Genomic DNA, 72,089 nt, shown 5'->3' with positions numbered 1-72,089 from the left:
ATTTTGAATTCTTTTTCCTTTTTTTTTTTTTTTTTTTGGTCAAGATTTTTTGGATGAGTCTGCCCCACCCCCACTTTCAAAAACGATGCTACGTGCCTGACATGTGAATACATAATCATTGTGAACAAATATATTTTTGCAGTACACAGACATATCAAAATATCTGGTATTTTAAAGTAATTTACAGGATACAATATGATTTTTTCAGTGTAGATACAATACATTATTCAAGCCAATGACGCGTGATATCCGGTATCTAACAGCGGTTAACAAGACACATTCTGTATCATTGTAGGTACAATATATTTCTAATATAAGTGAATATATATCCTGTATAATGTAAAAAGTGGGAGTATATTAAGTAGTCTGCCAATTAAGATTAATTTTTCGTTCCTTAGTCATTGACTTATTGACAATTAAAATAGAATTACATTTGTAATACAGACATCGCGTGGATTATTAGCAAACAAATTGCGTAATACTTTAAATAAACGATAAATAACCTCTAATGCATGCTTCACGGACGATTGCACGTTGATCATATGAGCGGAGCCTGATTTATTTTTTTTTAAATGGGTTACAAAGAATAATTCTATTGAGGCCCGATGTCTATTAATGTTTGGTAATTTTACTATATGAATTTAAAAAGTTTGATTTTTTTTCAGAAGAGGAGGGGGAGCGGGACACCCCCCCCCCCTCCCCCGATTCGCGCATGATTTTGATTATGAAATTGGTATCTAATATAGTGCAATATTCGCTATCAAGTCCAAATATCATAAAATGGACTATGTAAGAGGAATTCATTTTTTCCTCATAAATATATAGTTATAAATATTGCTTTATGTAATGTCATATAAAATCCATCAATGTAGAGGCGAGAAATACTATCATGGAGGCTTGGTGTGGGGACAAGTAAAGGACAATGATAAAACTGCTACCTGCTTCTGTAGAAATCTTACTTGTACTACCATTGTGATTCCGCGTCGTAAGTTGAGGTTTGTCCCCTGTAGCGATTTCATCATAATTGACTGGGGAGGGGGCGTCCCGCGGGGTTGTGTTTCTCTTGTTTTTGTTTACTTGCTTATGAAGGACCAATCCCGTCAGGAATGAAGAAAATATTTATTTGTAGCTGACCTATACACCGGCAGGCCGCGGGGTCAGTTCACTGTGAACTCTTAGTGTCCCCTGCAGGAGCGGTGGCTGTAGCGGCCAGTGGCCAGTGTCACAACCCCCAGACCTAGTGCACGTCCGTACCGCACGGGCCGCCGTTGGATTGATTAAACAGAGTCACTGACACTATACTGGGTCCCATTACTGTTTGCATGCATTTCTGAATTTTTCTTTTAACCTTTAATATCCTTGTTAAAAATTAATAATGTTTTTTTACGGAAGTCCTGATATATATAAATATTAAATGTATTTCAAATAATAAAACACAGAGAACTTAAAAAAGTATAGCTTTATACTGGTAATACTAAACAGTTTAATTTAATTAAAAGTGTTCCAAAAACAAATCCCAAAATATCAAATTCATTTTTTTATTTCGCTTTTTGAATAGAACATAACCTTGTTATAAAATTATCCCCGTTACCAGATTATATCAGGTCGACTTGGGCACTCACGGTAAGTCAGATGACTTGATGACTTTACTTATACATGTAGTACTCGGGTAGCACAAGTCACCTTACCGCGCGGGGGGGGGGGGGGGGGGGGGGGTTACACAGGTATCGCAACTTATTTTAGGATTCGTGGATATGGAATGACAATTAAGTTATGAAACGGGAGAGCTAACTGACTTGACTCTATAGGGTCTACAGGTAAGAAAAATGACCTGACCGGGGAACCGGGGAGGGGGGTGTAAAAAGGTAAATCTACCTACCTGACTTGGGGTAGGTGGACAGCAGTACGTCGGTGTCCCTGATCCGAGCAGTGGCGATCTTCTTCAGGTGATCCTTGACGTTTCCGGGAAAAGCGTACGGAAAACTGAAGTGGTCGTAAAGTTTGACCCTGGACAAATGGTCAGGCTCCACGCTAAACTCGTACACTTCCATGCTTCTCTATGCGTACCCTGGCTCTAGCATCGGCAAACACAGTCCTTGTAATACAGAATGCAGTGCCTTTTATGACTTTCTTCTTTGGCGAGTAAATGTACTGATGAAAAATGTGTCATTGAAACCTATCTTAAATCTTCTTAAAAGCATATCACTTTGCATAAAAAATATGAATGAAATATATGGTGTGTAAGTGGGCGTGTCTATCGGAAATTAAAAGAATCTCATTGGATGGGATAATGAGAGTTCTGACCTCAATATTTAACGGATCATATCATTAGAAGAATTCAACACTCAATAAGGACACGTGCCCATGCATACACATACTTATCATAAGCCTTTACATATACTAGTGTCAGTAGCGTGCAGTATAAAACTACATAGAAATAAAAAAAAAATTAAATAAAAATATTACACATTAGTTATGCAGATACATAAAACTTTATCTATTTCTGATCTTTACATACTAATAATATATAGATTTAATATACGTTTATTTTTAGGAATGAATAAATATTGATTTATTAAGGAATTTCTTCCATCTAAACTTCAACAGTATTCATTAATTACGGACATAAGTATATTACAGGTAATAAGCATGAATGGCGCAAACTTTTTTCAAAGATAAGAAAACATTTCACTTACTGTTAAACGTAGATCCAAAGATGAACAGTCTCTTCCATTCTTGTGTTATTTGGGTAGATTTGTAACACACTACAATTACTAAAGTTCCCAAGGTAAACACTGATGACGTGAAATTTATACATCTTCAAAGAGGAAAAATATACTTCATACGGGAAAAAATCTAAACACAATGATTAAAACATGTATGAATATTGTCCATTTATACGGCGCTACTCTTCCTGCTAACAATCGGTGCGTTCTCACATAGTTAAATGTATTTACACAACATTTCTAAAGACATCAATGTGTAAAATACATATTATGAAAACAATGAGTGGAATTTCAGGTTTCGCACTCTGCGTTGTTTGTATACGGCAGGACAGGTGGTGAACGTTCTCTGGTAACCTCCTTCAAGCCCAGTGTGGTCTGGGTCAACTGCATGGCAATATCGCGGTCACGAATACAAACAAAAGCTGTCTGGGTCCTAAGAGAAGCTTGCAGGATCATATTTATCAAATTATGACATACAATATGATAATAAATATATACGAACAGTACACCTACATTTGGATCAAAACATTTTTATCATTAATAATTTTTTATTTGTTATTTGAATTTATGTATGTAATTGTTAACACAACGAATTTACCAAAAAATATTATTTTATGTCACTTTGCTCCTTTAGGGAATTGTACAGTCTTATTAATAGCTGGGTCAGGGTGACATAACAATAATCAAAGGAATGAAAGGCCTGCCGGTCGAATTGCGGCTTTTTCTACAGTAGATACATGTATTGTTAATTTGATATTTTACAGTTGGAGACTGATGCATTCAATTTATAAACGCATATGTATTTTGAACCAGTTAATGTGCTGTAACAGTTGAGACCACACACTCAGAAACAATAACCGATGAAACGCGTTTCATAGAAAACCTAATAGTATATACAGTAACATTATGTTGAAAATACATCTTTGTCTTTTGAAAAAATTGGAGTGAAGTAGGAAAAAATTGTTTATGTCATCCATATTCCAGGAATGAAGCAGGAACGCCCGGGTTAGGCAGCCAAATTTTTAAACAAATTGCATTTAGTTATGCTAATATACAATCAGAGAATACAATTGAGGGAGTCAAAACAAGACTCTACTGAGTTCCTCAAGAGCGAGCCTATTGTCTAAGGAAATAGGCTTGTTCGAGGGGAACTGGAATCCTGCTCCCTCAATGGTATACATTATTGTTTTATCATACTGATACAAACATTTAATGTAACTCAGGAAAAAGTTCATTTAATGTAACTAGCCATTTTCATCGTTACCGTTTGCTAATGTAAACTGGTTCCGGGGTTCAATGATTAGTTTCTATTTGAAAATAAATATCCATAATTTTATTCGGAATATTTCTAAGCTTTTCCTAGGATCAAAAGAAATCGCTAAGTGTTCTGAATATGTGTGCATCAAGTTCACAAAACGGACGCACCGTGTTGTGGGAATTCAGTCTGTTTAAAGTAATTTTCATGGAATTAGCAAATCTTTAGATTTGCTTTTATGTTATGAAAAATAAGAAAAAGTGATAAAAACGTGAACAAGGAAACATTGCTCATAGGTCAAGGTCATTATAAAGCTCAATACACTGTGTGGGTGGGACCTCAGAAAATACACAAGATGCAGTGCAATAAATGGGTTATAGCGACAGGTAAATATTGGAACACAAACTCTGAAATAAATTTCATATGTTCTCTACAAAAGAAATTAGATCTATAGAAGTATTAAAATAACTTTGTTACCCCCCCCCCCCAAAAAAAAAATGAAAAATCATACGCGATGCTTAAACTTATATAAAACACAGACCATGTCATTAGATACACTCTACATCAGATACACTGTACATCAGATACACTCTACATCAGCTACACTCTACGTCAGATACACTACACATCAGCTACATTCTACATAAGATACACTCTACATCAGATACACTCTACATCAGATACACTCTACATCAGATACACTCTACATAAGATACACTCTACATCAGATACACTCTACATCAGATACACTCGACATCAGATACACTCATCAGATACACTGTACATCAGCTACAAGCTTCTCTGGCATTGCGGAATGAACTAAACAGAAGAGTGACAAAGTAAACAACTTGTTTAATTCGGTCATTGGGTGGACTAGAATTTCAAGGATACAGGGAGTGATCGGCCGGAACTCGGTAAACATGGGGACAGTATACGCCGAGACCGAGGTCGATACCTCGCTCCCTCCGGGAGCTTACAAAGATCCATATAAACAGGAGGGTCTGGGGTCAAACAGAAAGAAGAGACCCTATGGGCCCTATTTTGGTAGACTAGGTATCAAAATGGGGATATAATGGTGACGTATTTCTTATTTATAAAAAAAAACGTACCCAAAACAAAAATGACAACGGGTTCCTGGGGTTTCTATGTTCAAGGTTAATCTTGGACTAGGTTTAGATCTAATCCTCGAACTGAAGTTAAAATAACTGATATCCCGCAATGAATAAACATAGAAGAGTATTAAGAAGGCTGGATGGACACTATCATTTTTAAATTATATGAATCTCCTTTGAAAGAAGATCTTGTATAAAAATACCTGTTAGAAAAATATTGAAATGTAAGCTAAAACAATGGCAAATTTCCTTTACTAAGTAAAAGCTGATGACTAATAATATCATATCTAAAATTTTAAGATAAATGATTTTAAAATAAATGGTAAGCACTGATATCCAATATCGGCGCTTCATCAGGTGAATTTTCATAATAAAAGTGACGACTGTATTTATTAATCTGTATTTGTCAAAGAAGAGTTCTTAACCATGCGACATGTATTTCATTGCTGGATACAATGATACTGCTGTGTTTTCTTATGAATGCAAAAAATAAAGTAACACATGCAAAGAAATAAAACAAACCAAAAACACTTCGTGATGGCGATATATATGATAAATCACGTACAATAGTGAAAAATCTAAAGGATTAACGTCAGCAAAAGAAGCTCCTGTACGTATGTACGAGGGTTGTAATGTCACAGATACGATAAAATCGTGAAAAATCCGCGTAAAAAGACAAAAACTTGTGCTTTAAGATATCTATCTATTTCAATTCAGATCTGAAAATTTTAATGCATTATGATAAATATTTCTGAAGATAATATATTTTACAGAGCGTGAAGCAAGAATAGTCGCCGAACGCTAGCGACGTCATTTCTTGGATCTTTGGCGTTCTGCTAGAATTTCGTAATTTAGTATTTAATAAAAATTGGCCACGGTGCTCTATTTTCTATTTATTTTAATAAAGTAAGTAAATACTCTTTTTGTAATTGATAGGGTAGTATATTTGATATTATTTAACGTGCGATCAGTTTGTCGATGTCTCTTCAAGAAGTCATGAACGTAGCTTTATGATACAGCTCATGACGTAAGAACCTAGTTTCAACTTTCTTTCAGGGCGTATATCTTCTGTCTGTTTAATTTATTTATAAACATGACATATGCTTTTATTAAATATTGGAGCCATGTTAAGGGCATCTTGTTCACTCGCTCTCAATTTAAGGTAAATATATCAATTTCAGTACATTTTCATGTGATTTCTATCCATCGATTGGCATGTCCAAAATGGCCGGTAACGTTCCCTAATTTTTAAAAACAGTTAGAAAAAAGTCTATAATATATCTGTTTCAAAATATCGTGTTGTTTGGGTCTTTTTCGAATTTCGAAATTATGTTTTGTATACATAAATACAAACCTTAAAAAAAGACGAATATCATGCTATGAACATCAATAAATGTCAAGTGATCAACGAAATTTAATCAAAATATAACTTAAAATTGGAAATTTGATAAGGAAATTTTTGATGTATCATTTTATACAATACAGCGCCAGAGTTAAATGCAGTGCATTGTGTGACATTACTTTTGGATCAACCCTTGTATATAAATACATAGAATTTATTTTTGAAATGTTACATATAGAAAAATCGTTTGTTATTTTGGGCATATATAATGCATTTTTATAGACGCCCAGACTGATAATTTGTATAAAATTCTCATTCGAATTTTTACTTCATGTACATGTAAAGCATATTCTCATCTAAGGAACAACTATTTTAGTAATTTTTATAAGATAATTAAAATAAATATTGCCAATAACTTGGACAAAGAAAGATACATTTTACATGTATGTTTAAATAGTGAAATACATACTATTTTAAAAATTACTGTTAAATTCATTAATGACTGCTTTGAACACAGATGTCAATTAGTCTAAGGAAATGTTAAACTGATCTATATAGATCAGTAAAAATATATATACTGTACATGCAATTATTGTAAACATACAATGATGTTCCTATATATCCATTGGGCCTTTGCCAATTATTGTAATTGTGTTTGTGCCAATAAAATATTTGCATTTGTATTTGTATATGTATTGTAAGTTTTAATATCATTTATTTTTAGCTTTTAATATAAAACCGGACACTGAGACATCTCACAAACTATCAGACAATGTAGTTTTTTTTTCTTTCTTTTCTTTTGTTTTTTGTTTTTTGTTTTTTTTTGTTTGAAGTAAGCATCACTTATACTTTTTGTAATTCTGCCCTAAGACATATTTCTTTTATAATTCATTTTTTATCACTAAATTTTGTATATAAAATTCCACTTCTCTTTAATATTTGAAATATAATGGTGTAAACTGGTAAATAATAATTGTTTTGTATTCTTAAAATTAAACTGTGTCTAGTGCTGTACTTAATCGTTCTATCTAGAACGCAGTTCGCAATTCAAAATTTAGAATTCATATTTGGGCTCGATTGCCTTATATGCAATTGAATAGTGAACTGCGTTCTATCTAGAACGCAGTTCGCAATTCAAAATTAAGAATTCATATTTGGGCCCGATTGCCCTATATGCAATTGAATAGTGAACTGCGTTCTGTCTAGAACGCAGTTCGCAATTCAAAATTTAGAATTCATATTTGGGCTCGATTGCCTTATATGCAATTGAATAGTGAACTGTGTTCTATCTAGAACGCAGTTCGCAATTCAAAATTTAGAATTCATATTTAGGGCCCGAAATTTTCAGGGGCATCTACTAGTGGTATTTCATTACAACTGTGAAAATATGGTGATGCAGTTATCTATAGTTTTTTGAGAATCGGGCTTATATGCAATTGAATAGTGAACTGCGTTCTAGAACGCAGTTCGCAATTCATATTTGGGGCCCGAAATTTTCAGGGGCATCTACTAGTGGTATTTCACTACCACTGTGAAAATGTGGTGATGGAGTTATCAATAGTTTTTGAGAATCGTATGGTGTCCGGATAGGGCCATTTGCGTTAGCGCGACATCGCGTTCAGATAAACGAGACGTCGCGCTAACACACAACACGCCGTCGCGCTAACGCTACTTTGCACAACACGCCGTCGCGCTTACACACAACACGCCGTCGCGCTAACGCAACTTTGCACAACACGTCGTCGCGTTAACACAACTTTGCAAGTTTCATAGTATTTTTATTCATATGTATTGATAATAATTGAAAATAATATATGTATTTCAAAGTACATTTTATTTAAGGAATGAATTCAATATTTTTTTGTTTTATACGATATAAAATGGTTTGGGACAGTTTACGCTTTATAAACACTGTTTCAAACCATTTTATATCGTATAAAACTAATAAATATTGAATTCATTGCTTATAATTTAATTTTTTTTACTCTTCATTGTAGATAAAAACGGTCATTTGACCTTTAAAATGACGTAAAATTGTACAGAATTCAAACGTAACGTCAGGCGTATTGATACGTTTTTTACGTTAGTCTTACTATGACGTAGGCAACATTCTTTATACGATATAAAATAATTTTTTAGCCAATCAGAAAGCGCGTTACAACCAGAATTAAATTATTTATTTTTCATCCATGCTTGCATGCAGGCCTACAAATTTCAGCATGATCAGTCTAATATTTCCGGACACGACTTCCTACTAGACTGTGAAATTTGCAAAGTTGCGTTAGCGCGACGGCGTGTTAAGCAAAGTTGTGTTAGCGCGAAGGCGTGTTGTGCAAAGTTGTGTTAGCGCGACGGCGTGTTGTGTGTTAGCGCGATGGCGTGTTGTGCAAAGTTGCTTTAGCACGACGGTGTGTTGTGTACATGTGTTAGCGCGATGTCTCGTTTATTTGAACGCGATGTCGCGCTAATGCAAATGGCCCTATCCGGACACCATACAAATCTCAAAAACTATAGATAACTGCATCACCATATTTTCACAGTGGTAGTGAAATACCACTAGTAGATGCCCCTGAAAATTTCGGGCCCCAAAAATGAATTGCGAACTGCGTTCTAGAACGCAGTTCACTATTCAATTGCATTTAAGGCAATCGGGCCCCAAATATAAATTCTAAATTTTGAATCGCGAACTGCGTTCTAGATAGAACGCAGTTCACATTTCAATTGCATATAAGGCAATCAAGCCCCAAATATGAATTCTAAATTTTGAATTGCGAACTGCGTTCTAGATAGAACGCAGTTCACTATTCAATTGCGAACTGCGATTATGAATTCTAAAGTTTGAATTGCGAACTGCGTTCTAGATAGAACACAGTTCACTATTCAATTGCATATAAGGCAATCGAGCCCCAAATATGAATTCTAAATTTTGAATTGCGAACTGCGTTCTATATAGAACGCAGTTCACTATTCAATTGCATATAAGGCAATCGAACCCAAATATGAATTCTAGATTTTGAATTGCGAACTGCGTTCTAGATAGAACGCAGTTCACTATTCAATTGCATATAAGGCAATCAGGCCCCAAATATGAATTCTAAATTTTGAATTGCGAACTGCGTTCTAGATAGAACGCAGTTCACTTTTCAATTGCGAACTGCGAACTGCGTTCTAAAAACCGATTGCCGCTATAATGTTACATCCTTTCTCAGGGAATGTATATTCCATTACATAGACGCTGTTTTTAGTACTTGGTGAAATCGAATTCAATGATATCAATATGGAGTATCAAATAATCAACAGTTTTAAAGCCTCATATAAAGTAAAAGAATATTTAAAATCCAATGGGTTTTGTGTAAACTAATATCAAATTGAGATGTTGTAATGCATGCAACAGGTTTGGTGCATGTAAAAGATGAAAAAAAAATCTTAGTATATTGCATAATAGCACGAAAACCATCTGCAATATGCAAGACTGTGATCTATTGGACCGGCAATGTATATCAGCGCGTGTGTGCTATAATGTTACATCCTTTCTCAGGGAATGTATATTCCATTACATAGACGCTGTTTTTAGTACTTGGTGAAATCGAATTCAATGTTATCAATATGGAGTATCAAATAATCAACAGTTTTAAAGCCTCATATAAAGTAAAAGAATTTAAAATCCAATGGGTTTTGTGTAAACTAATATCAAATTGAGATGTTGTAATGCATGCAACAGGTTTGGTGCATGCAAAAGATGAAAAAAAAATCTTAGTATATTGCATAATAGCACGAAAACCATCTGCAACATGCAAATTGTAAACCCGGAAAACTAAAAAAGGAATTAGGTAATAAAACAATTATTTAATACTTGAACAGACAATAGACCAAAATTTTTTCCCTTGGTGCAGGGGACAGCTCAGTATGATCTATTGCCCTCGGCCGTTGGCCTCGGGCAAATAGATCATACTGAGCTGTCCCCTGCACCTCGAGAAAAAAATTCTGGTCTATTGACTGCTTAAGAATTAAATAATTATATACTATCCATCGAGGCAAAAAATGCCTCGTATTACTATTCGCATGTCCAGTATTTTATTCCTTGATCTAGAGACAAAAGGCATTGCGAAGATGTCCGAAATGGACGGTAACGGTCCCTAAATTATTAAAAACAGTTAGATAAAGTATATGATATATCTGTTTTAAAATATCGTGTTTTTTTTGGTCTTTTTCAAATTTTGGAAGCATGTTGTTTATGCATAAGTACAGACCTTTAAAGGGGCGTGTTCACGATTTTGGTCAAATTTTATTTTTCTGTTTTTATTATTTGCAATGCTTTAGGAATGCATTTCTAATGATCAAATGAAATTTGGGTGCCAGTCGTTGAGTTTTAAGCAAGATACAGGGCTCACAATTCTTCGTCATGTAAACAAGGCTCGTGCCCTGTTTTTGTTTACATATGTTCAATATACCAGTGAAAAATCCTTTTAAAGCTGGTTTGTCTATCTTATTATTCATTTAAAGCATAAATAAACAGTTCCTAACGATTAACACATTTCTTTTAGGTCTAAAACTAGAAGTTTCACTTCAACATTTGAAATGTAAACAAACGCTTTGTTTACATAGCGAAGAATTGTAAGCTCTGTAACTCGCTTATAACTTATCAGATGACACTCAAATTTTGGTTGTATATTAAAAATGCCCTACTGAAGCATTGTAAACATCAAATTCGAAAAGAATTTTTGACCAAAATCGTGACCATGCCCCTTTAGAAAGACGTTAATTCATGACGCAGCGATGTCACGTATATACCGGTATCATGCTACAAACATCAACAAGTGTTAAGTGACAACGAAATTTAATCAAAATTTTACTTTAAATCAGAATTTTGATATGGAAAGTTTTGATGTATCATTTTATACAATACAGCGCCAGCGTGAAACTGGTCCATAATGTGACATTACTTTTGGATCAACCCTAGTATTTTACTGTTATAGTGTTCATGATAAGATTCTATGGTACATATCTAGGCCATTGATACAGTTATCCCTCATATGTGGTAGTTTGTGTTTTAGGCGTAGTCGGCAGTTGAATATACAAACATTGATCTATCAATGTACAATATGATGACCTAGATATCTATGACCAGGCACGTGGCATCGTTTCTGAATTCTGAAAGTGGGGGAGGGGGAGTAGACTCATCCAAAAGATCTTGACAAGCAAAAACAAACATCAAAGTACTGAAGAGCGCTAACTTAGCTTGGTTCTAAAGGAAATTTATTCTGTACAATTTAGAAATTAGACTTATTGATATAATGTTAATTAATATTATTTAAAAGTATCCAATGTCAGATGTGCCAAATGGCGTTGAAGATGTATTCTCCAAAAATTATCCTTATTTAATTTAATTTTGGTTAAGAAAATTTGGTCGAAATTACGTTTCTTTTAAACATACATGTATATTATGATTTATCATATACACTAAAGTTAACTGAAATCAAAGCTGAACACGACTTGTTTTATGGACACTTGCCTGAATCATGATCTATAAAAGCCTTTGATTTTGTTACACTTTATTTTACATCTGTACCTTGTGTGCGACGTGTTAAATACGTATATTTACATTCTACTGTGTTTTTTCATTAAATTCTGTGATGTTTAAATGCCTGTAAATGCAACACCTATTCACTGCGTATGAATATACGAGTAATTTACAGAAGTAGCTCTCAAACAGTGATTTCTATGTTATCGGTTAAAAAATGTATTTCATAAATGTTGTCAAAACACCATGTTTTATAATTATTCAACAAAAAATTTGACTTTATTGTTAAAAGCAACATTTCAAGAGTTATTTATCGTGGATTATATTTTCATGCTCGTGGATCTCATCTCTACAGTCTATGTGAAAACCAGTTTAAACCGGTTTTACAAAACAGCTGTTCTTGCTGTTACTTATTCACTCCCTCCGTGATCTGCACTTTATATCGATTTATTTAAGTAAATAATTGATTTCTTCAGTAAGGGAATGTAAATATAAGCATTAAATGATTTATTTTTGACGTCGTCGTGTCAATAACTGCCGTCAGGTGAGCAGACAATATAGCATTGAATGATTTATTTTTGACGTCGTCGTGTCAATAACTGCCGTCAGGTGAGCAGACAAATCGAATAACGCGCGTTAGCGCGTTATGATAATTTGTCTGCTCACCTGACGGAAGTTATTGACACGACGACGTCAAAAATAAATCATTCAATGCTTATATTTACATTCCCTTACTGAAGAAATCAATTCTTTACTTAAATAAATCGATATAAAGTGCAGATCACAGAGGGAGTGAATAAGTAACAGCAAGAACAGCTGTTTTGTAAAACCGGGTTAAACTGGTTTCACATTAGACTGTTGAGATGAGATCGACGAGCATGAAAATATAATCCATGATAAATAACTCTTGAAATGTTGCTTTTAACAATAAAGTCAACTTTTTTGTTGAATAATTATAAAACATGCTGTTTTGACAACATTCATGAAATACATTTTTTAACTGATAACATAGAAATCTCTGTTTGAGAACTACTTATGTAAATTACTCGTTAATTCATACGCAGTGAATAGGTGTTGCATTTAGAGGCATTTAAACATCACGGAATTTAATGGGAAAACACAGTAGAATGTAAATATATTGAATAACGCGCGTTAGCCAATGCTATATTGTTTGTCTAATGTTTGCACTTTTGTATTGTCGTTCTACGCGTTTTTTTTAAATAAATGCATTGCATTGACCATTATAATTGATGTTCTGAATTTACTTGTGCATATGTACTGCATTTAGCTGGTAAGTTGTTGCGTCTAAGTAACAAATGTAAGCGACGTAAAATATTATGGTATATATACATCCACACAGATGAGATCTATGATCCAAACTTAAATTGTTTAGTCAGTTCCTTATATATGTGCTGTGAGGAAAGCGGCAAACACCGTGAACTACATATGGCAATTTACAGGTCGTTTTGATTTTTCTACATTCCAGCTTCTGTTTATGCACTCACAAGGTTAGCTTTTTTAAAAGCTAAGAAACTTAGCCATTGGAATATACATTTTAGGTGACAAGAGACTACATAATCTATAAAAATACAAGATAAAAATATTTTGAATAATAATATGCGGATGCACATATATTTTTATAACTGTATGTGAGGAGACAAGTGTGTAGCAGTGTACACTATACAATGCGACGATGCGCAGTTTGACCTAAAACTGACGAGTTTCATATAACTTCTTCGAATTTCTCAAACACGGACTGTCTAGTAATTCCTTCCCAGAATTCCAATTTACGCAAGCGCATTTGATGTTTCTTCACAACTTAATTAATCAGCCCGAGGGCTGACTATAATCACTGCGTAGCAGCCCCTGCAATGATGTACGTAAGCCCTGCACATTAGATTCAATTCAATTTATTTCACTCAAACCGTCAACATGACGGTACATGAGGTACACACATATATATATATATAAATATTTACAAATGTATGTATAGAGTCAGAGGTACATGTACAGTACAAATTAGAGAGAAAAAAAAATATGAGAAAAAAGTACAAATGTTCAAGGAGGACAGACTGATTCAAAAATTTCATTTATAAATAAATGATAATTTATTTATAATAATAAATATATAATATATATATAATAAAATAAATGATTCACAATAGCCCTTGCAGTAATGTGCGTAAACCCATGAAACTGGTTCCCCAATCAGTTTAAATGATGTATATTTCTGCTCATGGGGGGGGGGGGGGGCTGGCGTAGTATATCTTTAGCTTTAATTTCACTCTTCATTTTCATTCCAATTTTTACATGCTTCCAAAAAAATTGGGGGCCAACTCCATGATTATTCAATTTTTAATATGTGAATCTAAGAAAATTATAGTTGCTACGATACCCCCCCCCCCCCTCCAACCGATGCTATGTGCCTGATGACGATACCATGCGTCTTCCCTGCATTATCCACATCATTTTTTTCTAAAGTGTTAGATATATATATGATCATACCCTTTTGAGAAAAAAATAATTAAGAAAAAAAATTCTTTATGCATGTATTTATTCGATTTTCTTTGATGTATATATCAAGTAAATACTTTCTTCATCTAAAAAAAAAAAATACTGCATTAAATATATTTCATAATCAGTCAGCGTTATTAACCTCCCCTTATAATTGAAATTATACACGTGTGTAACCAAATGTAAGAAGAAAGCAGGCTTGGATCTGAGTTAATTGATACATGTTATATAGGAGAAAAGTAAATCCAATGCCATTCCCATATCATTGGTTATGGGGAGAACAACGGGCAAGGGTGGGACTATAATTTGTATTCTACACGGTCATCCCAGTCCAGACCCCCAGTTATTCCACACAATTAATTCCATTGGAGTACGTATTTAAATTGTATTTAAATAATGTATCGAAATATTTGAACAAATCGTTCACTCCAAGTTAAAAATACTATGAGACTACAGCTGTGTTCAAACATTTGACATTTTAAGAAGTGTCTGCGGAAAATGCATTTTGAGAATGATACTTAAAAAGATTTTATGAGAATTATTTAAGACCATATACATGTACTCTGACAAAAGGTACTATAAAAGCTAAACTGTGTTTGACTTTACACGCAAAAATTGACAGATCTGATCGATTGAATCAAATTTATTAAATCTGATAAAAAATAAACAAAGCAAAGAAAAGCTAAGTTAACCAAAACTATAAAGTAAGAAAAACAAACACGGGTTTTTGTTTTCTTCATCGGTATGCTACAATTCAAATGAATTCAACCAGAATGACATGTATTTGGCAAATCATTTATTTTGGATTGATTGTGAAAACCTTCGAATCATCTTTTCGTTGTATTATTTTCTAAACATTGAAAATGCTTGAAAAAGAATAAAACTTCTCGGTGCTTCAATACTTTGAATATCTCGCGAAATCCTATACTTGTCACTTAATAATTGGAGGCAATAATGAATCAATCACTGAAATTAGTTTGATTTTAAATGATGGATGTTTATTTTAACAATTTATAGACATTTAAAGAAATTATGTTTACATGCTATTACTTTTTGTTATCACCTCTCAGCAATATGTGCGAATCATTGACAATTATGATTTATTATACTTTCATGTTAAATACTGAAATCTAATTGGTTTAGACGCAGTTGATAATCCGTTCTATTACCCTCAGCCTTAGCAACACACTAGGCAACGGGTAACACTATATAAATGGTGCCTTTTTGGGAGGGTAACAGTTGAAATTGACACCCCGAGAAAACCATTGTCAACCGACACGAAGCGGAGGTTGACAATGGTTTTCGAGGGGTGTCAATTTCAAATGTTATCCTCCCAAACAGGCACTATTTATTTTATTATACTGAATGTCTTAATTTTAGAGAATTTTTTACTGCTTTTATATAGAAATGACGTGAATTCTACGGCGAACCGTACGAGCATAATTTACGCGCATGTAACAATTCGTTGTGTTACCCGTTGCCAAGTGTGTTACTAACGCTGAGGGTAATAGAACGGATTATCAACTGCGTCTGATTATCAACTGCGTCTGAATCAGATTTCAGTATTTAACATGAAAGTATAATAAAACGAAATGTTACATGCGCGTACTGTTCGTCATGATAGAGTTCACACTCATTCATACAAGCTTAACTTTTAAAAAGATTGGTGAGCTAGCGCTGTAGCCATCATAAAACACATAAGTAGATTTATAAAACATTGGTTTAAATTTCTGAATCGATTAATTAACAATAGGAAGGCACAGTGGTGTACTGAAATTGTGCTGGAGTGGGGTCTTAATTTAGAATTGAGTCTAGAGTGAGCTTTACATCGGCAATGACATAGCTCATTGACTGTGCCTTAATCATTATGTATTTACTGTAATTTCAATTTCTATGTGAAAATTTTTAAGAACCATATTGAGACTGTTTTGTACGAATCGTATCTTCTCGGGCCTTTCCGACAAGCTTGGAAAACATCCGAGGTTGTTTTCCGAGCTTGAAGGAATAAAGCTAGCTATTTATCATAATATTTAAAATAACTTTGCATTATAAGACTTAAGCTACTGTCACTTTCTGACATTTACAATAGAACACAAAACTTCTTGTGAAGATTATAAAACGAAATTCAAATGGTACAGTTTATCTATAGTAGTACAGTATTCCCAGAATCCCTTACTATTGAGTCGAGCATGCGCATGCGCGGATCTAGAGGGGGGGTCGGGGGGGGGGGGGGGTCCCGACCCCCCCTGGAAAATGAAAATTTATTAAATTTACATAGTAAAATTATCGCGAAAATATGCCTCGGACCCCCCCCCCCCCCCCCCCGGCAAACACAATTATCCTTCGGACCCCCCCTGGAAAAATTTTCTGGATCCGCGCATGATGCGTATTCCAGTGAAAAAGACTAACGTAGTTGCGAGCGCTCGAGAGCGCTAGTAATAAAAAAGGCATTAAGTTTTCTTCAAAATTAAGACATTCAATATAATAAAACAAATAGTACTTGTTTAAGAGGATAGGAGTTGGAATTGACACCCCTCGAAAATCATTCTCAACCTCTGGTTTTCTCGGGGTGTCAATTTCACCTCAGTAAACAGGCACTATTTATATAATATGTATGTCGACTTGGGTTGTTTTTTACCAAATGTAATCATCAGTATTTATGAAATGAAAACTAGATATTTTGAAACAATATTATTATATTTGTAGTTTACTAGTAGAATACTAAATGCATGTTTAAAAAAATGAATGATTAAGTAATTGTCATGTTGTAAATTTTGATTTTACAAATTCAAAATTTACATAATGATCATAAATACATGTATTATTTCCAATTTAGGGGGAGTAAATACAAAATTTACAACATGACAATTTACAAGATGACAGGAGCACCAAACAAAAAATTACGATTTAATCAATCTACTATTAGATTTTCTACATGTCATTGCAATTAAATCACGTGAATGTCACGTGAAGAGCGATGTCCTCGGTAAGCTGCCAACTTTATTAAGAGAGTTGGATGGTCAAAGCCTTCCAGACTATAGGAATCCCTCCAAGAGGAAGAGATAAAAAAAAATCAAATTTGAAAACTATGATTTTTAAAAAAAAATTGTTTACTAAATAAAAGGATATAGCTAAATAAATTATTTCTAAGAATTCAAAGACGATCTGATGGTTAATCTATTGCCCACCCAGCGTCCTTAAAGTATAGTATATAACTACATGTACTTCAGAGGGGCGAAAACGAACTGGACTTCATTTAAAATGTATTTGTGCAAAATATAACAAATATATATGCATGTATCAAATGCACTTTTATATGTACTAAACACAAAATCGCTTCAATTGTACATGAATGTCCTTTTTGCGTAAAATTCGTGTGTGGCACGATTGCCTTTGTAGCTATAAAATGTCTTGTCTTAAATTGTACTTTTATTTTGAAAGTAATGGATTTAAATGAAGATCACGAGCAGTCAACAAGCTATAACTATGACATTGACTTTGTTCGAAATTTAATCCTTGAATTCAACAGATTGTTGTCATTTGTGATTTCCCTATATCAAAAACAACTGTACATAACAAATTGCATGAATTTCAAAATTGTGTCCAGGATTTTCATCATTTGTTTTCTCACAAGTTTTAATTTGGGTTTTTATGTGATCGCTTTCCTTTTTTGCTTGTCCCTTCTTTAAATGTAATCACTGTTTATCTATACATGTACTTATAATTCATATCATTCTTTTCAATTCAATTTCAATTTTCTGTTTCAATTCCATTTACTAATTACAGATAGTCCTACCTTAAACGTAGCTAGGTATATTCCTTCAGCATGTTAATTGTTTCTCATTGGCGTTATTATATCATCGTAAGAAGCATCGGAGGACGGGACTAGCGCCGCGAGTCATCCAAGGTCGCGACACTAATCAATACATCGGGAGGAAAATGCCGGGTCACTGTCCGCGGGGGCATTCCCCCTCGCCCCCCCCCCCCGGCCACAAGAATTCGGGGCCATGCCTACAGATTGCAAGTACTTACTAAGTACATAGCCCGGTCACTTCCCGTCGAGCCCCGGAGTAGACGGAAACGGGCTCACGGTCTCGCAAGAGAGGGACCAATGCTGGTCAGTGCCCTACATCTTATTTCTCGCCATGTGTTTGGATTTAATGGATATGCATCTGTAAAAATCCAATGGCTTCATTGAATGATACTCTTGACAAGTACTTTATACAATGTATACAATCACGTGTATGGATGGGATATTCTAAAACATCAATTTTGAAAGAAGTTCCATGTTTTTGGGTTGTTTTTATGTGTTTTTTTTTTTTAGGGGGGGGGGATCGGTGGCAAAACACACGAATCACTTAATTCGGATTAAATTCAAATGCACACGTATTACTTCGAAATAAAAGTGTTATTCGGATAATCAATATAAGATGCATAAAAAGATGTTTTACATGTACCTTAATTTGAACAAATACTTTCCAATGTATTTCAAACTTTTCGTGCTCAGTATAATTTTTTTTATATTTGATAGAAATATGATTACAACTGTTGATGGGTGATATGACATTATTTGATCACATTGATCCACGGGCACCTGACGTTATAATTTTCTCTCACAATAAATATATACGTTATAATACGTATAGTGTATTTATTTTCATTATGAGAAAAATTTATAACGTTAGGTGCCCGTGGACGATCGTCGTGAATCTTTAAATGTGTCCCTGGCCTTTCTTTGAGAGGATATTTATAGAGTGCCTCTTCATAGACCCAGACAGACTAAGCTTCTTACCTCCTCAGTGGATGAACTACCCAGCGGGGGGCCAAACATAGAACTGCACGGATTAACTAGTTCATTAACTCCGAAGGAAATATGGTTCACAACAGCGTTCAGTTCATAAAGTGACAACATAGTATACGTGTATTTTAAAATACCATTAAATGATGTTTAATTTTGTCCCCTTCGGATATAATGCTTTGCTGCTGTCTGTCTGTCGGTTCATTAACAGTTTCCGTTCATTTTCTTTGCAGAGGTTGCTTATGTTGAAATAACATTTAACGTTTTTGAAAGTTAGTGGGGGGGGGGGGGGGGGGCAGGTGACTTAGGTCACTTAGACAAAAAAACATTCACCAGTTCCAGCTAAGTTGTTTTTTTTTTGTAGCATGGAACACTCCATCCAACCTTCAGTTTTCGTCAAATGTTTTTCTCGTTTCCTGGTTTTCCTAGATTTATGATTTGAAGAGAAGGGACAATCTTAACAGAAACATCATAATTATAAACTAGTTTGTGTCCATTAATAAAATAAGCAACGCTTATTTCCCTGGTAAAAATTAATGCCTTTTCAGCAGCCTTATATGAATGTCTTTGATCACAGAACAGTACAACTCATCATTTACAGTCACAAAACACACAGACATGGCTCAAACTCTGAAAAGACATGCCTCTAGTTACACCAACCAAGTGCCCACAAATATAAAAATAACAGGAACTGATTTTACTGGTTTGTTTCATTTCTCTCATATGTAATGAAATCAGAGTTCTTCAGCTTATCAGATAATTAGGGAAAGCATCATATTCAGTAATATACATGTACATTTGGTTTTACTTCATTAATAAGACCCCCTTAAAAGGATCAGAATGTGAATTGTTCACAGAGATAATTTCTTTCACCAAATTTACTAATATATTATAAATCAAAAATGTTTCAAAATTTGAAGTATTGTTTAATGTATCAAACAAAAACCAACATTAAGGTCAAGGTTGCTCACTACACCTTGAAATATTTTCTAAAATCAGCAGGAAATGACTTGACTGTGATAGATATCCTAATGGATAAGAAGTATTTAAGTCTAATAGGCAAAAAATGTGCAATTTTGGATGAAAAATTACAATTTCGAAAATTTAATTCAGTAAACATGAACAAAAGCTCCATGCAGGCGGATTTGAACTCATGATCTGCAGTTCAGAAGCCCAATACTTTAACCACTGAGCTACGACGATACACAACCCAATCAAACGATATAAACAGTTTAACAAAACATTTAAATCACCATCTTGTGACGCAGTGTCTTAAAAGGTATAAGTCTAGGTGAAGTGAGGTACCTTAATACCTATTTAATACAATTATTGAGAGAGTTAGCTCTCTTTGTTAATGTACTAATCTTTCTTCACAATGCAATTAGTATTTATTTTCTCTACACTGTAAACACAGTTTATTGAGAATCAAGTTCATTGTCATTTTCTTTTAATAACATGTTTCTATAAATTCATTGGAATTAATGTGAATTGATACCAAAACAATTAAAAAATCTGATATGCAACATTCAGTGTGTTGCTTCACTGACTTCACAGAATACTGTACATCTATAATAACTGACAAAGTGTAGGATCCAAATCTGCAAGTACTAACAAAGTCCACTGTTTTGAGTTCCTTTATATTGTTAATTCAGTGATTTATGACTTTATGTTAAATTGTTACATTAAATAATCAACTATTAAACTATTACAAATACACCATAAAATATCCATTATCCTTCCTTAGTGACGACTGTAAAGCATGGCTGATGTGTCCTGAGACTCCCCTATTGTGTGGTCTGTGGTCATGAAGGGGAGAAACCATCTGACATACATGGTACACATGACTTAGAATTGATGTCTATAGACAATGATGGAAACCCTTAACACTGAGGCATTGAAACTAAATGATTAACATGTATGTATTGCTAGTTAATAAAAGCTATTCTAAGAAATCTACATAAACAGATCATCTGAACATTTGAAAGCCGACAATATCAACAGTTGAACTTTTGAGAAAAATATACAATTCATACATTCAACATATCCTTCATACATGACAATTGTTCTTTTAGATAATAATACAACAAATTGTCGCAAAGCAGCAATGAACGAAACAAAAAAATCGAATATTTTAAAAAAAAAACATACAGAGCGTTTTCTCAAAAATATCATAACAAAGGCACTCTCAAGCACAATATCAACAGTTGCCTAGGCTGTATTTCTCTGTCTAACCCCGCACCCCCTCCCAACCCTCCAATTACACATACATCCCTAATAAACATATACACAGACGTACAAACAAACGCAAATACTGCCTTTGATTGTCCCTCCAGCACTATCTCAGTAATAAGTATGTCACAGAAAACGTGTGAACATAAACTGTTGCTTAATATTAAGCTTGCTGGAACGACGGATCTCTCCACACAGGATTAGTTGGATTTGTCTGACGCGTTATTTGTATTACACTATTTATGATACATCATCCGTATTCAGCCGAGGCATTTTGGATGAGGAACTGCTCTCTGCAGAGTCTAGACTAGCTCGACTGAAGTCTCTCTTTTTATTCTGATTCTGTGAAGGTAAATTTGCAACATCAACAAAATTTTATGCATGTATAAAGAATATCTCAAAAAGTCACACATTTTTTTAATTTACTGTTTTACATTTAGTAATAAGTAATTCAAAAAGACTAAAGAAATGTTGTTTTGCAAGTTAATTAATCTCGATCTGACGCAACAACAAAAACTAGCTTTGTAAAAATCACAGCTACCTTCATTAACAAAACTATCAGTATGTATGTTGTCAAAAATAAATCTAAAATCTAAAACTACATGTGCTTAATTTCAAAATTCATTGCATTATAATTTAACTGACCTTTTTGTCCCACTGCTGGTGTAAATAGCGTAACAAAATGTTTGTCTTTTCTGTTGTAATGACTGCAATTAAAATACAGAAAAGTTTTTATAATCAAATTTAGGAAACATTTTGGATTATTATACTTTCATGATAAATACTGATATTGATTTGTTTAGACGCAGTTGATAATCCGTTCTATTACCCTAAGTGTTAGTAACACACTTGGCAACGGGTAACACAACGAACTGTTACATGCGTGTAAATTATGCGCATACGGTTCGCCCTAGAATTCACTTTATTTGTATAAAAGCATTAAATTTTCTTTAAAATTAAGACATTCAGTATAATAAAATAAATAGTGCCTGTTTGGGAGGGTAACTGTTGAAATTGACACCCCTCGAAAACGCTTCGCATCGGTTGACAATGGTTTTCTCGGGGTGTAATTACGCGTCGGTTGACAAAGGTTTTCGAGGGGTGTCAATTTCAACAGTTACCCTCCCAAACAGGCACTATTTATATAATGTCTTAAAACGGTGGGATGACAAAGCTTCTATATCATGTTTATGTTTTAATTATAACCAGTACTAGTTTTATTTAAGTTCCACTCTTAAAGCAATCTCTGAGATTCATGTTTACCAGTTCTCAGAAAGAAAATGTTTAATGTCTGATGCACTCTTTAAGTACCTTGTTCAGAGGGATGATCTACAGTAGATATATACACTGCTGGTTTTCTCATCTGAAAAAAAAAAATAAAGAGCATTTTTCACAAATATGCATTAACTACAGAAACTACTTTAAATACTTTGTGATAAAATATTCAAAACACAACACGTCTGACAGGAATGATGGATAATTCAACAGAATTTTGAAATGAAAGATTCAGTCCTTTCAACCACTGTTGTAGTGTGTGCATTGATAAGTATGAATACTGTAATATGTCAGTAGTTCAACTTTGAAGACTCATGAAAGTTGTTTTTTTTTGTTTATTCACTTTGAGAGCGAGTAAATGAGCAACATATGCCACACCAAATTATACAGAATTTTATTCTTTAACCTTAAAGGGGGGGAAGTGTGTAATGAATATTGTTAACAAAGCTACTTAATCAAGCACACTGACTTACATTTCAGTTGGCGTTTAGTTGTACAGAATTGTGAGGCCATATGACGAGGCTTAACCTTGGTTGAAGTTATCTATGCAAATGAATTTCTTTTTTGATTTCAATGGTAAACATGGTAACAGGAGTTGACTCATTGTATATATTCTATATGAACAATACTGGCCTACGAAAATTCTCACTATCATCACATAGTTTTGCATATTAAATTGTAGTGTTTGAACTTTCATTGCATTAGTGAGTAAGGTACCCTTGGCGAAAATTGGTCCATAGCCAGTACTGATCCAGTAGTGATATAAACTACATTCTACTACAGTTATTGCCGAGATCAAAGAGATGCCGCGGACATTATTCTCCAATATACCACGAACATCATCAGTAAATTATTAGATCAGAACTACCTATTTGTCTCGCACTGACCATGAAAGTACAACTTCAAACCGTAAAAAGTTTTAAAACCATGTCAATTTCACATGTTAGTTCCGGTCAAAACGATGTGTATTGTCTCAAATTTTATTTTTAAGAGATCATAAAATATATCACGTGTAGGAGTATGATCGCATTAAATTGCCCTTAAAATATTAGGAATATAACTCAAAGATATTTTATAAATAAGTGAGGAGTATCAAAAAAATCCTGTCGTCTGCATGTGATTCCTTTGATCAATACACATGTAAATATTACTAACATAGCCGCTGGGGTTACACGGAACAGCCGTCAAAATGACCTAGATCGTCTCTTTATAGGAGAAATGATCTGTAGATATACTGGGCTGTTAGTAGAATAGAAATAAAGTTCTTGTTTTCGTGAATGTTGCAGGATAACCTCCTCTGTCTCGAAATGTTGTTTAAAATATAAAAGCCTCGGCTAACGCCTAAGCTTTTATATTTCAAAACAACATTTCTCAACCTCGGAGGTTATTCTGCAACATTCACGATAACTCGTACTTTATTTCTTAAACAACATATAGGAATAACTTCATAAACGCAGAACACTGATCTTGGTCATCAGTGTAATGATCAGACAGGTTCGAATATTGGTGCTAGATTAGTAGATAGTTTAGTTGGTAGAGCACCTGACTAGAGATTCAGGGGGCTCAGGTTCAAATCCTGGTCTGGTCTGTCATTATTTCTCCCATCCCTTTACATTTAGCACCGATACCAACCCCTGGAACTGACAGGTTAATTCTTGCCTGGGGAAGAGCCTGGGCTGCTCTTTGTCATGGGCAAAGATTATTTAAAGGGGGGAGAATGTGACAGTCAGACTGGTTCAAATACCGGCTCCAGATAGCTCAGTCGTTAGAGCACCCAACTAGAGATTCTAGGGCCCGGGTTCAAACCCTAATCTGTTTCATCATTATTTCTCCCATCCCTTCACAAGAGAATGATTTTGATGTTGGGAGTTTTACAATACTTACATTTGATCTACAGCTGGAATCTGTGTGGAATCTGGTAAAATTGTCCTCATTATGACTTGGTAATTCTTTCAGAAAATCAGCCTGAAAAAAAAATTATAAGAGCAATCAGATAAGAGCCAGCAATTCATGCACAGAGGCAATTCGAGTTAAAATTAACAAGCCACGTTTTTCACAATACAACTCAAAATATTAATGGAAAAGAGAAAAACATTCGATAAGATTAATTCTTATCTAATTTTGTGTTAACTAAAGGTACACATTTTAAGATGTGCCATATGAATGAAATTTCAACTGAAGGTTTGGCTAGAAACGTTTATGATGAGTTACTGACTAAACTTGAGGACTTTAATGATTTAAGAAACACATAAATCTAAGAAATGATCATTCGTTGACTTATTTTACTTAATTAACAACTCTGTCTAAAACTATAGCGTTTCTTACCATCTTCATCTCATTTGACGTTAGCTTTTTATATAACATTAAAACCTGGTATGATATAAGTTCCGGAAAAATATTTTCCGGAATATTTCATTCCCTCTCTGTGTCCGAAATATAAACAAACAAAATGTCGGACGACGAATGTATGTACGACGATGAAGAGTATGATTTGGTGAGAAAACTATGAATTACCGCAAGCAAATATGAATAACAGCTCTCATACAAACCTCATTTTAATCTGAATATGGCCACGACAGGGGATCCCCTACGACAACCCCAAAGCGTCGTTATACGCTAGTTCGATATTGTTCAGGACCGGTCTTTTAGGCCTAATTAATTTCAAAAGTTTAAAGATGTTGATACTTCAACATTTTATTTGGTTGGGACCAATGGCCCAATTGGGATATAACAGCCCGTTTGGGATGCAATATTTCAAAGTGGGATTTAAATTTGCGGTGCAAAAATAAAAAAAAAATGTTTTGCTAAGAATATGGTAAATCCGCATTAGACAGTTACCTTAGAGTTGATGAAATGTAGCAAACTTTTCTGCAACCCCACTATGGATATTGAATCTTCTTGAGGATCAATCGTACAAAACTTATAGGAAAACTTGAAAATCAAATGTCCTTTCATTTGATATACATTTATGCGATTTGTATAAAAATTACAAAATTACAAAATTTATTTTTGGCATTTCATTTTACAGTACATTGTACTGACCGGACTCACCCTAACAGAAAGCATACCCTAACCAAACCCCTGATCTGCTCTTTGTGTCTGCTCAGGGTCTACTTTGGCTCAGCTGCAGGTTTGTATCTCCCGGTCTGAAAAAATTCGGATGGACGACCTGGGAGCTTCAGTGCATCCTATAGTAAAAATCTTCAATTTACGGCGCACAAAAAAATGCGCTAGTTTTGGTCTGATTAACCTTATTTCCAAACACACTCTGTACAAATATGTGATTCCAAAAAATTCCTCAGACATTTTACTACAGATATCGTCACTTCACTTGCCTCTGATATTCTTTTAAACACCATCACCAGTCCCGTAAAGTGAAGTGGAGCAGTTTGTTTACAAGTGAAAATGGGGACTCTCGATCTCAACGTGAATTCAATATTCTTCGTTTTCCGAGGTCAGTTAGCATGTTTAAGAGAAAGTCTGAGGCAAGTAAAGTGGTGATATCATTAGTAAATTTCCTGAAAAATATAATAATACTAACTGTTTTCATAGAAATTGTGTGCAAATAGGGTTAATCAGTCCAAATCTAGCGCAATTTTTTGTGCACCGTAAATTGCAGATTTTTACTATGGGAGGCACTGTAGCTCCCAGGTCATCCATCCAAATTTTTTCAGACCGGGAGCTACAGACCTGCAGCTAACCTTGGCTATGCTATGATGGACCTAGAGCGATATAAAAAGCAGACCCCAAAATCAGAAGCAAACTTTCAAATTGCCTCTAAAAAATGACGAAGTATCTCAACAATTCTCTGTATTTGGACTACGCAAGGGGCAATATTAATATAGCAGACCTCAAGCAGATGCAGATTTTTAAAGAGCAGACACAAAGCTGACCTAGAGTCAGCTATTTGGGTCTTCTTTGCTGGTAGGTTTTGTCTGGTCATTACTGTATCCCATAAGGGGTTATTATATCCCAAATGGGATATAGGTCCAAATTTACAGTCATGGGTCAGCATTGGAACTCGTAGTGTATCTAACCTTTGACAACAACAAGAAAAATGAAAAGCTGTTGTGTTAAAAAAAAACCCACAAATTTGTTTCTCAAGAAAGAATTTAAAGATATACATCAATATGTGTGAACAAATTTGGTTTTACAACATAGTTGAAATCTTATATCACCCATTTTTTCTTTATTTTTTGATAAATGCTTTTTTTTTTTTATGGCAGGAATATTCAGAGGAAAGCAATTCGGAACCTGATGTAGATTTAGAGAATCAGTACTACAACTCAAAGGCTCTCAAAGAAGATGACCCAAGAAGTGCACTAGAAAGTTTTCAGAAAGTAAGTGAAGTGTCTGTTTGTCTGTATAACATGGTATAAGCCACTATTAGGCTACCTAGTTCTTGAACATAAACTTGCTGAGCACTATGAGAAAATTTAGTTACACTTATAAAATATGTCATGCTTATTATTATAACACAACAGCAGTCATGCCAAAATAATATTTATCAAAATGTGGTCTTACTGGTCTATGGTTTTAAGCTTTATCAAGGGGATTTATTATCTTCAAAATTTACTTTGATAAACATTGGCATTAAGAATTTTAACCACCATATGCTATAGATACCATAAGCATAGTTTAATCATCATTTGTAATTTATTAAAATTTCTCTTTGTTGATTATCTGCTAATAAGATCTTACTCAATTTTGATTTGAATATTCAAATTGATTATTATTTGATTAACTCTTTTTTTTCTTTTTTTGCATATAGGTTTTAGAATTGGAGGGAAAAGACAAAGGAGAATGGGGCTTCAAGGCTCTCAAACAGATGATTAAAATCAATTTCAAGCTGGTGAGTCTCTTATTATCTTTAAGTTAATCTTAAATTCCAGACATCTTTAATTTATTTTCTGTGCTAACTTAAAGGTGATAGAAGCTTTCTGAACATTTTCTAATAACAACTTTTACAACTTGGAGGTAAAAGAACATGTACGTAACTATGTTGTTGATTGTAGGGGAACTTCCCTGAAATGATGAAGCGGTACAAACAATTACTGACTTACATAAAGTCAGCGGTTACGAGGAATTACTCTGAGAAATCAATTAATTCCATCCTGGATTACATCTCCACTTCCAAACAGGTATCACAACTCTGTGTATTCCATCCATTAAGTCAGGTAGGAATTGAGTGGACAGAAAAGAACTATGTAACCTGTACATTTATACATGTGGCTAAGGAATAGATCTATTGATTGATTCCTTCTTTTATTACAACATATTTTGGAGTGTCTCAAAAATCTGTCACATGAAGACTTTTCATTGAAATTTATTACATATGTATTACTTCATGTTTTGTACAATAAAGGTATTCTTGCTGCTTGATAACAATTTACAAGATCTATTTCAGAGAAGGACAATTCAAAATAATTTCTAACACATTTCTTTACCTTTTTTTATCCGTGAACCTGACTCCAATTTTGTCCTACAGATGGAGCTGTTGCAGAATTTCTATGAGACAACATTAGATGCCCTGAAAGAAGCCAAGAATGAGCGACTGTGGTTCAAGACCAACACAAAGCTAGGCAAGCTGTACTTTGACCGAGGGGATTACCAGAAGTTACAGAAAATACTGAAACAACTTCACCAATCTTGTCAGGTACTAGAGCATGTACAACTCTTTCTCTCTTCCCTAGTCTATCTAACAGTTTGATCAGGTACAGAGAGAGAGACAGAGCCCTTTGTTCTGACAAACAGATATAAACCCAGGATGCTGTCAGATACTGTATCTGTTGATCCATGAATTAAGGTTGTGATTTACATTTGTGTAATTACATGTAAAATGTACATACTAAATTTGAATTTGCTTATAGGTACATGTATTTATTAAATTTATAAAATCCAAGTTTTTTCCTTCAAAGAAATTCCTTTGACTCCTTTTAAATACAGTATTACACGCTTTTAACGAAATGCCAGGACGAGTGATTTTGCTTTGTTATTTAAAATGGCATAGTCACAATTTTGGCAAAAATTATTGTTTCGATTTTAATGTTTAAAATGCTTCAGTTAGGCATTTTTAATAGGCAACTAAAATTTAAGTGTCATTCGTTCAGTTATTAGCGAGTTACAGAGCTTACTATTCTTCACTAAGTAAACAAAGCTTTTGTTTACATTTTGAACGCTATTACCGTAATAGTGAAAATTCCAGTTTTAGACCTAAAACGAATGTGTTAGACATTAGGAACTGTTTATATATGCTTGAAATGAATAAGAAGATCAAAAACAAATCAGCTTGAAAAAGATTATTTACTGGTATATTGAATCTATGTAAACAAAAACAGGGCACAATCCTTATTTACATGACAGAGAATTGTGAGTCCTGTATCTTGCTTATTACTTAACGACTGACTCTCAAATTTCATTTGATCATTAGAAATGCATTCCTAAAGCATTGTAAATAATAAAAACAGAAAAATAGAATTTGACCAAAATCTTGACCATGCCCCTGTAAATGTAATTCGTTATAACTGTGGGTTCCATAATAAGTTTGAAACCCAGGAGGATTGAAAAACACACTAAGCGTCAGTTCATTGTAAGTGTGTTCACCATAACCGTGTTTTACTGAAGTGGGTGACTGTGGACATTTCTTCAAGGACAGCTTAGTATTGAACATTCAATCTGTTTTTAAGAATTGAACCTCTATATTATAAAAATACAATCTACCAAACTTTGTCTATTGATATGAAGTTCATGCTGTGAAAATATCCTCTCTGTTTTGCAGACAGATGATGGTGAAGATGATCTGAAGAAGGGCACACAACTGCTAGAAATCTATGCTCTGGAGATTCAGATGTACACAGCCCAGAAAAACAACAAAAAACTCAAGGTGCCACTCTGCCACCGGCTGTGTTGTCAAATTATTTAAACAAAATCAATATCATATCATCTCATAATTCTATAGATTTTCAATTGAGGAGTATTTTAAGTTCTGCTTGAATTCTAAGTTAGAGACTTAATTGACTTCTTTGTATTTTGTCTTGATATATTATGCGATAATTATATTACTGAATATTCATGTATAGCAATGGATGAAATTTATTAATGTTGTTCATTGTTGCAACTTTCAGACCCTGTATGAGCAATCTCTTCACATCAAATCTGCCATCCCTCACCCCCTGATCATGGGCGTAATCAGAGGTGAGTGTCCAGTTCACATTGCTAGTCACCAAGTACAGCAGGTGCTTGATGGGGTGAAAAATCAGCATTGTCAATCAATCTGTAAAATATTGTGACAGGTCTACATTACCTTCGCATAAGATGTTCATGTCTGTTTTTTGAAAAGTCTTTAAATTCCTACAAACCTTCTTAGTCAAAATATGTGATGAGAGAATTCTGCATTATAGTTTGCATGTATTGCTAGTGTAATGATTTACTTGTACTGTCAGTCAGTGAAATGATTTACATGTACTGTTAGTGTCACGATTTACATGTACTATTAGTGTAGCAATTTGCATGTATTGCTAGTGTAATGATTTACATGTACTAAAAGTGTAATGATTTATATGTACTTTCAAGGTAATTATTTACATATACTGTAAGTGTAATGATTTACATGTACAATTAGTATAATGATTTACATGTACTATTAGTGTAGTGATTTACATAAACTGTTAGTGTTATAATTTACATGTACTGTTATTGAAGTGATTTACATGCACTGTTAGTGTAATAGTTTACATGCACTGTTAATGTAATGATTTACATGTATTTTCAGTGTAATGATTTACATGTACTGTTAGTGTAATGATTTACATGTACTGTTAGTGTAATAGTTTACATATACTGTTAGTGTAATGATTTACATGTAATGTTAGTGTAATAGTTAACATGCACTGTTAGTGTAATAATTTACTTGTATTTTCAGTGTTTGATTTACATGTAATGTTAGTTTAATAATTTACATGCACTGTTAGTGTAATTATTTACATAAAAAAAAATAAGTGTAATGATTTACATGTATTGTTGATGTAATGATTTACATGTAATATTAGTGTAATGATTTACATTAACTGTTGATGTAATGATTTAAATGCACTGTTAGGGCTATGATTTACGTGTACTGTTAGTGTAATAGGATTTGATGCACATTCTGAATCACTTTTTGAATCTTTTCAGAATGTGGAGGAAAGATGCACCTGAGAGAGGGAGAATATGAGAAGGCTCACACTGACTTCTTTGAGGCTTTTAAGAACTACGATGAATCTGGGAGTCCAAGGTATATATAAAAATTGGTCGCATATCATTAATTTTCATCAATTGATGTTAAAATGTATTTTTTTTCAGTGGTTTTTTTTTAATTGCCTTTTCAATTGTGTGATATATTAGATTACCAGTAACTGGTGATATCAAAAGAATTTTTTTAAAAAATAAACATGTATAAGGATATCATTAGTCCCGAACCAGTAAAACAGAGGGGGCTTTACTAAAAGTCTTTTTCCTGGTTTGTCAATCATTTTCTCCCCACTTCGTTTTCTAGGCTTGTTTTCTTTCGGTAGTTTCTGATCTTGGTTTCTTTCGGTAGTTTCTGATCTTGTTTTCTTTCGGTAGTTTCTGATCTTGGTTTCTTTCGGTAGTTTCTGATCTTGTTTTCTGGTTGTAGGAGAACAACATGTCTGAAGTACCTGGTGCTGGCTAACATGTTGATGAAGTCCGGAATCAATCCTTTTGATTCCCAGGAAACCAAACCGTACAAGAACGACCCAGAAATCCTAGCCATGACTAATCTAGTCAGGTACTGTCATAGCTACAGTTAAATTAGAACATTAGTAGAAGGAATTTTTCAAAGCTGAAGCTATTAAAGAATGTTTGTAATGTAAAGTTTGTTCATATAGTGATAAAGGTGAAAAGATTAGCACTGTGACAAACAGGCAGTTGGGGGTTATCCTTGTTAGGTTTAGTAGCTATGGTTACTGTTTGACTGGTCATTAAACCATATAACTTAAAATGAATACAAAATGATAATCTAAATAGTGTGTACTTGTATTCAATAAATATGGTCATACATAAATATTCTCTTTTTCTTCTTTTCCAGTTCATATCAAAATAATGATATAAATGAATTTGAGAAAATCTTAAAAACCAACAGACGAAACATCATGGAGGACCCTTTTATTAGAGAGCATATTGAAGGCAAGTGTTACAATGTTTCACCAAGTTATCTTTTCTTTAAATAACACAAATTATGTATGTCATGTCTCAGTTTGCCATTTTGACTCACTGAGTTAGTTCTTTAAATTTCAGATTTACTTAGAAACATCAGAACACAGGTTCTTATAAAGCTTATTAAACCCTACACAAGAATTCACATCCCTTTTATTTCTAAGGTAAGAGTACTATTTATCATTGTTGCTGACATTAATACTGTAACAGTGAGTTTCAGTAAATCTATTACTGTAAACCGACTTTTATTCGCGACGTCTTTATTTTGCAATTAACTGACGATAGACTGATTCACAATGACTAATGTTCGCAACCAAGCCTTATCTAGACCTGTATTGTTATAAAAACTATAGACAAAGGATTGATTCGCGGTGAGAAATATTCGAGACGACAAGGCTCTTGATAACCTTGCGAATATTTCTCGCACGCGAATAAAAGTTGGTTTACAGTATATTTTACAAAGTTTCATGAATTTTCCCACCATTTCAATAAAACATGTACTTATTTTAACAGGAGCTGAATATTGACCCAACTGAAGTAGAAAACCTCTTAGTATCTTGTATTCTTGATAGGTAAGACTTTACCATTTAGTTCAGTTTACCTCTTGTAATAATTGAGCGAGAGAGAGAGAGTCAGCTAGAGAGAGAAAGGAGAGGAGAGGTGGTTTTGAAATAATTAATCTTTAGTCTTTGTTTTCCAGTGCTATAAATGGACGAATTGACCAGGTGAATCAGGTGTTAGAATTGGACAGAGAGAACACAGGTACAGCCAGGTACAATGCCATGGACAAGTGGACCGCGCAGCTTCAGAGTCTGCACCTGGCTGTGGTCAACAAAACCACGTGATGATGACCCCAAACCACCGATCAGCTGTCGACGATTTTACCTCCTTCAATTCAAACATGTCCAACATGTTCCTAATCTTATTACAGAAACTTCATAGATAACTTACAAAGAGATACAGCTCACACTCCTAGTGCTTCATTTGATTCAACTTGAATGGTGACAGTCCATTATCTGTCCATATTTTATCTGCTATATGGGACATACATGTACTTTTGCCCAGAGAGATAAAAGTGCTGTGAATTTTGTCAGCTTAATTTTATATGTACATCATTGTTTATACAGCTATTATCAAAACTATAATATAGGGACAAGTATAAACTTTTGAAAAAAGGATCATTGATTTTGTGTGTCTTTAAAATAATTGCTTGACATCAAACTGCAAAGTCACTTTAATTTTGATAGGATTAACTGATCTTTCCTTTTTACATTTGATACGTCTGTTAACCCCTGAAACATATGCAATTTGTTCATGGAACAAAGTGGAAAAGCTCTGGATTTGGTGTCAAGTATATTGCTGGGCATAATGTCTTCTGTCCTTCCAACCATCCTTCTCTCACACTCTATGTTTAGTTTAGCTGCAGATCTGGATACAAATGTGCAATAAGGCAAAATATTTGTTCATTGTAGTTACTTGCACATATATTTTTAGAAACCTTTGATTCACTATTGTCCAAATTACAATCAGTGAATGGATCCCGGACACACTGTAAGTGAAGGCAATGGCAGGAATGGATGATGGTGATAGGTGATGTTGGGATAGGGACATTTGGTTTTAGCCCTAGCATCTGATAAATCAGATGATTAGTCAGGTGATTGATGGATCGGGTTCGGTGAATTTCTGACAGGCCTCGGACAAGAGACAAACCCAGCTTGACCTTTAACCTTTATCATTTCATCTGATATGCAGAAAAAATTGTCATTTCAAAGGAGTTTATTATAATGAGTGGGTATAGTGCCTGCTTATGATTCTATGAAATTCTTTCTAAATAGACTAAAGAGTCTGTCCATACCCTCAAAAATATATTTAATTTAAAGAAAAAAAAATGTAATAATTTTTTCTAAATCGCAGTAAATTGCAAAAATTTTACTCTTATAGCTTAACACAGAACTATCAGCAGATACTTTACTCAATGAGTTTAAAAAAAGGCCAAACATTTCTATCAAACACTTTTTATTATATATTTAGTTGTTTGAAAATATCAAATTATATTCAGTTTAATGTAAGCATGAATAAAGCTTACAATCATACAGCTTTCATAATAAAAGGTAAATGCTGGTACATATATATATTTAAATATTGTTAAAGCTGTGAGAAATATTATTTGTGCATTAGATGCCGTTAATTTGTTTGAAAACCTTGATAAACAAAATTGATCCTTAATGAAATTTTTATAACTTCAGATAATTCAAAATTTCTAATTCTCTAAGTACATTTTTATTATTGTTCATTTCTAAGCTTAATATATGAAATTTATTCAATGCCCCAGTAATAGAGAATGTCAAATGATCCATTAAAAAAAAAAATCAGAGACTTTTTAAGTATCTAGTCACACATAAAGGACTGCATTCGATATATACACAGTATCCTATACATTACGATATTGAACAAAATATTAAAATTCAATTTTACACAATCTGAGGTCAAAAATCATCCTAGTGATCCTATAAAAAACCAATTTTAATAATTATAAATTAATCTTATATTTTCGTAATAATTAATAACCTGTTATTTTGCGTTACTTACAAACAGAAAAAAAATTTAGGAGGGTTTAAAAAATAATATTTTCTTTAATTTTTCACTACAAAGAACTGATAACTCTAAGTCTGAACTCAGGCCTACATTTCCGACCGCTTCGTTAAATAGCACATACAATGAGTTTGAAATCAATACTGGGCCCACGACTCGCGTAAACATAGTTCGACGAACTGATTAACATACAGAAAATGGAAGGATGGTACTGCCCTCTTAAATTTATATATCTCTATGCGTTTGTCTCTTAGCATTTAGTTTCAAACGAGATATGGTTTCTTAGCGGCGGATAATCTTATCATATATTTTCCCGCAAAAACGTCAAGTTTGACAGGTGGACAAAATGAAGATTAGTTAACAGGCGGTGATGGGGAAACTGAAATGTTTTGAGATTCTGTGGACGGAGAATAAGTCCGTGTTTTACCCGGGAGAGAGAGTGTCGGGTTTCGTTGTGCTGGACCTGAAGAGAGACGTGAAGCTGAGGTCCTTGAGAATCTTTCTGAGAGGTGTGGCGAAAGTTCACTGGACCGAATCCAGAAACACGGGCACCAGGCTGGGCTCCTACACAGAACATTACAATGCTGAGGTTGAGTACTTCTTCAAGCGACAAGTCTTGTTTGGTGGAGGTATATATTCATAAATGGTATCACATGACAATTATTTATAATTGGCATTTATGATTACACACTGTATCAGTTAATGAATTCATGAATAATTTAATTGCCTCCGGATAGTATTGTATTAAAACATCATTAAGTTGGATTGGATTTTGAAATCTTTTACTTTAGAATTTTCAAGTGCTGTACCCAAATTTAAATTAATAACAAATGTACGTTGGTTGTTGGTATGTGGTGTAAAGTGTGTAGAATAATTATATAAATGTTTATAATCAAATTATTTGTGACGTACAAAGACTATCAAGTCAAGGGCTTGGATATGGTTCCTGGTTTATAATATCTCTGTCACAAAACTACAGTTGGTACTTGGTATAGTTTGAATCAATACAAGATTTTTTATCCGATTTTTTTTTCTTTAACCAGAAGTGACAGATGGGAGAGACCATGTTCTAGAGGCCGGTCACCATGAATTCAACTTTACTTTCGATTTACCAATGAGGTATATCTTTGAATTCAACTTTACTTTCGATTTACCAATGAGGTATATCTTTGAACATGTTGAAATCCCACCATTATAATGCAAGAAACAAATATTACCAATCACTAACAATAATAAATATGTTAATGTAAATCAAATTTATACAACTTAAAGTAATTTAAATAAAAGTGTTCATTCTTAGATAAAATACACAGCCATGTGTGCCTCACCTACTAACTATATATGCATATAGCCATTGTCATTTTATCATTTTTTTGCAAATTTGCAAGTGAAACAACAGAGTTTTGGGTATAAACCTTTATCATGAAATTTTCTTTATTTTCTTTCAGTGGAATCTCCACCTCCTTTGAAGGTAAACACGGCAGTATTCGTTACTGGGTCAAGGCAGAGATAGACAAGCCGTGGTCGTTCAACCATAAAACCAAGAAAGCCTTTACTGTCATCAGTCCCATTGATATCAACCGCCCCGAGTACATGGTAAGTTTCTATATAAACTGTCTGAGGTATGTAATGGAGTATATTATTGTGGTAATAATTAAACCATGTATATTTGACAGTTGATATCGATATTTGCTATGTATGTACTTTTGAAGGTTCTGTCTGTTCAATACTTAAAATGTACTTTTGACAGTTGATATATGTTCAATACTTACCATATACTCTATTTTGCATTGTTATGAGCGTAATTCGTTTTATCTGTCAAGTTTACAACACGCAATAGAGTCACAGGGAATGAAAATTGCTTCACAGTAGGCGTCATATTATTATAAGCGTGTTTATTAAAGCCGTGTTTTACTGTATAGACTCTAACACTCGAATATGCACTGCCTAGTGCAATCTTTGAGGTCTGAACACTAAGAGTCAAGAGAAACGAATGTCACACAAGATGATAGTCTATGACAATAAGACACATTACAATAAATGAAGTGAAACATGACCCTTGTTACTTTAAATTTCACAGGCCATGATCAACTTCTTTATGAGGTTTCATTAAAAAAAAATTGTAGGTATCTATATAAACTTTACATGGTAAATATTAGTGTTAACTGTCCCAATTACATGGTAAGTATTGTACAGATTTCAACTGTCTTAGTACGCACTGTGCATTTTAAGTACAGTGTACATAATCATTATTATGGTTGACCTCAAAGCTCATTCTCCTGTTCAAATTAACTAAACTGTACTTTTTGAGTTGTGATGTACTGTTCTGATTGACTATATTCTATGTTATCCTTATTGAATTCACTCTACTGTATATGTTTCAATTCAGAACTTTGTGGAGAGCAGTGTGGAGAAGACCTTGTGTTGCTGGTTCTGTACGTCAGGACCTGTGTCTATGACAGCACGCACTGACAGACGGGGATACTGCCCAGGTAGTCATACAACCATGAACCAACTAATGGTTCTTAATGAACCTCTCTGTATGGAGTATGTAACCTTTAGTTATATTTTATATACTAGGAGTTGTGTAGTTCCATTTTTTCAAAGGAGGCATAAATATTATTTATTGTACATTTTGCACATGTACTACTAGCTGCTGCATATGTTGATTTTGCTTCCTTACATTGGTCTAGTCGTTTTGTAGGGGAGTCTATTCAAATTTTTGCCGAGTTCAACAACCACTCCTCACGCACCGTGACCCCTCATGCCACCCTGTACCAATCCCAGATCTTTTTTGCTGGGAACAAATCAAAGCTTCGGAGAACAAAGTTTTGCATGATATCAGGTATTCTGTGTAAAATAAGGAAAAATACTGTATATTAAAGCAAATTTCCTAAGTAAATACATTTTGACAGATACAACACTTTGCAATGAAATTATAGACAATGTTTTAATTCTCCTGCATTGATTTTTTTGATTTCTGTGGACATTGACAAGGATTGAATTCACCATCACTGATTAATTGTTCTTTGTGGACAGGAAGCCCTGTGGAGGCCCGAGGGACATGTGTCTGGGACTCCCAGGAGATTGAGATCCCCGCTGTGTCCCCCACGATCAGAAATTGCTGCATCCTCAAAGTCAAGTACTTCATCGAGGTACATCAACCAGCCTGTTTATTAGCTCCAGCACTGGTTGTCGTTTTCATTCTGACATTACAATTAGTCAATTACCTCTTTATTTAACCTTGAATACTAAGTAGATATAAACTCAGAACAATTATCCTTGTATTATACATGTACTAGCTGAGAATGGATTAGTTAAGGTCATCCGGATATTGAAATTTTAAAGGGATGAAACACATGTACATGTACGGCATCAAACTTTTGTTTGTGAAAAAAATTGCTAACAGGTATATTTATTAATTAAATGTATATATATATACATATACAGGTGTCTCTGCACATCCCTGGCTCTCAGAACCTGGCCCTACAACTCCCCATCGTGATTGGAACCGTGCCTTACCGTCAGACCCGTCACTCAACTTCCTGTCTACAGACAGCAGACACACCCCTCAGTGACATCCACCTGCTGCCAGCCCCTCCCCCCTACTCCGAGAGCACCAACCCCCCACCATTTGGAGGTCTAGTTCAACTTGCTATTGATGAAATAAGAATAGAAAATCTAGCTTTCATAATGATATTTTGTAAAGCAAACAAAACACTTGTATGTTTTCTGTCCCTAGCTTGCTTTTTGAAAAATAATAATTATGAATTCAAATTAATGTATACAAAATCAAAATACAATGTATAAAGTAGAATAGTATTATTTTTTTAATTAATGGACATCATTCTGATAATTTTATGGCAATATCAGTTCTGTTCAAGTTTTTTTTTACTAAATGTTTAGATCCACCCACGTATTGTGAGAGTGTGGAGGGAGCAGTCAGTATCCTAGACGATGATGACGACCCGACCCAGATGGGCAGTGTGACCTTCACACCGATGTATACATTTGTCTACGATTACCGCAGACCCCCTGCCTACTCAGAGGTAAATGGCCAGAGCACACTGGAATAACACTTTTATCCTCAATACATGTACACTGGAATAACACTTTTATCCTCAATACATACACACTGGAATAACACTTTCATCCTCAAAACATGTACACTGGAATAACACTTTTATCCTCAATACATGTAAATTAAGTTAAGGGAGATGTGCGGCCATCATTTACATTTGAGGAGAAAAATGTAAACATTTCTTGAACTTGTTTGTTTGTATCCAAAACTTACTAAAACTGTAGTGTCAAAAGATACAAAAGCAATTGAAATGATGTTCAACATGTTTTGTATGCAAATTATGCATACAAGAACAGAACAATACTTTTTAAATCACTTAGAACAGCTGTAGAACTTTGCAGTTGCAGACTTATTTTGAAGATTTAAAAATCTGAATTTTTTTCTCAAATTGTACAAGATGGCCACACATATCTCCCTTAAACCAGCTGCAATGTTAACAAACACACTATGTAAGCACAATACTGTAAATTACATGTGTATTTAATTCCCCGCTTCCGCTGTTTTGTTTTAAATCGTGAGAATATAAAATCACAAGAGCCAGGTTTTTTTTTGTTATAATTTCCTAAGGTTCAAAACTGTTTAAAAAAATAAAAGAGATTAAAAAAATTGCAAGGGTTAACGTTGCTTCTCACATTCTTATGTGGATATTATTTCCTCACATTTTATTAGGAATCTTCAGTACTTTGGTGTACCGGTATAAGTATTTGCAAACATGAAGCCATTATTTAAGAAATAAACAACGTTATTTAGTGAACATGGCGTTATGAATAGCAATTGCTCTGTTGGCATATTCCATGATGCGCGCTAGCGCATCATGGAAAATATGCCAGCAGAGCAGTTGCTATTCATAACGCCATGTTCACTAAATAATCGTTGTTTATTACTTATATTTGCATTTTACCACTCGCAAATACCCTGTATTAGCCTAGACCTTGACATTTAGCTATTACATCAAAAGTAAACATTCAGACTGTAATATATCTTTTTAATTCACATAGATTTGTTAACAGAATCAATGATATGTTATAAAAGTAATTCCTTTAAAATGTTATCAAAAACATGTTTTAATATTACATGTAAATACGTCAATTTTAATTGAGTTGGAGAAAAACACATGATGTATCGTATAGTGGTTTAAATCTATAACGTCATGGAAAAGTATATATAACGTTACACCTTTATGACGTCATAGTATACTGACAGAGCAATTGCGATTATAGAGAAATAATTGCAGCTCCTCCGTATGGGCTTACAGTGGGAAAGAACAATGGAAATGCAAATATATAACAGTGTCTGTTGAACAGTATATACATGTATATACATGTAAATGCAATGTTCTGATTTTTACTCAGTTGATTGACAGAATATGCTAGTTTTGACCTTGTAAGTGTCCACCCAAGCAAATATTTCAGTTATAAATACTAAAAAAAAATTGAATTACTAGAATTAAGATATCATTTTTTTTATTTTCAGAATGATCCTCATCCAGTTCACTGATTTTCTGGGAACCACTTAATGTGCTGTAACAGTTGGGACGACTTACACTGATTCTCTCTCTCTCTCTCTCTCTCTCTCTCTCTCTCTCTCTCTCTCAATACACACACACACACACACACACACACACACACACACACACAACCAATGATCTGAATTTAATCCATTTATACACAAAACAAGAATACCAGATGTCTCAAACTATATGTACAATGTATTTGGAACAACTGTAGCATGGTGTTATATGCATTGTTGTACGTGTTCTCGAATTAACCACGAGACTGTGTTCCTTGTCGTTTTATTCATGTATATTGCTTCCAAGCTTGCATTACATGTAAAATAACAAAAATGTATCGTGTACCATACTATTTCATGTGTTTTCATTTCATGCTCTATATATATGAATAGAATATATACCATCGGGCATGAATCGGGAAATTTTTACTGTAGGTAAATTTTTAGCAAATTTGCGCCGGCTCTGCATCCACAAAACTTTTTTGTCTTAAAAATTGATTAACAATAAAAAAAATTATTTTTTTTAAAAAGTGTCCATAAATAGAAGTCATTGAAAAAACCTGTTTATATAACCTCTGGCTCCACCGTCACCAAAGTTTTCAAATCCCTCAACTCATTCCTCAACTCAAATTCTGTAAAGGAAAGTGCATAAACTTGAGGTCAAACCTCAGATTTGAGGCTGAATTTTGACTTGAGGAAAATTGGTGACGACAGCTTCACTCACAATCAATATCTTTGATTGACTGGCAGCATTATGTCTATCTTAAATTATTTTTTTCAAAAACAGAGCAGTATTTTTAAACAAAGAGCGTAATACAATTCCATTGCCTGGAAACTTGTTAACATGGAAACAAATGATGCATACTTTACATTCTTAGTGTCGCTGATGATTCGCAAAAATTGAAATTGTAAAAATTAATCTATAGCTAGCTTTTTGACTCGGATTTGCAAAAATCAATCAACGTAAAAATTTCCAGATTTACGGTATACTTTAGTAAAAGATATGTTTCTTTAGTTAAGTTTTGATACAGTTGTATAAATAAGGCTGTCTGGATTCCAGTAATCGTTGGATTTTTTTTATCTCCTAGATCGCCTTCAGTAGTTTTAGACCCTGTACTGTAATTATATAATCCAGTGATATTTTCTTTTTTGGAATTGCCCCTGCATATGCACTTTTATCAAAGGTCCTAGATAAGCAGTTTTATAGATGCTCCAATACTTTATATTGGTACCCATATTTTGTAATGTTTTTATAATACATGTATTCATTATACATACAATTATTTATTTTATACGTATATTTATTGTGTATATCTATTGTAATAAATCGTGTAATGATAGACAGTGTATTGTTGAATGGATGGTGCTATAAAGTACACATATTATTATGTTTACAATGTACTTGTAATTAGCTTTAGACAATTATTATCTACATGTATATCTGTGTGATATATTCTTAGTGTTTGTAAACAGATTGGGAAACTTGCTCCTATGATGATAATACTTGATTTTTTTTTTTTTACAGTCTTATATATTTTTAATTACATAAAGCATTAAATGGGTATAAGACACAAGATAAAAGTCAGTGATTAAACACAAGGCTTTGTACAAATTAACAACTTTATGATGTCTCAATTGTTCAATGAAATTTGAATCTGTAAACATCAACTATATTGTAGTACATGTAATCTATAATCTACAAAAAGTATATCTGGTGTATAAATGTGTGATTTGTGTAATAAAGTTGGGTTAAATTTATTCTCCGACAGTGTGCTTCAGTTAATAAAACTGTAATTTTTTAAATCTGAGGAACAACAATGCGTGTCAGTACATGTAATATATTGCTATTTGTTTTGATATTTGTTTAAATTATATATGTAACTATACAGTCATTGTATTTGTAACATTAATGTAGCATTTTTTTGTGCATTGTACTCGCCAATTCATTTTTAAAATGTCAAATATTGTAAACAATTTCTGTTGGTGCATCATTCTCACTGTTGTACCTTTGATCTTAATAAAATATTAATACAAACTAAGTTATTTTAGTTTTATATGTAAGTATCAAATTAGAAACTGAAGTAAAATACATACCTGATACAGTTAAACTCATCTAGAAGAACATGCTTATAGTGAAATCTGGGATATATTGAAGTTTGTGGAGTCCCTAGCAAAATCCTTATTTACAACCTCTTGTAAATTTTCAGTAATATAAATGAACATTAAGAGATAACATTTATTTTGTGTCCCATACAGGTGGAGAATAATAATTATTCCATCTTTTACAAATACATACATTGTATTATATATTACCAAAAAAATTACCTAAAATATTGATTAGATTTTTTCTTGACAAATGACAAGCAGCAGCTGTGCATGAATCTCAGCAGAACATTTACTCCTCCCTGCTCTCTGACAGTATAAAAGGTACAGGTCAATGGATCAGAACACCGACATATTGAATAAATTCAAGCTGTTTGGTTTGTAATTTAATTTCACAGTACAATGCAAATTTTAACATCTATTAATATGTCATGTAAATAGATGTATCCTAGATCATGTAGATACGACATTAAGAAAATGATCAGTATCCCAAGTACACGAAATCTTGTCAAATCATGATCATGTGACATGACTTTGTAACTGATCTGTCCAATCAGCATCCTCTGTGTCCTCCTCCGCACTCGTACATTCCTCCAGGTTCTGGTAGCAGCCATGCTTGGCCCTGATCAGGTCTCCCCACAGAACCACAGCTTTACAAGATGGACACTTGCCGTCCACCGGTATGAGCTGTCCTGCCTGATTATTAAGGAACTTTTTCGATAGACAGATTATATGAGCCTGCATGGAGCACTTTGGATGAATACACTTTAATAATGTGTCATGGTCCTTGGTCCTTTCCCTACAAACACTACATCGGACATACTTTTCATTCCTCCTAAGAAGACTTAGAAATTCTATATCCTCTTCATCCCCCTGTTCATTCGGTGGTTCTGTTTTACCCCTTTTACTGTTTGTACCACTCTTTTTTATCCGGACAGGACCATATGCTATGGGCATGTGTGCTGGTGGGCTATATTCCAGAGGGAAGTCGAGTACATACTGCTGTTTAAGCCACCTAATTGTCAAAGCAAATCTGCACCAAGGACAGGTGTTCAACATGGCAGAAACAATTCGGAATCTGTACTGAAACTGGTTCTCTTTCTTTGTTTTGGCCGGTAAATGTTTCAATCTTCGGGATTTCTTTGGATTTTGCCACGCCCACTCGAACCGCAAAGCCGATATTTCATTAGGAAAGCCGTGGATAATAAGTACCATTTCCCAAGGCCCGCGTCCGTGGGTTCGCCACGCCCCGCCAGCGTGTTTCCCTTTATTATGTTGTTGGATTCTTCTGTTAGGGTTTACTGTGAATCCTATATAAGTCCTGCCCTTAAACTGTGGATTTACGTTATACAACAAATACACTCCAAAAAACTGTTCTATTTCTGCAGAGGCGTCCATTCTACTTTCACTTTCTGAACCTTCGGATATCCTCGGTTTTAATCACATCCAGTAATATCCCCCGATTTGCTCATTCAAGGGGCTTCAAGCTTTTCTGCCGCACGTGAATTAAATATTAGGAGATATCTTCCAAAACATTGCGCAAAAACTGCACAGAATAATAAATATTTAAATTTTTTTTATATAAGCTAGAATGTTTTTCTCCCATTTCTCAAGCGGTTCCATGGTGTAGTGGTTATCACGTCTGCTTAACACGCAGAAGGTCGCGAGTTCGAGCCTCGCTGGAACCTATGTTTTTTCAAATCAGAAAAAATATTTTTTTTATACGTTAATAAATAACATATATCCAGTAATTTGGTGTCACTCATGTGTATATACATGCCAGCATGTAATATTATATATAATAAATATATTTATAGATATGATTGAGAGCTTGCAGAAAACAATATCAGGGACATATTCGTCCCCGACAATATATTACTATCATACGTGTGTAAATTCACTACTGTAGTATATATTAAGTATAACGATGATTTCTTTAAAATCATATTTTAATGTCATACACTATGCCATCAAGGGCTATATTTTTGCTTATAAATAACATTTTTATTGAATGAAAACATAACAAAATGCATTATGTTGCAATTTTCTTTCCCCAAAAATTATAACCATTGCAAGAATGATCACAAGACTCATTAATACAGTGTATCGACAACATTTTCAACTGTTTTTTTCTGTGATAACATTACCAATCAATTTTGAACCCTAAAACCCAATAACTTCACAAAATATGAGTGACACCAAATGGGCGTGTCTTATAGCATAACCGAAAAACGATATTAGCTGTGCCGCATAATAAAGCATAGCATATGCAACATAAAAAATAGTAGTTTTAAAGTAATGTTGTTTATTAATAAATTTAAAGTGTACAAATTGGAAATTATAAGTAATAAGGAATCATTCTTTGAATATTATGAGGTGATAACTACGGGCTTTATTGGATTTAACCATGCCCCGACCAAAATTATTACCTCAAATGCTCAAAGAATGATTCCTTATTCCTTTCAAAAACAAATAAATATGTTGTCTAAAAGTCCAACGTTGTACTGGTACAAGAAAATGCTCTTAATACATCAAGAGGAACATATATCCCTTTGGATATAATAGAATATTCAAAATTGATTTGGAATCCAATTTATTGGTATATATAGCAGAGCTATCAATGTCGAAAATTCAAATTCAGCAATTAAAATTACTACAGTCTGGCAATTCAAACTTGAACAAATGGGTTAAATTAATTTTAAGTTCTATTCATTGGTTTATTGGTTAAGCTAGTACTTGAAACAATCAATGCCGGGGATACCCCCTAATAAATGTTAGCGTCTCCATGACAACCTCTCTGTTTAGTGATAGTCATCGCTGTCAACATTCCAGGTACCTAATGACCTTGACACAGCCTGTATCATACTCTCCCACCCACACATTCTCATCGGGGTCCATGCTCAGCACGTACGGATCCTGCAGGCTACATGTGATGTAGGTCAGGAACTTCCCGTTACGGTCAATCACATGGAGACAATCATTCTTCCTGTCCACGACTAGAATCCTACAGTAGTTGTCTGTGACAATTCCGTGGGGGTAGAACTGTTTAAAACTTCGACTCAGATTTCCTGTGTAACGAAATCGGAGCTCTCCGGAACTTTTCAGCACAATGACAGCACATGCGTTCCAGTCTGAAACACAAATGTCCTTGTTGGCATTTTCTTTGATGTACATGTTGTTGCGGCTTGCTGAGAAGAGGGGTTTACCTGTTTCATCAAATTGGATTTCTTTCTTCAGCTTTCCTTGGGAAAAAATTCCTACCTTGCTTTCTTGGTAATCTTCCCTTCTCATGCAAACCATGAGATCATCGTCTGCATTGAAAGTGACACCAAATGGAATCCATCCCGACAGATCTAAAAGCTTTGAGATTTTACCCTCTCTAACTATATTCACACACTCATCAGACAAATGAGAATAAACAATTTCACCCATCTTGTTTTTCGCAATATCTTTTTGGCTGTTTTTAGAGATTGCTGTTATGCAATTCTGGACAGTGCCAGTTATGTCCACTTCCCTCAAAATTTCATCTGTTCCATAAATCCAAACTCTATCATCCTCGTTGTGGCAGATCCCCTTCAACTGTTTACAGTTGGTCTTTACAGTAGCTATCAGTTCTGGCTCTGGTAGAAGTGACTTTGTGGATATTGAAGAAACATTTCCAGTTCTATTCAATGAATACCCAGGCAGTTTTGTACGAATGGATCTTTGAAAATGAATAAGTTTTGGAATGATATCTCCCTCTTTCACATTCACTGGGACTATTTTGGCTGTTTTGATTGCTGGTCTGCTTGGGATTATTCTAAAAGCATCATTCTTTGAGGCATAAGAAAGCAGCCGTGTGAACCTGTCATCTTGTAAGATGTCCTCGTTGGCTTTAATTGAATCCTTCACATCCTGTAAGGCTGACTGAATTTCGTCAGTGTTGTCCTGCAAGCATTTGGTGTCACTTTGGATGATTTCATCCATATCTTTTCCCACCTTATCTATAACTTTGTCAATCATTTGATGCCATTGTTTCCCCAGTTCCTTCAAGGAGTCTCTCTCTTTGTCACTCTCCTCTATATACTTGGCTAGCTCCTCCTTTGATTCCCCAACAACTTTCTCATATTCCTTTCTGAACTTCCTCAGTTCTTCCAAGTCCTCCTTGACGGTGCTCCGAGTTGTTTCACAGATTTCCTCTAGATCCACTGCCCCGTGTCGTTTATGGTTTCCCGTCAGACACCGTGAGCAGATTGGGACGCTACAGTCCTGACAGAAGAGGTCACATTGCTGTTTGGGGTGATCCTGACATTTCTCTATCTCTGCCTCTGGTTTGACAAGTTGTGATGTGTAGGGTACAATTTCATGCCTCAATGATTTATTTCTGTCTATATGGGTGCTCAAACACTGAGCACAGAGGTTAACTTGACAACTTCCGCAGTGAATTACGACAACTTCGGGACACAGACTGCAGCGAACAGGGTCCTGCGCCATGTTTAACCCTTTATCTGCACTCATTCTGATCCAAGTCATTCAACCTATCAAAAAAATAATTAGAAAACAAAATCAGCAAGAATATCTGAGACAAATGTCATCATTACTCAGCAAATTTTCTTATAAACAAGTAAACTCTTTGGTCACATTGCTCTCATGTGTATACGATATAAAACTTAGAACAACACACCATTAGTGTGCTAAATTGATCATGTACTACATAAAAAGAGTCCAATATTACTTTAAAGTATCAAAAGTTTTGACAATGACATTGTATCTAACTTATCCTGGAAATAAGGAAATATGCATACAACAAAAAAACCCAAATTATTGTGTATATTATATAAAAAAAAAAAATAAACACCAGGCTTACTCTGTGTTAGTCTGTAGAGTCTCTTTAATGTGACAGAGACAGACAGTGTTACTGCTGTGATATAAGGGACAACCAACAAACCAGAGCTAGTATTGTTAGAATGCCTTATATCACACTCTACTACAATTTGTTTTCCCTTGGACTGAAATGTCACATTTTCATTGGTTTAAACATAGCACGTGATTGCCTCATATATCTCTATATTTGTTCTGTGAGAATTAATATTAGGCAATATGGCCGTCATTGGTCGATGCTTCGCTTAATCATTTCGACATTTCATAGTATTTAATACATAAACCGCATGCCGTAAGTTCTTTAAGTATTTGGAGTAGTTGCCCTTTGAAATTCTTTAAAATTAGAGTAGTTGCCCTTAGAATATTGACCTCACATTGTTTTGTCTAGAGCAGAACAAAATGGCAGCGTCGAAATTTGCTCAAATCTCTGCAGAGAAAAGGGAGAAAACATTTAAAAAGAATAGCAACAAAACATTGTAGGTAAACATGGGTGAAGCAAAGATTTTTAAAGCGTATTTGAAAGGTGAGATTGAAAATTTTGAAGAGTTTAAAAGAGTTAAATTGGAAGAGATGTTAGGTATCTTGTACATGTCTGTGCCATGATCATCGCTATTTGTGAATAAATATGTCGCTCAATAGTCCTCGGGAAAACAAAACACTTATTAGGTTAGTTACTGACTCACTACGGAAATATATTTCGCCTCACCATCTATGAGATTGATCAACCCAATATATTTCCGTAGTGAGTCAGTAACTAACCAAATAAGTAATAGTATCCTTGGTATCCTTGAGACCTTAACTCTACCAATGTGCCAGTGCCTGTTGCACAAAGTTCTAGAGACTATCTAGCTATTTCACCCGTAAGACAGTATTTCAAGCACTGAGACAAAATGTACCCTAAAAGAGACATTTATTGCCTTTGCTGGAGTTTGAACCAGGGTCCTCTGGCATACCAATCCAGCCACTCTACTGAACGAACTGAAGAATCAACTCACTACCCAGAGCCCGGAAAGGAAAGCAATGTACTCCAAGAGATTCCTGATCAAAAACAGTCCAATTCTCCCCACTTCTCTTTACACACTTGCAGGTCAGACCAAGAATGGCTGAAAAATGCTCAGTTTCTCTATATGCAATGTCAACCTCTTGTATTGCCTAAACTTTGGATCCACCACAATTAATTGTTCTATTTATAGATGAATAAAAGTGGTTCTCTGTACACATTGATATAAATTAATCTTAAGCTAAACTTGTCATTGCATGCCGCAACTAAAATTGCATATCACTTGACATATCGTTACACATGGACGTTTGACCTCTCAACCGGGGTAACTGGCATTGCTTATCATGGATCATAGCATGCATAAGGCACATACTGAACTTCTGCCTCTATCAGTATATCTATCTAATGGCAGAAAGAGTCAGTGGATATTACAAATAACACTCAACAAAATATATATTTACCGATCACTGGACACGCCTGCTTACGGACTCTCTCTCCCTCTCCATATTTTTCTGCAGTTGGCGAGATGTCGACATCTGCACACGGCTGGAGAATGCAGCCCTATATCTCCGCCCAGTCAGCAAATACTCTGTAAGGTGTTCTATATATAGCGACTGTAATAAATGGGGTCTATTGAATCTTTTTAGATTGAGGATATTATTTACGTTACCTATACCTATACCTACATCAGTACATGACCTAGACTTACTAAGAAAGAAATCTTATCATCACTATAAAAATCATAACGATACATATACTAATTAAAAGAGGTAGACAATTTACTGCTAAGTATCAATGAACAGGTCTGATAAATGTGTCCAGTCCAAAAAGAGTTAAATTTTAATCCAATTCGGAACTTATTATTGTTAACGTCTATTTTCCATATTTTCTCGGCATCTTCAATTTCCGACACGATAAACGTGTATTTGGCTTGCAATCATACTATGTCAAGGTATCGGATTTTCCGAAACCTATTGCACACTGGGAGCGTACTTGATTCCATTTCTGCTAGATGTACCACCCGCTTGTGTCTGGAGCTAAGACCAAGACTAGGTAGATCTCCGTGTGTAAAAATTGTTTTACACAACAAACTAGCTCTAGGTTTGTAGCTCCCGGTCTGAAAAAATTCGGATGGACGACCTGGGAGCTACAGTGCCACCCATTAAAAATTGTGTATTTATTGTGCACAAAAACATATGCGCTAGTTTTGGACTGATTAACTATATTTATACGCAAATTATGTGAAAACACAATTAGTACCATTAAATCCTTCATGCTATTTACTACAATGTAATGATATCTACTCTTTACTTGCCTCAGACTTTCTCCGGAACATGCTACCGACCTCGGAAAAATCAAGTTTGTTAAATTTACATCGAGATCCGAGAGTCGCAATTTTTACATGTAAACAAACTGCACCAGTTCACTTTACGGGGCTGGTAATGGTGTTTAAAAGACTACCAGAGGCAAGTAAAGGGACGATAGCAGTAGTAAGAATGGCTATCTCAGCACTTTTCAGTTTATCAATAAATCAAGCCCTCTAACGTGTGCATTTCAGAGCTCCCTTGCCAGAGGGCAGTCCACACACAGGGAGGAGACACAATATTTGCTCTGTCCTCTGGTCAGGGTAAATGTGGTGTGGCAGTTATCCGAGTATCCGGTCCTCAAGCCAAGGAGTCTATTCATCAGATGTGCTCATTTCGACGCTTCCCAGCCCCAAAGTCAACTCAGCTGAGACGAATTAGAGATACTGATACCAAGGAGCCCATAGACAGGGGCCTGGTGATCTGGTTCCCATGTAAGTGATACGAAAAATATTTTAATATATAAAATAAAATACATAATATTTTAATTGTGGTATTAACATTAAAGAATCAAACAAAATAAGGCAATATTGCTATAGGCATTGATTAGGATACTAATTACAAAAGAGAAGGGAAAGGTATCTGTGCCACCAAAAACTAAATTACATTTTAGTTATAACTCCACAAACAAAGCTTGTGTGCTTCAGTAATTACTTGATTTCAGCACCCGAAAGTTTTACTGGAGAGGACTGTGTAGAATTCCAAGTTCACGGAGGACCAGCAGTGATTGCTGCCATGGTTACCAGTCTGGGGAAACTCCCCTCTTACAGACACGCAGAACCTGGGGAGTTCACCAAAAGGTCTTTACAATATGTGAACATGAATGTATATTTATATCTGATGTGAATTCTAAAAAAAAAAAAACCTTGATGGGGATAAATTATTTAGTGAACTTGAGTGCATGTTGTTTCAGAGCCTTTATGAATGGGAAGCTTGATTTGACGGAGGTTGAAGGATTAGGGGACCTAATCCATGCTGAGACCGAGGTCCAGAGGAAGCAGGCTCTACGTCAGATGGAGGGGGACCTTGGAAAATTGTACACAGACTGGAGAAACCGGGCCATGAAGGTGTGTTATCAGACACTGCAGTGATATTCAGGGACTTCTGGTTGAGGTGTAGCAACTGGTACCTGAATACATTAGGAAGTAAAGTCAAGTGAAAGTATTCATTGTAACTCATTCTGGTAAAGTTGGATACTCTATTCATGTTAGAATTCATGATTAATAATTTTGATTTCGTTGCTATCCTTGCCCACAAGTTTACACCCTAAATAAATAATGAAATGCAATCTTTTTGTTCCTCCCAAGAACTTTATACACAAAATTTTGTCCAAAGGAACCTATTTGCATGGTAATTTTTCCCAACAATGAAATGATTTCACAGCAATTTTTGGTCAGTGTCTATTGCATACTTTCTCTGTATACTTTGAAAAAAATATTTTTTCCATCGAGTGTACTGTTAGAAATAATCCAATCAAAAAGAGAGATAACATATATTCCTTGATTTACCCATACACAGCTCTAAACATTGGTGTGTTATCTTTTATCACTGCAGGCTGTTGCCAATGTTGAGGCGTTCATTGACTTTTCTGAGAGTGACACACTAGAGGAAGACCTGCTTTGTGAAGGTGAGTGAATTCATAAAATAGAATGTGGAATTCAGATATCACAAAATCTACAGAATGTCATGATTTGATTATTACATATTTCCTAATATAACCAAGTCAAGGTAATTTAATAATAAAATCAAAACCTGAATTTTGTTTTCTCTTAAACCTGATATCAATAAGTCAATGAATGTACCCCAAATATTAAGAATTAAAAAAAGGGGGGAAATTTAAGTAAAGAAATTCATAATTTCAATTAAACTATAATATTTTAACTTGATATACAATTGAAACTGTACACCGTGTTATTTATGGAGGTAGTGACAGCTGAGGTGGACAGGTTGTGGACAGAGATAACTACGCACCTGTCGGATCATCGCCGGGGGGAGAGGCTGAGGGAAGGCGTCCATGTTGTGATTGTGGGCAGGCCTAATGTAGGCAAAAGCTCCCTGCTAAACAGCCTTTGTGAGTTTGTGTGAATACAACATACCAACTCTCAAGTTTTACTTTGAAAATGAGTAATTCATATTTTGTCATTATGTGTCTCTCTTTTGTTGTTATTGTGTTATTTTTGTTTGTAATTGAGTAGGTCAGAGGCCTGCGGCTATTGTTTCTCCTATCCCCGGAACTACTCGTGACATCGTAGAGACTGCCCTCAATGTGGGGGGATACCCAGTCCTGCTGAGTGATACCGCCGGCCTACGGGAAACAGAGGATTTCGTTGAAAAGGAGGGGGTCTTCAGGGCTCTACAAAGGTAACATGTAGGAATGTATGCATTGAGAAGGCTCTGAGGTTCTGTGTAGAATATATAATATATATTTTCTCACCAGAAAAATGGAAGATTTCTTATTTCTTGTATTTTTCATAACTTTGTTTATGATTTACTTCAATCTGTTTTCAGAGCTAAGCAAGCAGACATAAAGGTCCTTGTTATAGAAGCAACAGAATTTGTTCATCTTCTCCAAACACACTCCATAGATGACATTATGATTAACCATCTAAAGGACATTGGACTTGTTTCAAGACTACAACAAAACACTGTTTCACCTGTTAATGTACAGACAGTCACAAAAGACGGTGACCTACAAGATGATGCTAATTTTATCTCGAACGTTGGTGAATTAATTGTGGTATTGAACAAATGTGATCTGATAAGTGATGTAGATCTTGCCTTCATAGAAGACATTGTACAGAAGAAAGGGTGTCTGTCTGTGTGTCACTTGTCCTGTACCTCTGGTCATGGCATGGAGGAATTCCTGAAAGTTCTACAGCGGAGACTTGCTCATGTGTAAGCATTTGCTCTATGACATCCTTTTAAATCAGTTCCAAAAAATTCAAGTTGTTGCCAAAGGAAACATGATCCATCAAATAATTTTGAAACAAAGCTATTTCTAGAATAGATGCCCAAGCTCTCTCTCTCTCTCTCAGTATATGTATTTATAAGACAAGCAAAGGATACTTCTTTGAGCTCCAAATTGTTTTCAGTCAGGTAGTTTTAATATAATTTAAATCACACAACATTATAGGTTATACATGTTATGTTATTATAGATCCCATTTGCAAGATCCTTTTTTATACACGGACGTGTTATAATTATTTTTCCTATATCTTTATTTTTTCACAGATGTGGCAACCCTTTAGCTGGTAGTCCAAGCTTAACACAAGCCAGGTACCGATTTCACCTTGAAAAATGCCAAGGTCACCTTGAAAACTACAAAAAATACATGGAGTTGGGAGATGTTGTATTGGCTGCCCAGAGTCTGAGAAAAGTTCTCTTTGACATTGGAAAAATCACGGGTCGAATAACAACTGAAGATATATTGGATATCATATTTAAAGACTTCTGTATTGGAAAATAAATTTAACCATTGTGAAATATTGTATATTTTACTTCCAATGTTCAACACAGATACTGTTTGATAATACAAACATTTATAACAATGTGTTCTGCAAGTTAAAGCCTGAGGTTGGCATGTGAAAGAAAGGGATACTTAGTGAGTTCACCCATTGACAAACAGTCTTTTGGGTGAAAATTAAATCAAAGTACTCATAGTACTGAAAAGCGCTAACCCAGCTTCTGTTTGTAAAAGATATACATGTATGTATATAACATTTTAGTTTCTGTATACGCGATATATTTCCTCATCACTGCGTGGCAGCCCCTGCAATGATGTATGTAAGCCCTGTACATCAAATTCACAGTAGCCCGTACTAGCCCGTGCAGCTCCTGAAACTGGTTCCCTAACCAGTTTAAATGATGTAAACTTCTGTTCATAGGGGGCGGTTATTCCTTGCACCGGAAGTAGAAGTCTAACGACAATAAAGCGCTGAGCTATGCTTAGCGCTTTAAAAAGGGCGAGTGAAATGTTGAAGGTGTAATACTTAAGGTATTCGATGTACAACGACTACATTTTGTACCTAATAAATGAATGGTTCGATTTGCTTAATCATTTGATATCATTTTGAAGGTTTTATCAAATAAAAATGCTCCACCAAAGGAATTTTCAAAATTTTAATTATTGTCCAACTAATTACACCTTGAATTTTGCATTGAAGTCTATGGGCAGCGTATGTTTCATTAAGATATTGTAAAAAGTAACTTATAATTCGTAAAACTCTCTTGGTTAATACATGCATAAACTTTCTTTTTATCAAAATATGAAATAAAATGAATCATTTACCGCAGATATTTTGACAAAATTAAAAATTTTCTTTTTCCATCAAGGGGAGGTAACTCTTTAAAAAAATTTGAGGTGCAAAATGACCGGCTTCTTACATGTTGTCTGTTATGTGAATTTGTTTCATTTCACTTTCATAGTTATCTAGCAATAAATATTTAACTATGTTAAAATGATTCAAAATTGTTCAATATCCCTTCATTATACATTGAATACCTTAACATTCAAATATTGTACTTTGATAAAAACATAAGAGTCACAAATAACGCCAGTACAATTAAACTTCCATTTTTTCGATTTACTGATTTTTATGATACATTGTATATCCCATTCAGAATTTCATTTTTCATTAACTTTACAATTTCTTAATGTTATAACTGAAGACAAAGGAAATGATCGCTGTCTTTCTATATAAAAGGTATGCAAATACAATATGGTTTGTAATTTTTGGTCAATAATATGTATCGTTATATAAAAATTTACGACACACTATAATAAAATAATTTGATACATAACTTTGTACATAAAATTACGTCAGTCTTTCGTCTATTTTAGTGGGAAAATGGCTATATATATTTACTTTTACTATATTTACTTTTTTGTCCAAAAAAATGTGATACTTTTAACTTATAAGTATAAATGGAATATTCTTTTAAAATCTCGTGGAAGTAGAATCACGATGGCGGCTTGTCCACAGTTTCCCGTTTTGGGTAGTTCTCACAGGTTTATTTGATTATTCTGTGCCTATTTCTTTACTTTGTTAGATAAGCATGTACCGGTATTTGGTATTATTATTTTTTGTGTTAAATCTTCAATTTTTTCTGCTAACATTGGATAATACAGTTTACAGGTACAACAGATTTTGTAATATTTTGAAATTATTTCAATTAAACTTGGCGAATGAGGAGACAATACTGTAGCTTTTTTTTTTTTATATATAGCTGAATGTTATTTATTCTTGCGTTCAAACTTTGCACGAAAAAGTTTATGTTTACAATATACATGTGAATTATTAATCGAGTGTTAGTTCGTTACTAGATAAGATACTTAATATCGAGTTGTGTAACATCTAGGTCAAACTGTTTGTCAGATTAAAAACTCCAGAATTTTTTAAGAAAGATGTGGTTGAAGATGAACGTTGAAGATTGAAAATATTTTCAGCCCTACAGTAAATGCAAAAAAAAAAAAAAAATTAATTATTGTTTTGTTAGTTGGTGCATATTGTTATTATGAAGTGCAAGTACCAAAGGATATTATTCGTAGCATAGTTACCAGCACCCTTAAAATGCTGTCAGAAAGTCAAATGAATTTGAACAGGTTGAATAGGATTCACAGTCCCACTATCTGGTTAAATGGTTCCTGAGAACAGTGCATGATGGAATAATGATCTTCAGCCTTCACTTATAATAGATATTAATCAATACAAAAACGACAATATGCAATATCTTCTTCAGCAAGTGTATTGTACTGTAGGTAAGTTAAGACCTGATAAAATATACAATATTTACAATCTACTATGTTTTTCCATTAAATTCAGTGACGTTTAAGTGTCTCTAAATGCAACACCTATTCACTGCGTATGAATTTACAAGTAATTTACATAAGTAGTTCTCAAACAGTGATTTCTATGTTATCGGTGAAAAAATATATTTTATAAATGTTGTCAAAACACAATGTTTTACAGTTATTGAACAAATTAGTTGACTTTATTAGTAAAAGCAAAATTTTAAGAGTTATTTTTCATGGATTATATTTTCATGCTCGTCAATCTCATATCAACAGTCTATTAGATAACCAGTTTAAACCGGTTTTATAAACAGCTGTTCTTGCTGTTACTAATTTACACCCTCCGTTATCTGCAATTTATATCGAGTTATTTAAGTAAATAATTAATTTCATCAGTAAGACAATGTAAATATAAGTATTAAATGATTTATTTTTGACGTCGTGTCCATAATTGCCGTCAGGTAAGCAGACAAATTATCAGTACGCGCTAACGCGCGTTATTCAATTTGTCTGCTCACCTGGCGGCAGTTATGGACACGACGACGTCAAAAATAAATCATTCAATGCTAGCCTATAATATACAAAATACCGGTTATATCAGTCTTGCTGTCAGACTCAACGTTTTTACTTCCAACAAGAATCTACGTACAGAGATTATACAGTTTGCCTAACTTAATTTAGAGAGATTTAGAAAGATAAAGTCTCAATTTCATCCCTGAAAAAAAAAATATAAAAATTCAACGTATTTAAGGAAGGATTCTTCTCGTTATCAAACATACTTCTTATAATAAGAAATTCATGAAATTTTGACACAGTTAAGCAGATCATATAATCAAATGACTCTATCGGTTTAATCAAATTTGACTTCCTTGTTATTGCATAAAGGTCAGTTGAAGCCCACTACCTTTTTCTTCAACGTAACGGATGATAAAAATTATAAAAAAAAAAAAATTAATGTAGTTCTTTGCAGTTATGTAGACATCTGTTTAAGATATGAAGATTCTTTTCTTCAGTGAAATGATAGAATATCAGAATTTCAATCAGCTTATACTACTTAATTGGAATAGATATTGAAAACTAAAATTGATATGACTTAGCCTCCATTTCCTCTAATTTTCTTAAATTATGAAAATATTTTGATTAATTTTTTATGCTTCCAATATTAAAATATTTCTGATTTTTACGTATTATGAAGACTTTATATAAAGATATAAATTGACAGAAAAAGTAATATATTGCCCATTTAATGAGAGAAAAACTGATTTCAGTGATTTTTTTACACAAATCAGTGTATAGAATGGGCGCTTTAAAAAGGTTATAAAAATGTAATTTGATAGGCAAATCTTATTTTAAAAACAAATTCTGAAACCCAAGTATCATATAACATTAGTTCACATTAGTTAAAAAAAAATCCAACATTAATGTCATTGTAATAAAAATGCTAAAACAGACTCATTATTCTACAGCAATTCTGAATGTGATATTATCCGACGCCGATATTCCGCCAAAAATATAGTCCTTGTAAGATTCTAAACATTAATTTCTATTTATTTGCCAAGTTGAACGATAGTAAAAAAGAAAAAAAACATATACTATTTTTTTCCTTTCATCTTGATTTAATGAACATTTAATCAAATTTACGTCTGACAAGTCGAAAACCAGAAAAGATCCTTCCTTAAGACCTAGTTTTATATTTTGAAATTTCTATGATTGAATAATTTCGGCACATAGACCTTAACATAGGTAATCACAGATTACAAAGCTCACCGAGACGAGGCATCACCCCTATGAGATCACCTTCATCATATTATATGAAAATCATACTTTATGATCTTGGATATTCATGGATTCTGTTTTGACACAAAATCATATATCATCTGTTAAAAAATTGTATGGTAATCATATGTTCATATATTAATCAATATAATAATATAAAATTAAATATTGCATCCTATCATACTTACAATATATATCATATAATACAATAAAATACTGTAATAAACAAAGATGATATTGTAAATATGAAATGACATTGTATTGTGTTAAACCTTATTGTATTTGATCACATAATACAACATTATTATATATTGTATAATATTTGATACATAATATGATATTGTATCATATGATCCTGTATAATTTGATATAACATTGTATCATATCAAATGATACAATATAATGTGATAAAGTAAAATATTATATAATACATTGTTATATTCAGTAGTATATTCTCACTATATAACTCTATATAGACAAATAGTCAATAACTGTAATATTAGCGCGTCCGAAAAATATTGACCGGTCAATATTTTTTTGATATTGACCGGCTAGGAATAATATGTAGAGAACATTCCCTCTATTTCAAATAATCGCCTCTGATTTGTTGATTCGTAAACGATGACGTAAATAACTCTTCGCGACTCCAAAACAAGGTGACGTCATAATAGACAGTCAGTCAAGGCAAGTAAACAACGGACGCGCAATGCGACGGTTTGCTATCATAACGGATATAAGGATTTACTGTGAAGTAAAATCAGGTAGAACAACTGTATGTTAATTCACCATTGACCGTTTGATGCTGAGGATATTTTGGAAATGAACTTTGCACAAATTTGAATTCGTGAATTCTTTGTTGAGCTGAGAAAATTACGGCGATCTGTTTTCAATTACTTTCTTAAATTTTGGTTTGTTTCTTCATATAACAAAACAAATGTTGACTGTGTTTTCGGGCAACATTGATTATATTAGCCCCCTTGGGGCGAAAATATTGCCCTCCGCTTCGCGTCGGGCAATATTTTGTCCCTCGGGGGCTAATATAATCAATGTTGCCCTCAACCCCAGTCAATATTTGTATAATATTATACATACATATTGTATCATATGATACAATAATATATCATATAAACCAATATCATATTATACAATATCGTATGATACGATAATATATAATATTACAATATCATTTAATACAGTTTTCCGTGATATAATTGTAAATTACAGAAACCAATATCATATTATACAATATCGTATGATACAATATAATATTGTATCATAATATACAAAACTATACAAAACAATATCATGATACAATATAATATCATAAAATATCAAAAAAATTGATACAATATCATATCGTATCACATAACTTTTTACAATATAACATATGATATTATATTGTATCATATTAAACAAAAGTGTTTCATATCATACAATACTTTATCATAGGAATCATGTTATATCATTTAACAACCTCATCTTTCTATCAAGCAGGTTTAAGTGAGGTAGGAGATTTCTTTAACATCCTTGATAATGGAGATCAGGCTCTGCATCTGAAGCAACCTCTGCGTTTCATTTATAATATAGTTAAATCAACTATGCAAGCTATCATCTATAAAACATGTGACCTGTTCCAAAAAAAACTTAACCTCATCCAGCATCCAAAACCTATGGCTCAGATTCAGCATTCAAGCCTGTCAGGTGCATCAGTATACATAAGACGCATCTCCATGCAAGTTTGGTGAAGTTCAGACCAGTAATAACTAAGATATCATCATTAGAGGGCACTAGCAATTAAAACTTAACCTGCTCCAGCATCCGCAACCTATGGCTCAGATTCAACATCCATGCCTGTCAGGTGCATCTGTATCATAAGACACACCATCCATTCAAGTTTGGTGAAGTTAGGACCTGTAATAACTAAGATATATTTTTTAGCATCCTTGATAATGGAGATCAATGCATCTGAAGCTTCCTCTGTGATTCATTCATATTACAGTTTAGTCAACTATGCAAGTTTGAAATAGTACTATCATTTATTAAACATGTGACCTGTTCCAAAAAACTTAACCATATCCAGCATCTGAAACCTATGGCTCAGACTCAGCATTCAGGCCTGTCAGGTGCATCAGTATCATAAGACGCACCATCCATGGAAGTCTGGTGAAGTTAGGACAAGCAATAACTAAGATATAATCATCAGAGGGCACCTGTTTCAAAAACTTTAACCAGCTCTGAAAACCTTAACCTCCTCCAGCATCCGAAACCTATGGCTCAGATTCAGCATTCAAGCCTGTCTGGTGCATCAGTATCATAAGACGCACCATCCATAGAAGTCTGGTGAAGTACGGACCAGCAGTAACTTAGATATTGCTATCAAAGGGCACCTGCAACAAAAACTTTAACCTGCTCCAAAAACCTTAACCTCCTCCAGCATCTGAAACCTATAGCTCAGATTCAGCACTCAAGCCTGTCTGGTGCATCAGTATCATAAGACACACCATCCATGCAAGTTTGGTGAAGTACGGACCTGCAGTAACTTAGATATTGCTATCAAAGGGCACCTGCAACAAAAACTTTAACCTGCTCCAACAACCTTAACCTCCTCCAGCATCTGAAATTTAGGACTCAGATTCAGCATCCAAGTCTTTCAAGTCCATACGTAGGTCCAGATGCATCATCCATGCAAGTTTGGTGAAGATAGGACAAGTAATAGCTTAGATACAGGACATGCAACAAAAACTTTAACCAGGTCCGGACGCCGACGCCGACGCCGACACCGACGCCGACGCCGAGGGTATAGCATAAGCTCCCCCTGACTTCGTCTCGGTGAGCTAAAAATTAAGTTAAAGGAATTGTACGGCCGAATTTTGTACCTGCTGAATATTTAAAATTTATAAAGTCATATTTAAAATATGTAAAGCTCGAAAGAACGTGTAGTAAAAGAAATGACTTAGTAAGATTCTCCAACGATTGGTGCATTATGGTAGTAACAAGATTAGTAATTTATCTTCATCTAGAAAGTAAATAAAAATGTAATTAAATGTTGCTTACACAAACGAACAAACATATCATGTTGTCTGTCATATATTTTCTATTTATATATATATTAACTCATTTCATGAATTTTATACGATTATTTCACAAACATTTTAAAACTGTAGAATCATCCTCCGTTTTCCTGGTGGTTTATTTTTGTTGCATATGTTATACTTTGTGTACGTATGAGCCACGTGGCTCTACTGGTCAATGAAATACATGTGTGTGTGTGTGTGTGTGTGTGTGTGTGTGTGTGTGTGTGTGTGTGTGTGTGTATATATATATATATATATATATATATATATATATATATATATATATATATATATATATATATATATATATATATATCAGGCTTGGGGTAATGCTAAATGTAATGGTAATGCATTGCAATGCATTACATGTTTTCAAAGTAATGCTAGTAATGTGTAATGCCTCAAAATTAGCATTACAAGTAATGCTAATGTAATGCATTACTTTCTAAAATCTAGTGTAATGCTGGCATTACATGGCATTACTTTGCATTACTATGCATATTAATGCATGTTCACTTTAAAAATGTGATGAATAAATGAATAGTTGAAATTGAATTTGATTAAATTTATTTTTAAAGAAGAAAGAAATAATTCTAATTGAGAAAAAAATGTTTTAATTGTACATGTTTTATCAAAAAAGGTTTTTAAAATTCATTTTTGAATTGTTTATATTACTAAAGATAACAGCACAATTTCATAACATTTTTAAGAGTGTTGTTATTAAGAGTTTTTAATCATTTAAACAATTTACTCCAATTAGTTTGCACTTCAATAAGAAATGTGTCAACAACACACTATGCCCCCCGGATAATCTAAGTACCAAAACAATCTATTGTTATAAGAAGTGCTAAACACCCCAATCCCCTTCCCTTCGCTATGTCACAATAGAATAGGAGACAGACATGCACCTTTAAAAGCAAAATGAATGCACTGTCCATCCATGATGAAAATCAATATCACTTCCATTATTATAACCTATTTGAAAATAATCTTACTTATTTTCTCTCTCTTTCTCCCCCCCCTCTCTCTCTCTCTCTCTCTCTCTCTCTCTCTCTCTCTCTCTGTCTCTCTCTCTCTATCTCTCTCTCTTGTATATTTAAAATTTCACTGTACATTAGTTTGGACTGATAGAAAATACAAGATTTATGTATTTCATTTATTATTGCACTTAATATATCCTAAGATAAAGATCGTCAAACAGTATTTTCCAGTCCAAGCATTGACTGCTCCTGCAAAACATTTAATTTAGTATAAACCGGAAGGTGGATGCATTTAAAAGATGAACCCTTTGAAACTTCGATCATTAATTAAGTGCAACAGCAATCTTTTGTCTTAAAGTGTCCTCCGTAAAAAGAAATGCGAATAAAATATATTAAGAAATTAGCTGGGAAAAATCATCTGTTTATAAATTAATAAAATTAAGTGTCCAAAATTATAAAGATTTGTGTAATCTGGGGATATATCTATATTTAGCTTTTAAAAACCGCAACATTATTTCATAAATTGTTTTTTGTTACGCATGTTATCCTGTGTCTCTATTTCATATCTGATATTGTATCATGCCAAATGTCTATAAATACCATTTTACTTATGTAATATGTTGTTCATATTGCCACAATATGATTATATATTGAGCAAATAAAGAATGACTCTGTTTATTCATTGAATTTGAACCTGATACTGAGCATGAAGCTGTAGATATGTTAGAGAATGTTGTATATTTATAACATTTGCATAAACTCTTTATTAGCTTTACTTAAAAAAAAAGTTATGGTAATGGTAATGCATTACTTTACTCATGTAATGGTAATGTAATGCATTACTTCAAGAAAATCAAGTAATGGTAATGGTAATTCAATGCCCAAATTCATGAAGTAATGGTAATGTAATGCATTACTTTACAATGTAATTCGCCCCAAGCCTGATATATATATATATATATATATATATATATATATATATATATATATATATATATATATATATATATATATATATATATATATATATATATACATATATATATATATATAATCATATGTATATATATATATTGGATGCATAGACGTGAAGTCATTCCGCCCTAACGGCATGAACAAATTAAGTCACTTCACCAAAATGAACATCAACTAAATTCTGATTTTTTTTCTTAGCAATATCACCATCTTTTTAGTTCCATGTACAAACTATCATTCACGTTAATTATTCTACTTATTAGCTCGTTCCTTAATTGGTTTAATTTGTACGGGTTCTTTTTGTTTTCTTTTTATTTTTTGTTATTCTTAATTGGTTTTTATCTATTTTATTATCTTTATTTAACCCCCATTAGTTTGTACACTCTTGTGTTTATATTTATGTAGTCATTTACAGAGCCTGTCTTCCCTACAAACCTTCATTACGAATTATCTTACTAGTACATGTACAACTTAACTAACAGCAACCCCCAATTAGGAAATTAAATCGTTCGCGTTATCTTTCAGCACTTCTACAGAGACCGTCCGCTGCGTCGGACGGGATTTTTCTTTCTCGGGCTTGAAATCTTTAATACTATATAAATAGTGCCTGTTTGGGAGGGTAACAGTTGAAATTGACACCCCGAGAAAACCATTGTCAACCGACGCGAAGCGGAGGTTGACAATGGTTTTCGAGGGGTGTCAATTTCAACTGTTATCCTGCCTGTTTGGGAGGGTAACAGTTGAAATTGACACCCCGAGAAAACCATTGTCAACCGACGCGAAGCGGAGGTTGACAATGGTTTTCGAGGGGTGTCAATTTCAACTGTTATCCTCCCAAACAGGCACTATTTATTTTGTTATACTGAATGTCTTTTTAAAAAATTTTAAGAAAATTTTACTGCTTTTATATAGGAATAACGTGAATTCTACAGCAAACCGTACGCGCATAATTTTCGCGCATGTAACATTTTTTAATGTTACCCGTTGCCAAGTGCGTTGCTAACGCTGAGGGTAATAGTAAATATTATTAACTGCGTCTTAACCAATCAGATTTCAGTATTTAACATGAAAGTATAACAAAAACATGTAGTTGCCACGTTCCGATCCGGTGTTTTATATATTATTTAGTATTTATATATTATTAAGTTTTTGTTTAGTGTAGTTTTGTAGATGTTTTTCTTCTTTCAAATGTAGTTTATATTTTGTTGTCCTGAAGAAGAGACGGGTTGTCCCGAAAATTTGACAATATTTTAATTTATTGTTCGTGTCGTTGGTTATTTTTATATCTCAGCTTATAACCGTGTATCTTTTATATATATATATATATATATATATATATATATATATATATATATATATATATATATATATATATATATATATATATATATATATATATATATATAATTCTCTTTATCTCTTCTAAATATCATTTTTTATATTACGTATTGAATGTATTTGTCACACACACAAGACAAGAAATATGATCAATAACTTTATTTTGTTAATTATTGCATTTTTTTTTTATTAATGCGGCATAGGCCTACTCAGGTTTCTAAATTATATTTATCAGGAAATGAAAAGCGCAAAATAGAAGTCTTAGAAATATATTATAATAGCATTGCACATTATTAGAAATATAAAAGCAACGCACAAATATTGATAGATGCTATATATACATTTATATAAACATGATACCAAACAAAAATCTTCATTTCTTTATCATCATCATTGTCATGATCATACAAAAATAAATGTAGCATATGCTTTTATGTTTTTGAGGCTTTTTATCTAAATAAAATGGTTAGCTTGAATTGAACTTGTTTGCCATTTTGGCGGGGATCTTGCGAGTATGAGTGACTGTTGGTATGAGTTCAGGGCAGCCTATAGGTTCCCTGTGATTTGTTGACAGATCCCCAGGATCTCCCAAGACATGTCTCTTAGTTGTTAAGAAGAACGTATATCCTGAATTCTCCGTCTGGTAGCAGTTTGTATACCATTGTGGGGATCTTGCCTAAGTGACTGTTGGTATGAGTACAGGGCAGCCTGGAGGTTTCCTGCTTTCTGTTCACAGATCCCCAGGATCTCCCAGGAAATGTCGCTGTAGTAAACTAACTGGCTCTGATCATGGTGGACGGTAATCTTTAACTCATCTAGAGCTGTTTGTGCTCTCATTTTGTCAACATGTCTGGAGCTCAAAAACTCTAACATGTGTAACAATATGAAGGGTGATACAATCAAAAATGGCAAACTTGTTTCTCTACTCTGTTGTTCGGGTACTAACTCATCAATGTAACGTATGCCACATTCAATTTTGATATGTAGTGCAACCGTCTTTTTCATCTTTTTAGACCAGGACTGTCCCCCTACAGCTTTAGTGTACCTTTCTTCGTCTACATTCAAGTCTTTTATTATATATCGCTGTGCTAGCTTGACCTTTGTCTTCTTAATTACAGATAAAGCTTTGCTGAATCTAGAGGTTTTGTAATAATACATGGCAATGAACAACATGTCAGAAACAAACCCAAACTTTGTTGCTAATTTCAACAGGCTGCAGCATATTTTGTCCGCATAATAAACCTGTTTGTTGGATTCTGTGTTACTGTACAAGTTTTGAAGCGTAAAAGCTGTAGACTGAATGATAGAAGACGTACATTTCTGTAACACGAGAATTTCATATTTTGTAAGAGGCGATTGTATCAACTGTGCCACTGTGTTTAAGGCATAATAGCAGTGCTGTAGATCTGATAGGTGTAGTGAATCATTTCTGTGTATCTCATAAAACAAATTCACATCAAACTCAGCTTCAGGGATCAAATTATGTTCATCGGAACATACCGTAAGTCTAGAATTACGGGGGTTACCAGTGATATAGGTTATAAATGGGTGCCTTTGTAGCAGGCATTCTATACCCTTCTCATACATTCCATACAGTTGCTTGAATAAATTTTTTTGTGCAGCACCATGAATGTTGGTCAAAAACAAGTTATTTTGTGGGATAAAAAAATTAGGACAAGTTCCATCATATATACATTTAAGAAGGAGTTTAAAACACATCCAGAAACCGGCCAGGAGATGTTGTGGACACCAATCATGCTGTGTATTTTTTTGAATCGCCCAAAACATGACTGTTTTTATGTGATAGGAACTCAAAAGTTCATCTTCATCCTTTAATCCTTTATTAATTGTTTTCTTCAAGAACAATTTCAGCAAACCATAGGTCAAGAACTGTGTGTGATTCATTGAGTTCACAAGCTGGAGTTCAGCCAGAGAGAAAGAAATTCTCCATTCATCGTCTGAATGCTTTCCGAGTTTGTGGCCTATTGCTACAACATGGCATCCATTTTTTATAATTTTGTTGACCACCTCGGACGAAGGCCATGAGTGACTTCTGTCTTTCCATATGGAGGCAGAGGGAGGCCAAAAAGCACTGAAGAAAGCATAGGCTTCGTCGTATTTAAATGTTCCTTCAAGTACCCCACTTCTACATGGTCCGTGCGATTTGGAGTTTGGATAAGAAAAGGGACGTACTACCTCTCTGTACTTAGAACTTGATATACAAATTACCCCGTTGCTCTTTAAAACCGTTGCGTCAAATACATTATCACTAGCGACCGTGTATAGTAACATAAGTAAAGTGTATCCTGGTGGACTCTCAGAACTGTCACAGAGAAGCAACCCCAGTCTGATTTTGTTGTAAAACTTAGACTGTGAGAAGTCCCAGATCACTCGGACGTTATCTTCCCAATGCATCATGTCAAAATCTGACCCAGTTAATCTGAATCCTTCTCGTTGACTACCATTCTGCATAGATTTACTTTGATTACGGTGTGTTACTCCATTTACCAATTTTTCTGCAATGTCAACCATGGCTCTTCTGTAAGCCACCTGTTGTTGGGTTCCTATTTTGTGACACAACCCAGCATACAATGACAAACACCTTTCCTGGTCGGCATACATTTTCTGCAGATGAAAAAATGTAAATTATTTTCAAAGGTTTCTTTTCTACATTATACTGAATGCAATAGAGGTTCCGATAACAATTTTAATCATAAAGCTCCTACTATTTTTAGCCCACTTAGAAACCTTTAGATAAGAATGGCGACAAAAGTTTCGATTAGAATTTGAACCTTAAAATCGTACTATTTATAGCACACTGAAAAACCCTTCGATTAAAAAGTAAGACAAAATTCACATTTCATTCAACTTATATCAAAATAGCTAAACAAAAAGTTAAAGTCCTGGTTGAAAATCATTTACATATATACAAATATTAATCTAAATGTAAATTGAGTGAACCCGTTTGATAATTTAAGAGGTTGTTACATGCATGCTAATTTATAAGTACTTAGAAGGAAACAAAAAAGCAAAAAATGGAATCGTTGCTTACAAAAATATTAATGAGATATTGATGAAGCTACAACCAACCTCAGCTCCAAAATGAGAAGACATTACGTCTAAATTAATTCCAGGGTCAGATCACAGCTGGTTTAGAGTAATAGTAGATCCATTAGACTCAATTGGCGTCTACTTTTCATATCAATATCAATAAACTTCTCAGGGGCTCGTTTCATAAAGGGTCGTACGTCCAGACTTAGCGCTGCGCCAGTGTAAATACGGGACTAGTTCGAATATTTGCGTTTCATTAAAGGGCGCATCTTTACGTCCGACTAAAGTTAAGCCAAAATTTTACGTCCACTCATAGGTAGGCGTAAGTTCGGACGTAAACATAAGTAAGCATATGTATTATGAAACGACGATTGTATTTTATCACTAATGCGATATTGACACGTATTGTCACATTCAGATACTGAGAAAGAAGGATTTATACTTTTAATACTTTTAATCTAATTTGATTGCCACGAGAGTTTCTCCGGAATAAATGTACATGTGATCACGGGGGTTTCTCCTGAATAAATGTGCAAGAGAGAGAGAGAGAGAGAGAGAGAGAGAGAGAGAGAGAGAGAGATCATAATTTATGTAAAAAAAAAACGTGCCCTAATTTTAATTTTACGTGTTGCATTTTATAAACTTATATAATATTTTTTCTAAACCATTTTTTTTTCTTTTTTACAACATTTACCATGAACAACTTTACGTCACATTTAGTCAAAACTTTACCTTTTAAAAATCGTTCATTAAAATTGCTTCCCGAGAAAATAGCTAATATTTTTTGTAATTTATATATGAACAGTATATTTTTATAACCGACGATGTAAGTACCTGTAGATGCATTAATATTGATGCAAGTAATACCGAAAATCGAAGCCGATTAAACTCACAGATACTTATGCACAATTATAAACTTAATTTGTGATTTTCTCTTTAGAGTGAAGATATGATATTGATACATGGTTTTTAACTACAAGAATGATGACACATTAGAGTTTAGACAACTCTGCAACTCAGACTGATTTGATAAATATAAATTAATATTTTTAAATACTGGATACAGAAAGTTTAACTATCATAATACATGTATATGTATCAAATACATTATACTGCGCTAAAATACATAACATTGCGAAATGATTGAAAACAAAAACCATTTATTTTGTTTTATAACCCCTAAAATTCATTTCAATTGAAATGCGAAATGACAAAGAGCGACAAAGGTCAGAAAATTGGATGTAAACATCAATATGACAACTTATATATTTACATCCACCCAGTAAATTCAAAATTTTCAATATGATAAAAGTAATTAAATAACATACACTGTATATTTTGGACTACCTAATTACTAAAAAATGATATATTGATTATTCTATTGAGCACATTACACAAGACATGTACTTCAACCAAGATAATACCAAGTAAGCCCGCTTTAAAATAAACATGTTTTATACGGATAAGTCATTTAAGATTTACATGTGTATTTAACACAAAATAATACTTCTTGCGCTAGTATTTAAAAAAAATCATATACTCTTCACGATTTTTGGGGTTTCCCTTTAATGTTTTATCTATTTGTATAATTATGTATCAGGCAGGTTGCATCGTTTTTGAAAGGGGGGGGGGGGCAGACTCCCCCCGCTGCTACGTGCCTGTGTGTTTTTTGTCCGTAAATTGTTGAAGGATAAGGAATTTTATTTAAAATTTTTATTCCTTGTGTGAACCAAGAATTAATCAAATTTTAAATATTTTTTACATAAAAATTATTACAATTGCTAGTTCCTCTAAAATCGATCGTATTTTCACATGCTACATACACCTAAACATAACAGAGTATTAGAAACAATTGTATGCATGTGCAGTGCTGCGATGTCAAGGACTTATGATAAAGCTATAGTCTAAAGTTTACGCCTCCATTTACGCCGCTTTATGAAATGCAAAATACGCCCAACTAAGTTTCGGTGTAAGTCCTCGGACTAGACTAAAGTTAGGCCCAGAATTTAGGCCTCTTTATGAAACGAGCCCCTAGTTTTTAGTAGAGCCCGTGTATGGTGGCATAGATCTGCCACCACTTGTCAGATGATTATGTCGACTTGTCAGATCTTAATGTCAACTTCTCAGATAATTATGTGGACTTGTCAGTTCTTTAAGTCGACTTGTTACTTATCCACGTGTTTAAAAATTTAACACTATAACCTTCCCACGCCCAATTTGTGCCATCAAGTTGAAATAATATTTTCTGACAAGTCGACATAAGGATCTGACAAGTTGACATTAGCATCATTTAAGTCGACATAAATATTTGACAAGTCGACATAATAATCTGACAAGTCGACACAATTATTTAACAAGTCGACATAATTTTTTGACAAGACAACATAACATCTGACAAGTCAACATCATTATCTGGCTTATAACATGAATGATAAATTTCTTTAAACTAGTGGCCATATCATTTTTTCTGTCAGATAATTATGTTAACTTGTCAGATTCTTATGTCGACTTGTCAGATATTATGATGACAAGTTAATGGCAGTTAGTGGCACTAGCACGCTTTAACAACAAAATATTGAGTTTCTAGTCAATATGGTTATTTTCTGACAAGTCAACATAAAGATCTGACAAGTTGACATAAATATCTGACAAGTCGACATAATCATCTGACAAGTCGACATAACTATCTGACAAGTGGTGGCAGATCTATGCCACCATACCCGTGATACACACAACGGGGTGTTTAAATCTAAACAAAATGGAGTCATTCCCGTTCGTTATAATCCAACAGCTAGCTGATCAGTCTCAGTTTTTTTGTTGTATTAAACGAATCTCAGGTGATTACACTTCGCCTTCTATTTATGTAAAGTTTTATGAAAAGGGGGGTATTTATACGACCTCGTAAAACATTCGATGTTGTTTTTCAGCGCTTATCGAGAAGTTATGATTTGGGCAGCTAAGATACCCGGTTAATGTTTTTGTAAAATTGAGAGCTGTATTTGAAGGTTAATGAATTTGCGTTACTAAAATTCATGAAATAATTATTATTGATAATAACTACATACTATTCACTTAGAGTGGTTACACGCCACAGTTCTGGGTCCCGTTTCTCAAAAAGGCCTACGTCCAGGCGTAAGCTTGGTCCGAACTAAATCAGGGACTAAACCTCAAAACCAGACTAAGTTGCGTTTCACAAAAAGGCGGAAACTTAGTCGGGTCTAAATTTGGGTTTAAATCTACGCCTGTTAATGGGTAGGTGTAAGTCCTTAGTCTGTGCACAAAAATGGCGAGTGTTTTGTTTCTATGGCAAAATATACAGAGAATTTTATTTTTTGCTTTGTTTTATGTGTTATTAAAGAAAACATTCACATTTATTTAAATATTTGTACATGTACATATAACTTTAAAAAATACCTATTGTTCGATAACTGTTTCTATTTCTAAATAAATTAAGATTAAATCAATTTGATAAAAAATGGGCTCACCTTAATAAACGTATGTAATATACATTACTACTCGTAATGAAATTTACCTAAAGTGTGAAGAATCAAAGATGGGTATACCCCGATAAATGATATACACACAATATTTAAAAAGATGCTTTATTTCTAAATTAAACATGTATTCCCCAACAAGATAGATGTATATAAGTTCGAATAGATTATTGATTTTTTTTAATCAATACTCAGTAAGCATGAACTAGAATTTAATGTTTCTAATCAAATTTGAACATGTGAAACGAAACTGATTTCAAAATTATGAATAGGAGCAACTCAAAACGTTAACATTTGTAATTTGTCCTTGTGTGTGTTTGTTTGTTCTTTCCCTCTACATGTATTACTGAAAACTTTACAACACGTATGCATTCTCATTTTTATTTTTTTACTCCTAGTATCTTTACAAGACCGTATGAAAGCTACTTGTATTATGGCATGTTTATGAACTCGCATTTAGATATAATCAATTTTTGTTTGTTAAAATATTACTTAAAAATATGTTTTAGAAGCGTGCAGAGTGTGCATCAATTTTAGATCTGTTGACAAGCGTTTGTCAAGGTTATGGAATATTATAAAATTTCACATGCACACCTTGAATTTTTGGAAATGAAATTCATTAATCTTATTAATTCTAGGATGAAGTGATCAATTGCGTTCATATTTAACATCGATCGTAATTCTTTTAAAATAGGTATGGGGCACATGTACTATCAATGATTTTCGTGCATATTCATATGCATTGTTTATTTGTACTCATTTGATTAAATTGATCTTTAATTACTTGAATTCATGATAGTTTTGTTTCATCATATTTAAGATGTACGTATATCAAGGGATTTTTTTATTTCGAAGTTGTCGACTTGCAATACAAAAGCGTTGTTTTAGCAGTTTTACAACAGTGTGCATTATTTACAAATTTAACTAGCTTGCATTTGTCATACTTATTATATAAACAATTGTATACATCCCCACCCCAATAACCCAAAGCAGATAGGGAATAAAGTAAAACTCACATGCACTTGTTAAAACCGCAAAGATGCAAAATGTCTTATCCGAAAGGGGATATGGGATTTTTTTAGATGCCTTTTCCATTAAACTTGTAAAAACCTTTTATTTATAAAACTTTCTTTAAATAGGAAGGGTGTTCTTAGATAACTGCTTTTAAATTTTTATTTTAATCAAGATACTGAATACGGGGTTATTTTGGTCCCGTGTAATTTCCGTCCTTCTACACTTGCAAACAGTTTCACTCTGACGTGACTTCGCCCAGTCACAGCTGTTAATTACTTTATATTAGATATTGAAAATCAACATAAATTCGCCCGCTGACAACGAGGATAAAATGATTGAAAATTAAACAGGGCGAATTATTCCCTGTTTATGGTGTATATTACTTTCAACCCCCCCCCCCCCCCCCCCCCCACAAAACAAAACAATCGATCGATTAAACCAAAAAACAGGAAAGGGAGTTGGGGAGACCCCGGCCTCAAATGTTGATAATTCCTGTATTGTTAATTGTTGACTATTAATATCTTTCAAAACTATTATCATTTGAATCGCAGAAAATCAAGAATCGTTTCCATGTCATTGTCTACATTCTTTCAATATTGGAACAGATGATGGACAAGGTTCATGTAATATTATTTATACAGTAGATATTTTCGATTTCAGTTGGTTGCTGTTATACTCATGGCCATATCATTTTCTATAAATAATATAGTGAATTGATAAAAAAGAATCAAGCCTTATCCCAGCATCTGAAAATGTCTAAAGATCTACAGTGTCTATGAAGCATACTTCTCATTCTGCAGACGTATTGGGGCATATCCACTGTACCTTGTCCCTGTATTTTATAAATATTTGAAGTTTACACTAACATTGAAGTTAATTTCTATGTATTGTTTTGTTCAATTAATATGCAAGATTGTGCCTCAATATCATCTACAATGCATTTAATTGTCATATATTTGGTTTCTGAAACATCTTATATATGCCGCTTTCATATACATATACTTCCAGAAACAAATTTTACCTAACAAAATTTTTTTTTCTCCAAAATCGTGAAATCCTAATCCGGGGCGGGGGGGGGGGGGGATATCTATAGTTCAAA

At 33.8% G+C, this 72,089-nt stretch overlaps 7 protein-coding genes and 1 non-coding gene across 11 annotated transcripts in view; 4 read left to right on the top strand and 4 right to left on the bottom strand.

The window, feature by feature from the left end:
- LOC105342592 (sulfotransferase 1 family member D1) overlaps positions 1–3,093 on the bottom strand; it is a 14,459-nt gene extending 11,366 nt beyond the window's left edge. Inside the window, exons 1-2 of one of the 2 annotated variants that reach the window (XM_066088508.1) lie at positions 2,697–3,093; positions 1,880–2,095 (exon numbers count right to left, since the gene is read on the bottom strand). In XM_066088508.1, the coding sequence (XP_065944580.1) occupies positions 1,880–2,051 (172 nt within the window). In that variant the 5' untranslated portion in view covers positions 2,052–2,095; positions 2,697–3,093. Of the gene's footprint in view, positions 1–1,879; positions 2,174–2,696 lie in introns of those variants that run through there. The other variant, XM_066088507.1, reaches the window with a different exon arrangement.
- Positions 3,094–20,173: 17,080 nt separating this feature from the next.
- Positions 20,174–67,129, bottom strand: LOC105342590 (DET1- and DDB1-associated protein 1). Its single transcript, XM_066088758.1, has 6 exons — positions 67,125–67,129; positions 25,098–25,124; positions 24,657–24,737; positions 22,809–22,860; positions 22,143–22,204; positions 20,174–21,839 (listed from the first exon to the last, which is right to left on the bottom strand). Exons 2-6 carry the CDS (start codon positions 25,104–25,106, stop codon positions 21,738–21,740), a joined length of 306 nt encoding a protein of 101 aa, XP_065944830.1. The 5' UTR covers positions 25,107–25,124; positions 67,125–67,129; the 3' UTR covers positions 20,174–21,737.
- LOC105342589 (COP9 signalosome complex subunit 2) lies at positions 25,183–33,166 on the top strand. Of its 2 annotated transcripts, none has more exons than XM_011449586.4 (13): positions 25,183–25,266; positions 26,999–27,112; positions 27,544–27,624; positions 27,788–27,913; positions 28,261–28,428; positions 29,551–29,655; positions 29,897–29,966; positions 30,945–31,044; positions 31,429–31,560; positions 31,861–31,958; positions 32,070–32,152; positions 32,502–32,560; positions 32,689–33,166. In XM_011449586.4, exons 1-13 carry the CDS (start codon positions 25,222–25,224, stop codon positions 32,831–32,833), a joined length of 1,326 nt encoding a protein of 441 aa, XP_011447888.1. In that variant the 5' UTR covers positions 25,183–25,221; the 3' UTR covers positions 32,834–33,166. The 2 variants fall into 2 exon arrangements, with proteins under 2 accessions (XP_011447888.1, XP_011447887.1); XM_011449585.4 differs by having other exon boundaries at positions 27,788–27,949.
- LOC105342588 (arrestin domain-containing protein 3) lies at positions 34,663–40,904 on the top strand. 2 transcript variants are annotated; one of them, XM_034467141.2, is made up of 9 exons: positions 34,663–35,209; positions 35,624–35,741; positions 36,029–36,176; positions 36,970–37,072; positions 37,285–37,425; positions 37,620–37,735; positions 38,031–38,220; positions 38,487–38,629; positions 40,135–40,904. In XM_034467141.2, the coding sequence occupies exons 1-9, from the start codon at positions 34,951–34,953 to the stop codon at positions 40,156–40,158; spliced, it is 1,242 nt and encodes a 413-aa protein (XP_034323032.2). In that variant the 5' UTR covers positions 34,663–34,950; the 3' UTR covers positions 40,159–40,904. The 2 variants fall into 2 exon arrangements, with proteins under 2 accessions (XP_034323032.2, XP_011447885.3); XM_011449583.4 differs by having other exon boundaries at positions 34,675–35,209; positions 35,624–35,699.
- LOC105342587 (structure-specific endonuclease subunit slx1) lies at positions 41,331–43,789 on the bottom strand. Its single transcript, XM_011449582.4, has one exon. It carries the CDS (start codon positions 43,669–43,671, stop codon positions 42,793–42,795), a length of 879 nt encoding a protein of 292 aa, XP_011447884.3. The 5' UTR covers positions 43,672–43,789; the 3' UTR covers positions 41,331–42,792.
- Trnav-aac (transfer RNA valine (anticodon AAC)) lies at positions 43,889–43,961 on the top strand. The gene has a single exon. It is a non-coding gene; the product is annotated as a tRNA-Val (tRNA).
- LOC105342586 (tripartite motif-containing protein 2) lies at positions 44,850–48,781 on the bottom strand. The gene is made up of 2 exons (XM_011449581.4): positions 48,595–48,781; positions 44,850–46,790 (listed from the first exon to the last, which is right to left on the bottom strand). Exon 2 carries the CDS (start codon positions 46,783–46,785, stop codon positions 45,094–45,096), a length of 1,692 nt encoding a protein of 563 aa, XP_011447883.3. The 5' UTR covers positions 46,786–46,790; positions 48,595–48,781; the 3' UTR covers positions 44,850–45,093.
- Positions 49,024–53,136, top strand: LOC105342585 (tRNA modification GTPase GTPBP3, mitochondrial). The gene is made up of 9 exons (XM_011449580.4): positions 49,024–49,186; positions 49,692–49,931; positions 50,162–50,297; positions 50,411–50,564; positions 51,052–51,124; positions 51,425–51,568; positions 51,693–51,858; positions 52,006–52,392; positions 52,729–53,136. The coding sequence occupies exons 1-9, from the start codon at positions 49,078–49,080 to the stop codon at positions 52,961–52,963; spliced, it is 1,644 nt and encodes a 547-aa protein (XP_011447882.4). The 5' UTR covers positions 49,024–49,077; the 3' UTR covers positions 52,964–53,136.
- Positions 67,130–72,089: the final 4,960 nt, after the last annotated feature.

The sequence above is a fragment of the Magallana gigas genome, chromosome 6, assembly GCF_963853765.1.
Source record: "Magallana gigas chromosome 6, xbMagGiga1.1, whole genome shotgun sequence".
Taxonomy (NCBI): Eukaryota; Metazoa; Mollusca; class Bivalvia; order Ostreida; family Ostreidae; genus Magallana; species Magallana gigas.
This window is presented reverse-complemented; position numbering and strand designations above follow the sequence as displayed.

Coding starts and splice junctions, on each gene's coding strand:
- LOC105342590 (XM_066088758.1), bottom strand. Junction 22,205..22,808: donor AGATCATCCCTCTGAACAAG/GTACTTAAAGAG, acceptor TTTTAATTGCAG/TCATTACAACAGAAAAGACA. Junction 21,840..22,142: donor ACCAGCAGTGGGACAAAAAG/GTCAGTTAAATT, acceptor TTACCTTCACAG/AATCAGAATAAAAAGAGAGA.
- LOC105342589 (XM_011449585.4), top strand. CDS start 25,222: ATGTCGGACGACGAATGTATGTACGACGATGAAGAGTATGATTTG. Junction 29,967..30,944: donor GATCATGGGCGTAATCAGAG/GTGAGTGTCCAG, acceptor GAATCTTTTCAG/AATGTGGAGGAAAGATGCAC. Junction 31,561..31,860: donor GCCATGACTAATCTAGTCAG/GTACTGTCATAG, acceptor CTTCTTTTCCAG/TTCATATCAAAATAATGATA.
- LOC105342588 (XM_034467141.2), top strand. CDS start 34,951: ATGGGGAAACTGAAATGTTTTGAGATTCTGTGGACGGAGAATAAGTCC. Junction 37,736..38,030: donor AAGTCAAGTACTTCATCGAG/GTACATCAACCA, acceptor ATACATATACAG/GTGTCTCTGCACATCCCTGG. Junction 38,221..38,486: donor CAACCCCCCACCATTTGGAG/GTCTAGTTCAAC, acceptor CTAAATGTTTAG/ATCCACCCACGTATTGTGAG.
- LOC105342587 (XM_011449582.4), bottom strand. CDS start 43,671: ATGGACGCCTCTGCAGAAATAGAACAGTTTTTTGGAGTGTATTTGTTG.
- LOC105342586 (XM_011449581.4), bottom strand. CDS start 46,785: ATGACTTGGATCAGAATGAGTGCAGATAAAGGGTTAAACATGGCGCAG.
- LOC105342585 (XM_011449580.4), top strand. CDS start 49,078: ATGTCAAGGTATCGGATTTTCCGAAACCTATTGCACACTGGGAGCGTA. Junction 49,932..50,161: donor CCTGGTGATCTGGTTCCCAT/GTAAGTGATACG, acceptor ACTTGATTTCAG/CACCCGAAAGTTTTACTGGA. Junction 51,859..52,005: donor GTCTTCAGGGCTCTACAAAG/GTAACATGTAGG, acceptor ATCTGTTTTCAG/AGCTAAGCAAGCAGACATAA.